The sequence below is a fragment of the Limanda limanda genome, chromosome 2 (genome assembly GCF_963576545.1).
Source record: "Limanda limanda chromosome 2, fLimLim1.1, whole genome shotgun sequence".
Taxonomy (NCBI): domain Eukaryota; kingdom Metazoa; phylum Chordata; class Actinopteri; order Pleuronectiformes; family Pleuronectidae; genus Limanda; species Limanda limanda.
Window position 1 is genome coordinate 25,364,709 of NC_083637.1, and position 57,230 is coordinate 25,421,938.

At 42.3% G+C, this 57,230-nt stretch overlaps 3 protein-coding genes across 4 annotated transcripts; 1 reads left to right on the plus strand and 2 right to left on the minus strand.

Moving 5' to 3' along the window:
- Window positions 1-4,379: 4,379 nt before the first annotated feature.
- wiza (WIZ zinc finger a) lies at window positions 4,380-15,147 on the minus strand. Of its 2 annotated transcripts, none has more exons than XM_061086260.1 (9): window positions 14,711-15,147; window positions 11,608-11,663; window positions 10,298-10,771; window positions 8,929-9,720; window positions 8,504-8,836; window positions 6,864-7,078; window positions 6,568-6,751; window positions 6,297-6,456; window positions 4,380-5,365 (listed from the first exon to the last, which is right to left on the minus strand). In XM_061086260.1, exons 2-9 carry the CDS (start codon window positions 11,630-11,632, stop codon window positions 5,209-5,211), a joined length of 2,340 nt encoding a protein of 779 aa, XP_060942243.1. In that variant the 5' UTR covers window positions 11,633-11,663; window positions 14,711-15,147; the 3' UTR covers window positions 4,380-5,208. The 2 variants fall into 2 exon arrangements, with proteins under 2 accessions (XP_060942243.1, XP_060942251.1); XM_061086268.1 differs by lacking the exon at window positions 14,711-15,147 and adding an exon at window positions 12,199-12,261.
- prdx2 (peroxiredoxin 2) lies at window positions 14,784-19,873 on the plus strand. Its single transcript, XM_061086278.1, has 6 exons — window positions 14,784-14,883; window positions 15,692-15,811; window positions 17,198-17,351; window positions 18,000-18,122; window positions 18,296-18,426; window positions 19,494-19,873. The coding sequence occupies exons 2-6, from the start codon at window positions 15,709-15,711 to the stop codon at window positions 19,574-19,576; spliced, it is 594 nt and encodes a 197-aa protein (XP_060942261.1). The 5' UTR covers window positions 14,784-14,883; window positions 15,692-15,708; the 3' UTR covers window positions 19,577-19,873.
- Window positions 19,874-21,088: 1,215 nt separating this feature from the next.
- On the minus strand, window positions 21,089-22,852 carry LOC133017698 (transcription factor JunB-like). Its single transcript, XM_061083854.1, has one exon. The coding sequence runs from the start codon at window positions 22,425-22,427 to the stop codon at window positions 21,435-21,437; it is 993 nt and encodes a 330-aa protein (XP_060939837.1). The 5' UTR covers window positions 22,428-22,852; the 3' UTR covers window positions 21,089-21,434.
- Between the last annotated feature and the right edge of the window lie 34,378 nt (window positions 22,853-57,230).

A 57,230-nucleotide genomic window follows, 5' to 3' on the forward strand; every position in this document is an offset into this window, starting at 1 on the left:
TTCTGGTCTGCTGTCATAACTGCAGTCTTGTCAAGAGAAGCTCAATAAGGATTACACTTGACTATGAGAGTTGAGTGATTGCACTCGACTCTCCAAGGTTCTTGCAAAGCAGAGCCACGATAAAGCCAGGGCGGGTTTTAAAAGGCCCATGAAGCCTAGTCAGGAACCAGAAATTATGCCAGATCCTCCAAATCCCACAGCCCTGGGAGACAGATGTGCTCCTAATTCTGGCTCTCACTTCAATGAGCGCTTTGAAATCCCCCCCCCCCACTTGTGTATGTGAGGCGTTGATAGCTGTGAGCAACAGCCTGGCCTGATTTTGTCAGGTGGGATAACTCGCTCGCTCTGTAAGTGCCTGAGCATACCAGCGTTTATCCATCAGCCGGCTGGGGGCAGGCCTCCCTCTGGCAGTAAATCACACGTTATCAGTATTAAGACTTCAGGGAACATCACTGTGGAGGTAATGTGTAACAGAGGCAGTGACAGAGAGAGAGTGGAGAGCATAGGCTGTCTATGGCGGAGGCGGTAGAAAACAGAACGAGTGTTTTGTTGCATGGAAACCTTTCACAGATCCTGCACAGCCTCAGTGGTGAGAGAGGCGGACAGCACCGAGGAGGGTCCGTCCAGCAGCTCTTCAAGGTACACGTGCAGGAGGATTCTTCCTCTTTAGAAACAGCAAGCATGTGTTGGACCCGCTGCATTTTTAACATGTGAGTGTTCCCAGACATAAACCTTGCAAAAATAAAGAAATGTATGTTGTGTATTATGTGTTGCTTGGAAGGAGAACGATAACTTCATCTGGGCTCAAAGCGCTGCCCCCCTGGACACAGCAGGGGCAGGAGAGAAGAAATGGCCGCATATTTTAGAGCAGGACAAAATGGTGAAAAGCCCAGTTTTATCCATTGCATTGTCCAATTAGTGCATTCGTCATCTATGAGGGGCCATTCAGCATCTGGCCTAAGGACACTTCGGCATGGGCTGGGAATCAAGCCGCTGACCTTGTGGTTAGGGGACGACCTCTCTACGCCCTCAGCCACAGCCACTGGATCTTAAATTGCCGACCATCAGGAGACATTAGCGACCACCAGCAGATGTTAGGGACATATGATCAGTTGTATAACTTTGTGTAATCGGGTGTTTCACTCTCTTCTCAGGTCGGCCCACCACAGGCTGATCAGACCTGGGTGTGTGTCCCCTACATCTCAGGGACCAGTTGGGGTCTTTCCTCCTCATCCAGAGCCATCGTCTGCTGTGTGCTGCAACCCCCTGGTTTTTCTTTTATGGGTCTAGGCTTCACCGTGGATTACTCGCTCTTTGAGAAATCTGATGGTGGATGTTGAGAAAAACACATATCTCAAGCATTTAAGGACTGATCTATTTTTGGAAAGATGGGCCCCTGTAACTGAATATTTTAAACTGAAAAATGATGCAGAGTTCTACTGACATAATTGAAATTAGGCCGAATACGACATCCATCTTCAGGAAAAAATATGTAACCACTTAAGTTATTCTCACTTTCGGGAATTTTCAGTGTCATTTTTTTTCCCTTCCATCTTTTGTTTTGTCATTACTCTTTCTCCCCTGGCACTGGCACGATATAAGGCATTTATTTCACAGCACTTTGTTTCAATGACAACAGCGGCTCTGATTGTGAAATGCACAATTGTTAGTGTTTTTTTAAAATTTAAAATTAAAAAAGCAAGTATTCTGGCCTCCTCACTGTGCCAATGTGGCCTCAAAGATTCAAATCACACTTATATATTCTGGTTTTCAGGAAGTGCAAACCTAAAGCCTGCATCATACACGGTGAAGAGGTGCAAATCATAAGGACTTTTAAGAACCATAGGAGCAGTGTTTGACCCATAACTTAAGTTGATGCAAACACTGGTCACATGGTCAAGCAGGGAGACCGAAGAAATCACTTGTTCAGGACCCTTGATGCTTTTGGTCTGTGAGAACATTTTATGCACTATTACTTATTTGCCATCTGGTAAAATAAACCTGTATTCTAAGTCCTTCATTCCTTATGTTGTCAGGCTACTACATGCTTGTTGATTGTTGTTGTTGTTGATTTGTCCACTAGTCTGTGGCATGTTGATGTCCGATTGCGGCTGCTAATTGGTTTATTCGAATCAATCAAGGGGTACACAGTCTAAAAAATTGTTCTTCTGGGATTATTAAATTGGCTAAATCTGAATCTGCATTTGACTGAACGAGGTGCACGGACATTCAATCCCTAAGAGGTGTTGCATTACTTGGGCAATACAACTAGTGTGGTCCTAGAGGAAGATGAGTAACAATCTTTCACTCACATCTGGAAGACATCACAAGAAACTGGTTTGATACAAACACCCACATGGACAATGGTTAGAAATACAGTAGTACACACATACGGGATGGAAAATATTACTTATTGTTTAGAGTGAAAGATGTATTTACCAGATAATGTGAAACAATGTATAAGGCTGAGAGATAAAGACATAACACTATTATCAATATAAATTATTGAATAAAGAATCCTGATAAAGGTTAGATGCACTGAAAAGTGTCGGATTTAAAAATGTAAAACCCTTTACAGTTGTTTCTTATTTCCTTTTCGTAATGCTTTTTTTTTTTTCAAGCAGCAAAGACTAAAGTTGGGGGAAAAAAGAAAGATTTTCCTCTTCCCAGTGAAAAACAGATTTTTTTAAACCTGAACACAAGGAGAAAGTGAAGCAGAGGAGACACTTCATCAGTCTCACAGATTTCCATCTGATATCACTTTCATATTCATGGACATTGTAATAAAGAAATTTTGAATAATAACGTGTTCAGTAATTTATTAGGATGTAAAAACGATGACATGTTTTGAGAGAATCTAAGGGGATGAAGGAGGCAGATCCGATTTTATGGACGTGTGCAGTTTTCTAAACCACGTTCCCTGAGCATGTCAGAGCAGTACAGATATCGTGGACTGCAGAATCCATACAGGTTGCAAGATTGATAACCCCGGAAAGAAGAGGGAATCAAATCAGAAGTCACACTGTGGATGTTAAGGGAAACAAGGTTACAGGAGCTCAGAGATGTTTTACTCTGACGACTGATATTTTAAAACTGATTTTAAACCCAAACGCCTGCAGGGCTGGGGAGCTGCACACTGCACACTCATGTTGGTGAGGTTCTGGTTTTGAAGAAAAACATGGCTCATAACTCGGATGCTGGACGTGCGGCTTCTCTCTCGGCTCTTTCCACAACTTTAAAGGCAACAATGCTCCGAGGAGCTGAAACGTTATCGTCTGAAATGTCAGCAAGCTTGAGATTGGTGGTTTACACAATTTAGAGATACTCTTATTCCAATCTGGCAGAGAAGACACTTGATTAGACTTGATTTTTCAAAGAATGTATAAACAATGGAACTTCTTTTTTTCTATACAGGCGCCATGAGAAAAGCAGCAATCTGTTGGCGAGACTGTGGAGAGATAGGTCCAGGGGTTAAAGTCTAAAATATTTCTACAGCAATACACAATTAAATCCTGGTCAGCCTGAGTGTGAAAGTTAAAAATTATAAATAAGCTTTAGAAACAACAGGGTTTTGGATGAGAAGTAAATGTGAGAATGGAATAAAAGGGTTTCTGCGAGTTTCAAGTACGACAGATATGAAGAAATATCATAGTCCCAGATATATCTCCACTTCCCTATAACTGGAGATAAGGTGAAGAAGCCTAGTGCAGAATAACCACTAATAAGTTATCCCTCAAACTATAGACAGAGACAGTATGTATCTATAATCCTTCCCACAGCAAAGTTGAGTATAGAGATAAATTCTGAGCCAGGCTCTAGACTAAGACATCAGTTTCACATTTGTCTAGTTTTTGTCTAGTTTTTGTCTAGCAAACATCTGTTTTTTTCTCTAGAAAAAAGGAAAAACCTATTTTAAAGTGCAACGTAAAAAACATTGAACTGAGCATTGAGATATTAAAACCTACTTTAGGCCATAATATTTGAATTTATCAAAAAGGCTTTTAAAGTTTTAATTAAGTCATTTATTATTAATCATTCATAGCAACTCTTCGGGAACGACAGAAAACCATCTAACAGTGAAGTGATTTCTCAATATACTGAGTGAGTCTATCTGACGTCGATCGTCTCACTGTCATGTGGGACCTGTCTTCGTTGTCAATTGGAATCTTTCTACTAGGGACTCGAATATAAGTATAAAATGCCATAAAAATTATAAAAAATACACAGAAAACGCAAAAATGTATTTAAATGAGAAGATAGGAATATAAATGTGTTTGATCCCAGACACGAGAATCTGTGTGCTGAATTTCACACAATTTTTTCCCATAAATGAGATGGTAATAGAAATAGCTAAGACAAATATTGAGTCTTACAGTGAAAATAGTGCACGCTCATGTCCATTTATCTTCATTTGTACATAAAAATCATGTTTTATACACAATACGTTCACATCCAAGACAGAATTTCATCCACAAAATGGTGTTAAAAAAGGAATGTACAAAGAATTTGATAAGTTTGTGATCAGCAATTATACCTGAACATGATGTGATAACCGAAACTAATTGTGTCTATGGTCCAGATGGTTGGCGACATTACATTAGGTTTTTAAGTCGACCAGGATGAACCAGTTACACATTGCGTAACTTTTTGGTGTCAATGTTTCGGTCTTAAATGTTTTCTGTTTGACGGATAAATTAAATTGTGGCGGATTTAAAAAGTAAAAGACTTAAAATGTACATTTATAAAACAAGGCTTGATTCAAAGGAGAAATCGGTCATCACAGTGAAATGGCGACCGTGCCAGTCTGATCAGGAGAACAAAAATAAAAACTGGAAAATCAATTTAAGCTCAGAATGTCCTCTTAATGTGGGATGCGTTATTCATTTATGACATTAATCCCATTGGAACACATTTAGAATTGGTACAAATGGAAGGAATGTATGGGCAGGGGGAATAAAGCACTGATGGTCAAAATGAGGGACTACTTTTTCCAGAAACACCCACTTATCAGTGTTGTGATCGACTGTATCTGTGGGATTTTGTCTGAGTGGATTAATAGCCCCCTGCTTTCAAACATGGCTCATGTTTGCAACCCCCAGGTTTAGACAGCAACATCTATTTCACACTCGTACTATGCACTTCCCCTCCACTCTGACATGGTTAAAATCATTACCACGTGTGATATTAATTCCAGAGAGATCTCATGGACTAGACAGCGACTGGATCCACGAGCACAGGAGCTGCCACCGGTGCGGCAGGAGGAGACGCTTTGCCTTTGTACCCCAACGACAGGATGTGTTTCTGGAGGTGTGTGATCCACTGCTCCTGGACAGACAGAGGGCCGTGGAACACCTCTTCACAGAACCTGGGCAGCAGGACAGACAGATTTCATCCAAACTGAAGCACAACACGATCAGTGTTCACTACATATCTATGTAATTCAAATATTTATTTAAGGGAATTGTGACTCATAGTTTTCTTGTGGTGACACAATGTAGTTTTGTTACCTCTGTCCATTTGATTTTCAGCATGATTATACAAAATCTACTGAACGGATTGTCATGATTGGTGCAGGGATGGGACACAGGTCAAGAAAGAATACATTAAATTCTGGACAGAGATAGAGCCCTTGGTGGAGGTATACACACGACTGAGTGCCATTCTATTTACTACTTCAGTACCTTGAAGGTTGTTAAAATCATGTTTTAATGATTATAGCAAAGATTGCTAATCATGGAAAGGCTAAAAAATGCAACCTATGGATGGAAGGGGAGGGATGTTATCCCCAAAACACATAAACACACACGGCCTGACAACTGCTAGAAGCCGACTTCTACGTGACTAGCTCGCTAACTTCTGGCTATTGTCTCTGCTTCAGGGTGTAGGCAGGCAGGTCAGTAAGTGACATACTGGTACACCTGCGACCTGCCATGTTTATCACCGTCCTGTGAGGGCCAAATGTGTTTCAGAACCAACGCTGCTTTTAAAACCACAGTCTGACTTTGTTATATCCATTTTGTATCTTTTTTTGAAATCTTCAAGTCCAACATGAGAAGTTTTTTTATGGAGATATAAGGAATCATTTTATCCAGATAATTCAGCTCGATATACGGTATGAACCTCCCCTACACACAGTAAAAATAAAGGTCTGAGAGATTGACCAATGTAGTTGACAAATCAAGCTGCTGACAAGCTCACTGCATGTGCTGATGGACTTGTCTTGACATCGTGAAGGACTTTTATTTTTCACTTAATACAAAACAGGGACAGTGTCGTTTTGAGCTTGATAGACTGACCTGCACTTGAGTGAGTAGATTTTGCCGACCAGCTTAACCAGTGGAGTGAGCGGAGGCTTTGGCAGCATAGCAGGGATGCTGCCAGTCCGTGGTGGCTGCTGGGAGTTTTTGTCCCGACTTTGCCCCCCCCTGGCCGCTATGTGTTTGGGCGGATGGACCCCTGCAATTTCACAGAGAGCGATTACAGTGATGTGGGAAAAAAAGTAGGAATGTTTGTACTATCTACAGTAAATCTGTATCCGTTGATATTCAAGAGCCTTTCTTTTCTCACCCCTTGGTGAGCGCACACCAGGGTTGCTGTGGCCTGCAAGTGTCCGTGTGTGGCCTTGGGTTTGTCTGGATGAGCCGGCCATGACGCCCAGGTTCTCCCTGCCCGCCCTGGGCTCCAGCTTCAAGCTGCCTGGCACAGAGTCGGAGTCTGGGGACAGAGGGGGCGAACCACCGGGCTTATGGACCTGAAAGAAAAAGAACGTGTTGTAAATGAGTATGTATTAGATACATCTGTGGATGTGTCCAAGTCTGACTGGGAACTACTTATTCTACAACATATTTTAGAGCTCAGCTCACCTTCTTGATGTACAGGTCGCCTGAACGGTAGCGGCGGGTTATTGCCGCCACTTTGACTGGGTCTCTCCGGATCAACTCACTGAGGAGCTCGATTGGCGAAGTTGCTCCGTCTGCCTTCCATTCAATGATTCCCAGCTGTCGGAGGTGGGCCCGCGCATGACTGGCCAGGGCCTTGCGGTTTTCAAAATTAAACCCACAAAGCTCACAGGATGCGTCTGACACAAAGAAGATGAGACACTTTTTGGACGAGTATTTTTAGACGAGTATTAGTCATCTATTACCAATTTAGTGAGATTCACAAATCATTTTGCCATGTTGGAAATACATAAATATGGACATTTATGGTACACTCCCCTCTAATGAACTGGCTTAATCCACAACTGCCTTCAGGGATTTCAGCTGTAACACAATGCCATGAAATGAGGATCTGCATTTTGGTGCAAATACTTAGAAACAGCTATAGATAGTTAGAAAAGACAGTTGAGTAATGGCAAGAGTCTGTTTTTCTGCATTCTGGGGTCTCATGGGGCAAAACCTATACAGTCAAGTCTGAGTTATTTAAGGAGATGACTGGTGTTGACTTCTTATTTTCCAACTGCATTTTCCTATCTGTTGCACTCTGCCAAAAACAGAGTTAAATTAATTTTCTAAGGCTCAGTAATTTCCTCAGACTGCTGCACAGATTTGACCGGGCATCAGATGCCACGTATGGACATTTTCACATCGGATAATAAACTTCAGACAACACTGGTGCGAGCGTTAATACCGGACATTTAACAAGAACAGATGTGTGTTGGCTCTCTGCAACGTTCACTGAGCGAGACCTGCAACATTGGATTTTACTGTGGGAAACCTCGGATTCTTCTGCTGCACTTCAAGTTGTGTGCAGTGTTTGATTACCTCAACTCTGACAGTCCACTTTTCAACACAACATAAAAGGCTTTAAGGAGCTTTGTGCTGTTGCTACATTGTAAAGTGCAGAACACCCTGCACTGGTCTCTCTCTCTCTCTCTCTCTCTCTCTCAAACTAGAGTGAGCATACCCAAACTGTCAGGAACCACCTGAACCCACTGGGAAAGATCAGGTTCATCCAATAAAGGTGACCGGAGTCGCACACTTTCTAACACACTGACCTGTGTGTTGTAAAGATAGTAGAGGCGCAAAATATCCAACGCTGTGATAATGTTTTAACACCAAATCCTCATCATCCTTGTCTGTCAGCTCCCATCTCCTCTGTGATAAGACTGTTACTCTGTGAGGTGACTCTGCTGCCGCGTGGAGCAGATAGTGTCAGACTGAATATAGATAATTAGTAGCGTGGGTGCTACCACTGATACACACAAGTGAGGCAGACGCTATGGCTGGTGGGCGAGTGACAGAAGGTATAAGCCTGGACACCTGTAACACAGACTACAGCAGGAGGTGTCCACTCACACATTCTTGGAGCTCTAGTGAGTATTTATGGTACCAGGACAGGATACTACAGGATTGATTCAGTGCCCGTGTATGCCGGTCTACTTGTCATTTCACCCGTGCGTCATTTCTTAAAAACAAATTGACCACAATGCAAGAAGACACTTTGTTCGCTGGAATATGACAGAAATAATTAATCTACTGCTTTACAGAGCTGCATGTCTTACCATTAAACAAGGCCGCACTCTTGCCAGGCGGAGATTTCTCTTTCATGGAGTAGTCAAGAGGTGAGGTGCAGGGGTTGGAGGCTGGCTCCTTGGACTGGGGGCGCTCCGGGGCCTTTTTGGAGGCTTGAGGCCTCCACCTGGCTTTGCCTGAACCTTTAAGGCCCTCTTCACCCCGCAACATGACCTCTCTGAGGAGGTCGATGGGCGACGTTCTGATCGACCAGGTGAGGCCCAGCTGCCGCAGATGGGCGCGGACGTGGCAGGACAGGGCTTTGCGGGTGTCAAACAGCTGGCCGCAGAAGTCACAGAGGACTGTAGGTGGGGATTGGGCGTCTGAGGACATACAGAGAGGAGACGTTCATGTGCAAACCCAAACAAACGGTTGGAAAAAGAAGTGTGTTGGAGCATGAATTCAAATGCTTTACCTGCACTCAAAGTTCTTGCAGCAACAAGAGCCTGGGGCGACTTCTGAGGAGAGATGCTGAGAGTGTTGGGTATCTCCGATGGAGCTGATACCTCAATCTCCTCAGGCTCGGGCTTCAGCTTTCTGAGGAGGGGGTCCACCGCTAGCCGGAAGCCTTTCTTTGCCTTGGGGGCCTTATTAACCAGAGGTGGAGGAGAGTGAAGGCTCTTTCCAGGGCGCTGTGACAGGCTCAAAGCTGGAGACAGAGCTGGGGACAGAGGACAGGCTGGGGATGCTGATGGCACCGATGAAGAGCTGGATGCACTGTTGGGTTTGGGGGGGTGCACAGCTTCTAACATGCCACTGCTGACCAGCTCCTGGATGGTGTCAATTGCAGAGTTTTTCCCCATCAATTCAGTCATCCCCAGCTGACGCAGGTGAGAGCGAGCGTGGCTGCCCAGGCCTTTACGATTCTCAAACTCCTCCCCACACAGAATGCAGGTGTACTCTTTCGACGTTTTGGGACGTTTGCCTGGGGGAGCTGCTGTAGGAGAGGTCAGCTCAGAGGGACGCTTGGAGGAGGAACTGGAGGCCCGGTTCCTGGTGAGCAGCTCCTGCTGGTCAGGGCTGATTGGCTTCAGGTCCTCCTCCTCCATAATCCGGTAGAGAAAATCAATTGCGCTGCCCTTAATCTCGCTGTCGGGGATTCCAATCTGACGTATATGGGCCCGAGCATGACTAGACAGGCCCTTGCGTGTCTCATACCAACAGCCACAAAGCTGGCAGACGTAGACTTCATCAGGGGTGTCAGAGGCTGCAGGAGGGAGGAAAATGATGGAAGAGAAGTACCATGTCAGCAGGAGTGTACGGAGGACCTGATATTTACATCCATCCTGACAGATCTGATCACGATTAAAAGGCATTAAGTTCACAGGGCATTCAAATGGGTCCTGAATGTAACTCATGTGACCATTTTGATCGGATCTCACTTCCCTGCTCTAAACACAGACATACAAACAAAATCAATGTACGGACACTGAGAAGCTTCAAAATATGGTCAAACTGTAGCAGGTATGTGACCTTAGATGAAATTGTGTTCACACAGCTGAACAAAATGTGGCCACATGCACCTCGGACCACCTCTGAGTGATCGGATCACAGGACACATTTAAGTGCGTTGACCACTGGAGATTGTATCACAATTGTATCAGGATGGATCTTGATACCAGGTCTGAACACGGTCTGAGATGTACTTGATTCAAATGGAAATGTTACATCTACAGCCATATATTTACACTTAATTCGATATTTAAAGTGGTCTTCCCCAGAGAGCTACTCACCTCGCTACTTACAACATTTCTTTAAGACAATTAATCAGAATTCAGCCATACCCAAGGTGATAGGGGCATCGGTCTCCAGCGGTGCCCACAGTGGCTTGGTTGGGGTTTGGGGCTCTGTGGAGCTGCTGCCTTCGGAGAGCTTGTGAGCAGAAGGAGATGACGGCAGGACAGTGGCTGCTGACTCTTTAGATCGAACCGGAGATCCCTGATGATCCATCGTGTGGGGAGACGTCATGACTCTGACCCGTGGCTTGCTAGAGGGACCTTTGTCCTCCAGTTTTGAGGGAGTCCTTGACTCCTGCTGGCTGGTTTTCTTGAGGGGGCTCGGCTCAGGAGTGGAGGAGTCTGCTTTGAACCTGGGTAAGGAGCCGCCGCTCTCCTCCATCAGCGTGTAGAGGAGCTCGATGGGAGCTCCGCTGCTTTCTGACAACGTCACGCCGAGCTGCCGCAGATGGAGGCGGGCGTGGCTGGACAGACCTCGTCGTGTCTCGAAGTATGTTCCACAGAATTCACATATGACCGTTGCTGTGGGGAAGGGCAGATGGCAGGTTGTCACCACAAATTGCGTCTCCAGTAAAGAAATAGCCGGTGTCTCTTTTTCTTGGATGTTCTGCTAATACTGTATAATATCATAATTTCCTTGTGTTTATATCGTCTGTTTTCTTTTACTTTCTCCTTCACTGCAGCAACGGAGCCAATTTCCTTATTGCGGGACTAATACGGGATTATCTCATTTTATCCTATCTTAACTTCAAATGTGCAGCACATCTCTATCACACTTGTTGAGATCAATTTTCTGTAAAATAAGATGAAGCCCCGAGGAGTGAATGTTAGTCAGTGTCTGTCGTATCAATCCGGCGGATCTATTATCGATCTCGTGGATCAATAATATACTTGAGCCAGTGAAATGCACAATAACAAGCTCAATATGAAATGGCCAATAATTACCCTCGCTAAGAAGGTTATGTTTTCACCCCTGTCCATTCACCCCTTGTTGGTTGTTTTGCATGTTTGTTTGATTTCCTCGGAACTTGGTGGAAGGATGCGAAAAGGGTCATGGAATAACCTATTCAAATGTTGGTGTGGATCCAGAGCAGGGGGCAGATCCTGTAATTTGTTTCTCCTTCTTTAACAAAGAAAAACATTGCCTTTTTTCAAAGGTTTTACTGTTTTCCCAGGTAGTAATTCATCAAAATAGAAATCAGGTAAGTTTAGTGAACTGATATCTATGACTGTGTGAGACTCGGTGCAGCTTGATTGAATTAAAGGGGACTGGCTTCAAAAGAAATCAATCACCTAAAAATACTACAATTAAGATCTAATGACGGAGGTGTTCTCATGAATGAGTGCCCACCTCTTACCTTGTGCATCAGTGGCCGCAGACATGTTAAATGAGATGATTGACTTCCTGCAGATCCTGTGAGATACAAGATAAAGAATTCACTGATCAGTCCACTTAGAAAATGACAGAAGAAATAACGCTACTGCTGTTGTCAGGGACTTATGGATTTACAGTTGTCAAGCCTTTCAAAATAAAAGATAGGAGTGAAAATGACTTCTACAAACACAGTCTGAGGCAGAAATAGATACAATGAAGTCCAACATAGTTGCTGTGAGTTTAAGTATCCGTTCGTATCTTTCTGTAAAGCTGGAGGCTGCAGCTTTTCACTGTTAAACTTCATTAGTCATGATTCTACGGTTTGTTTTTAACAACTTTTAAAGTCAGTAAGTTCATGGTAAACTGTAGAAAAAGTGGCTTAATCTAACATTTGACAGCTAACTAAGCTTCCTCTCTTTCACCCCTTTGTATTTATTCCAGAAGCATGCTAACGTTAGCTTCATGCTAGCCCGGATTACAGTTCATATGAGAAATATAAAATAAGTACAAACACTGAGCTGTCGATTAGATAATACACTTGAATGATCAGTTAGTGAAGTAGAAGTAGATTTACCTAAAAGCCTGATCAGACTGTCTCAAAACATAACATCAGCTTCACACAAGGACTAGCTTAGCGGAAGTAGCGCTAGGGGCACATTTCCGGTGCTGCTGGTCTTTCATAATAAAAGCTCTGAAGATTTATCAGCATTGGAGTGTCAGGGGATCGCATGCGCCCTCTAGTGACTCTCCAGAAAAAGGCCAACTCATATTCTCCAAAGAAAACGTTGTGATTAAAAACATTAATAAAACTTAATATATATCATTCAATTTCAAGACGACATCAAATTGATTTTAATATGAGATCAAATAAATAAAATCACAAAAAATATAAACAGTAAATCCGTGTAAAATAAATTAAGAAAACACAGAGGGAAATCATGATGTGCTCTCGTTTCATGATATATATCCCCACACTTATCTCCTGTATAATGTCCAATTCATATTAGTAGTATCACTCTTTTCCTATTTTATTTTTCAGTGATTAATAACTATTCACTCAAAAGTCAACTTTTTAGTATTATTTAAAAGTAAAACAATAGTTAAGTAAACTGAGTTGTATGTGCATCCATCAACATGAAAAAGCATGGTGAACTATTAAAAATAGCTTCAATAAAAACAAAAATGTACAAAAAGGAAAGTAGTTATTGACAGGTAATTTAAACTTTATAAATAACTGTATGGTGTAGTTATAGCTCTAAAAGAGTGTATTGTACTCTGACAGTTGGAAGTAAACGTGTCACTGTTGAAAGCAATTTTCTGTATCTTAACAATGTGGTTGTGCAGTAAAGCCCATGGGCAATCCTTTTTAATGAGATGAGATTCAACTAAATCTACATGTACTGTTCATGTTTTCTGTTAGATGGACTGTTGACTGGATCATGCTCCTTGTATCCACATATGACTTCATGTTGTGTTTATCTCATCTTCTCCTCCTCAGTCCAGAGAGAGAAAGTTGCTGGCCTCCCACTACGATGTGGAGGTATTTGTTTGTGAGGGGGCGTCGGGAAAGTGCACTGACACTGAGAAATAAAGAAAGGTTGCCAGCAAAATCCCCAAAGATCACCCCTTGGTGCAACAACAACCACTGGAAGAGGTAGAGTACAAACTGTTGGTTTATCAAAACTGAATCTGGAGTGTGCACGAAGAAATATTTTATAATTACATCTACCACATTTCAAAGCCAATCTAAATAATGGCTGTACAGTTTGTGTTTTAAGCGACGGAATAAATACATTTCTTCCACAAATTAAAATCCTCAGAGATTGCAAACTCTCGATCCAGAGAACTTCAACCTAGTCCGATGGCCTGGCTAATTTGTGCATCAAGAGTTCAAATGTCTGAACTTTGATCTTTCAGACATTAATCTGGGAGATTTCATGATGCAAACAAGGGACCAGCACTCATAACAGTTGTGCTTTCACTAACCTTTATAAAAGGATGGTCCAGCCATGGAGTCTAAGAACCAGGGATAGTTAGATAACAGAGCTTCACTGCCACCAAGTGGACTTTCCTCAAAACATATTAGTGTTGGGCATTGCATTGGAAAAGTAGGTCAGAGGTCACTTAAAGGTTCAGTGTGTAAGATTTAGGTGAAAGGGATCTTTTGGCAGAAATTGAATATAAAACAATCCTAGTGATTTTTTTCACAAGTGTGTTACATCTACATTGTACACATTTTTGTTTTCTTTACCCCCTAGAATGTGCCTATAATAGTTAAATACTTGATATTCACATTGGGAGAGGGTCCTCTCTACGAATGGAGCCATCTTTTTTTAACAGTAGCCCACACTGGACAAACTAAAGACCTTTTGAGGTTTTATGAAAACTGACAGCTACCAGGTATTCTCTTCTTTGTTGGGAAGGGGAGGGTGAGGTGAGGGTTACTCATCTGCAACATGCACCTTCACCACTAAATGTCCCTAAATTATACACACTGAACCTTTAAAGTGAAGAATTTTGAATTTAAGTACTTTGAAATTGTGCTTTGATTTAACTCGACAATCTTCAGATCTTTATCCTCTGAGATTCTCTCTTGCAGAGGTCAGTTTTCCATAAGATATAGGAGGGAGCAAAACGTGAAATGGCTTTTCACAATTTAACTGCCGCTGGCTCGGGAGTCAATACATGTGTATAAAATTACACCCCCTTCCCCTCCTTACCCACATACCCTCATACCCCTCAAAGGATAAACAGTATAGACAATGTATGGAGGGATGGAAAATACACATCATTTGATTAGTGATTCGGCGACTCTCATAGGCAGTCATATCATTTTCTGCACATTAATATGGTGTATTTTCTAATGTTGTTAAATGTTTTACATCATTTAGCTAGAGGCTTTAAAAATTATGTTTGAATGAATTATAAAAAATGTTTAATATATATGCTGAACTTGACAAAATGTATATACACCACTGTTTGTTGTGTATTGATTTCGGTGCACCAAACTCTGTGCTTGATGTAAGATCATTTAATTAACAGAATATTTCAATTCATTTAAGTCTCAAACGATTTCTGTGGCTCACCCGGACGGAGAGAGGCAGATGCACAATCAAATCCCAACTCTTATTCTGACGGGGAGTAATTTTGACTTCCGCTCCTGCCTCCTTCTAGCTGTCGCCTCCTCGCTCCTCCTCTCTCTTCTTCTCCTCTCTCCTCCACGGAACCGACACTTCTGCACGACTTCACTGAAACACAGGTGAGTGTGAACCGGACCTTTGAGCCACGCTTCCCCCGGAGAACTTGTCTTATTAACCCGCACAGCTTGGACCGGTGCAGCGGCGGTTCCGGCGGGAACAAAGCCCAGCTCGAAACCAGCCGGTCCGGTGCACGAAGCTAGCTGCGAGCTAACTGGCAGCTAGCTAACCAGGCTCCTCTGTGTGAAAGTGTGTGGGCCTGTTTCTTCTGGTTCGGTCTGTTGTCCGAGGCTCACAGACACACTCCGGGTCACTGACCTGCTCCGTGGAGCTGCAGAGGAACTGGGACCGAGCTTACACAACCCATTGAAACCGACAGAGCAGCGTTAGCCTTTGTCTGCCTCTCACTATGTGTCCATGGCAGATAAAATGAGGATATTTCTCAGTGTGCACTCGATTCACTGCACCGATGAGCCGCAGCCACTTCAAGCTGACTACATTAGTTGGATCAGTGGTGTTTGAATGTCAAACTTCACCATGACTAGCCTAACTGGTTCTCCTGATCGTGGTTATGTAAGCTTCTTAATTCTCTTTTGTTCCGTGCTGCCTCGACATGACTTGCATGTGACTGGACGAGCTGCTCGACCCCGCACCGCAGGATCCGCCTCAGCTTCGACCTCAGGCACTTAACGTCCAAACCTCATGTTTGCTCTTTGGCTGCAGCTTAGAGATGGTTGTGTTATCGCAGCCCCAGACGGTGCCCCCCCCACACCCCCAGGCTCCACCCAGCTGCTGCACTTATCTCACAATGGTCTTTGAGCTGCATGCATTTCTCTTGAGTTACTTATGTTTGTCCCCTCTCACCCTCAGTCTCATTGATCACCACCATGTCTTCGGGAAATGCCATGATCGGGAAGCCTGCCCCAGACTTTAAAGCCACGGCCGTAGTGGATGGGGAGTTCAAGGACATCAAGCTGTCAGACTACAAGGGTAAGTGTTCTACTGAATGTTGGAAGACGCTGGTAGGGGTCCAAGGCACATCTGTCCATTTGTCCGGCGCTGCTTCAGGATTGGGGCAGACCCACACATTAGGCCTGGTTCCCTTTCACTGTGCTCAGGTGTTTCCTTCCTCTCCACTTTCCTCTTGGCCTCATTTACTTTGCACTTTGACCATAAACCTCACCACTAATCAGAAGTTATTAGGTTCGCTCTGGATTTTATGAGGCACGCATTTCCCATAAACACCTGGGGGCGGGTCCATCATTTTGTGTGCATGCAGTTCACCTGCCACACACCCCATGAGACGCATTCAGTACAACAGGGTGGAAGCAGACCCTAATGATTCAGATTCCTGATCTGACACCATTGATAGATTACTAAATAAATGTTTTGTAAGTAAAGAGTGTCAGAGACGTGCAGACACACACACACACTGCAGCCTGGAGAGAAGTTCTTCTTGCAAATGTATTCATTCACACGTTGGCCGGCCTGCCACCACTGCTAAGACAAATCCTAGAGGCAACATGGGACTGGTATTTATGTAGCGCTTTTCCAATTTTGAAAAATAGAAAGAACTATATTTGATTTTATTTCTATCACACCATTCACTGCCTGCACAGGAGTCCGGAACAATATTAGCATCAGAAACCTTGTCCACGGGGACTTCTGCAATGCGCACGGCAGGAGTCAGGGATCGAACCACCACCCTTCTGGTTATCAGATGAACTGATCCATATATGTTAATAAAGGAAAATAAAACCGTTAAAATGAGCACAGACCTGCAACACAATAAAAGGAGAAACAAGTTTGAAAGGTCTGAATTCCCTGTGTGTCTATGATTATATCTGTTTATGTATAGCAAACGGTTGCCACCAAAAGTCTCAGCAAATATGTCTCCACACTTAGTTCCGGTATGCTTCGCGTCGTTAAGTCTGTCCCTGGTTCATGTATGAAATGAATGCCTTTCTAGTCTAAGAACACGGGGAAATTTAAGTATAATGGTTAGTGGCATGAAAATGACCAGTTCTATGGTGTCAGTCTCTGGAAATGTTAATGAAGCAAACCACTCTTTGACTAATCTTTCAAACATGGGACAATGGGGATCAAGGTGGTTGGGTCTTAAAAAAGTTTAGTCCTAAATTTAATTTCAAGTGGCACTAAAAAGGGCTTAAAGTCTTTAACTTAATTTGTTTATAGCGGTAGACTCCCTGTTTATCATTTGTGATGAGTAAAAGCTGTTCAACTTAACCATATTAATTTTAGACCTACTCTGACCCACTTGGTTTCAGATTATTAACATTTATTTTTCAGCCTTCTCCTATGTGATCCCATCAAACTTAATACTTTCCTTGTTTTTCTCCCCCTTGTGCTCTGTAGGGAAGTATGTTGTCTTCTTCTTCTACCCCTTGGACTTCACCTTTGTGTGCCCCACTGAGATTGTGGCTTTCAGCGACAGGGCCGAAGAGTTCCGCAAAATCGGCTGCGAGGTTATCGGCTGCTCCGTAGACTCTCACTTCAGTCACTTGGCATGGTGAGGATCCTCTACAGCTGGAGGGAAATCTCGACTTGAGTTCAACTGTAATTAGTGGGATTAGTGAGATTGTATGCTGTGGGAACATGACTACCTCAGTGGTCCTGAGCCAGCACTTAGGAAATAATAACATTCCCTCTGACATGTGTCAGCAGGTGATTTCAGTGCACTGAAGCTGCTTGTTAAAAACGTTTGTTTTGATACATTTTAACATTTGTATCGTTCTTCCAAATCCTGTCTCCACCAACTCAAAAACAATGCACACAAATATTCTAATCACTGACACCGGAAAAGCTGTTGCAACCTAAGAAAAAGCACAAGGATGCTAGTAAATCGTGTTTAAAACTCGTCTATAGCATTTTAATTTTTTATGAAGGTGTCCTTTAGGGGTAGTGTGCACTAGTACTGATCAGTACTTTGTAGATATCATCCGATCATCAATGACTCGGGGAGGATGTCCATAGTTGACAGTTTTCACAATATGTATGTAGCAGGAGTTCTGTTCTTTGGTTGTATTCTTTTCGGGATTATACTTTTAGTAGAATACTTAATAAGTACACATGTGTTGTATGTCCTGTTATTGTTGCTGCACCATAATACCTACAATGGATTGTTGCTTTTCTAATTAGACTTTAATATGTCACACAGGATCAACACTCCAAGGAAGCAGGGAGGTCTGGGACAGATGAAGATTCCTCTTGTGGCAGATCTCACCAAGTCCATCTCCAGAGACTACGGTGTGCTGAAGGAAGATGATGGCATCGCATATAGGTCAGACCACTTGTCATTTAAATACCGCAACAGCCCAGTTCTCTCTGTCTAGTGTGAGCATGGTAACATGTATTACCTCGGCTCTATGGTTACTATAATGACTAAGTAAGAACTAAAAGTGTTGCGATGTTATAATTTTGTGCATTATTTTAACCTCAGTTTGTGCTTCTCAGGGGTCTGTTTGTGATTGACGACAAGGGCACCTTGAGGCAGATCACCATCAACGACTTGCCTGTGGGACGCTGTGTGGACGAAACTCTGCGTCTGGTCCAGGCCTTCCAGCACACTGACAAACACGGAGAGGGTGAGGAAAACTAATTGATATTTTCAACTTTAGATGTCTTGCACTGCACATTTCACATCTAGCATTTGGATATTTAGGGGGGGGGGGTGTTTTAAGTTTAAAAGGAAATTTTTTTAAATTTCTTTATTCTTGGCTGTTAGACAAACAATGCAGTTTTTAGTCACAACTTGTCCATCCCTTTGTCTTCTCAGCAAGGTTCTACCTATATAGTCCTGTCTATGGGTGTTGACAAACTCAGTCACAGTGGTCCCTGAACACACAGCCAGAAGCAAAACTGAATTGAGTTACTCTGTGTACATGAGACCCTCGGGTAAAGTGGATTCATACCATCCACTGGTTTGTGCTCCTGTCAGTACTACATGTTAGATACCACAGTCTGTTTTTAAAAACTCTTCTCTGAGTGTAGCGCAGTCTCCACCAGCTTGCATGGCGACTAGCAGCAGGTTGGCATAGCTGTACAGCCCATAAACTGTATAAATATGAGATGTCACTGCTGTGTTTCTGTTTAAGCAGAAAATAGATGAAAATTAGCATGTCCACCTGGGTGTCATTGCCAATCAGCTCACTTAATGAAGGTGGAGAGGACCAACTGTTTTAAAGAGCGGGACTAACATGACCGGCAACCAGAGTGCAGCACACAGAGCGACCTCATTATCTGCTCAGGGTGCTATCACTCCATTATATTTTTTCATAGAAAATGTATGTTGACTACTATATTTAAAATCTTGTGTGCGTGTATATTAGAAATAACTATATTCTTTAAGCTACCTGGAGCTACAGGGATCTCACTTTTTCATCTGAACTTGGAGGAAACCTTCCAATTTGCATTGTAATTACCTGTTCATACAAACTGCTTGTCATAGCAAATTCGTCTGACAAGGAGTGTCTGGAGAAGTTAAAGTCCTAGTAGCTGTAAACTGACCTGGAGCGTTCAGCGGATAGACGTGGCTTGCTTTGTTAGTTTACCCTCCTGGGTATTAACACATGTACTTTGTCCTCAGGGTTTGCACATTTTATTGTTTGCCATTGACGCCTTATTTTGCACTTTGTCCCTTCCCCCTCTTCAGTTTGCCCCGCTGGCTGGAAACCTGGTAGTGACACCATCATCCCCGATGTCAACAAGAGCAAAGAGTTCTTCTCCAAGCAGTAAATGTGAAAGTGTCCTTGCTGATTTGTAGCACTTGCCTTCAGATGAGGTGTCCCTGTGAAGCAGTATCTCATGGCGTCCAGTCTAATCTATTACACTCAGCAAAGTTTCTGACCTTGTTGAGGGAAAAATACCTTTGTGGCAACTCTTATCTATGTATTTACAGTTGTTGGGGCGACCACATAGTCTTAAGCACTGAAATAATAGTATTGTTCCTTTTTCAGAAAACTTTCAGATGATTTTCCTTGCCATGAATAATTCCTGTTACATCTTTATTAAAGCACTGGGGAAAAAAATGCACCTGTATTGTCTCGTAAATGTATCTGTGGCACTCAATATATTATGATCATTCCAAATGTGACCTCTAGGTGGTGCCATAGATCTTCCTGAATCACTTCTAGATTGGTGACTAAATTGGAAAATATATTTTTGCGAGCAGAAATGTATGAAATATACTTGTTGTTGGTCCTGTGCCTGGCAGAGCCTGTGAGTACGTCATGAGACTCAGTCTTGGTTAATATTGGAGTTCTTGTGGTGGCTGACTCAGCTCAACAACCTGGTGTTGCCAAATGGCACCGAGAGGCTCATTGGGAAAGATTGGATTGTTGGAAAATGATTTAACACAGACGAACACGACTGTTGTATCTAGAAGCTCCTTAGAGGATGTCTTGTGATTGAAAGACTCAAACTCTTAAGATACACAACCGAATCCTTAACATCTGTTGATCCCTGACAACCCAAAACATCTAACTAGTGCTGAAGAACTTCAAACGCACAATATTCACCATCTTGCCCTATTTTCTTAAATTATTTGATCAATGTATATTTATCCCACTGTTAAGAGTCTAATACCATTCTCTTCTGAGGAAGAAACATTGGACGACACCTGATAACTATTTAGTGGAATAGATATCATTACTCTGATGAAGTAATCCCGATATGTTAAGTTTAAACCTGTTATTTGGCACTTTTGTCTGGATTCTACTAGCTGGCGGTTATTTCTGCCAGTGACTGTTGCCACTAATTCTTGTAATTTCACGCCAGCTCTTTACCATCAGACAGTCTGATGACTTCTGCATGGAACTTTTTTTTTGCAACCTTTTTTTCCTGAACTGTTCTCACAGCTTGTTTTTGGGAAACTGAAAGCCGAATGGGGAAACTCCATTAACTCGAATCAACCACTCATTGACAAACCTTTATCTACACAACACACACACACACACACATATTGTGGTGTGAAGTGGAGAGCGCAGCGTCTCTGCCGGGCAATGTAGGAGGGAGTTCCCGGAAACCTTTTCTGTTACGTGACGTCTGTTAGCTAAATTGACCATATATGGAGTGACGCATGTACGTCAATAGGGAAACAGTCCTACGCTGGGACGTCTCCAACGTGGAGGAACTTCTGTAAACTTTACTGACCAGAAGTAACAGCAGCACTGATCCACTTTCTTCACCGAGTCCTAATAAATGTCATTTAAACACAGGTGATGTGAATAAGAAAAACACCAGATATGGTTCTTAGTTTGATAATTTCATTTACTTAAATATACTGTACAAGTAAAAAAAGACCGGCTCATCAGGCTCAACCTGACAAACTCAAATAACTTACATAAGAGGCATCACAATATGCAGTCAAATAAAATGTAAACAGGCAAAGCCAAGACGACACTTTTCAAAACGTATTCAAAAATGCCCAAAGTGTTTTTTGTTTTCTTAAAGTCTGGTGTTCCCTGCGAGGAGGGTTCTTCCCTTTCAGCCAGAGGAGCCACCCAGGGCCAGCTCTGTCACACAGTCTGTGGAGTTCATGGTGGAGTCAGTGCAGTCCTTGTCCAGTGTTTGTTGTTGAAAGTGCATCGTTCCTTCAGTAAGACTTGACTTTGGGCGCCAACATGAGCTGGCAGCCACTGCTCACATGGGTCATGACCTTCTGCTTGAGCTGGGCCACCTGGTCCCTCAGCACCGAGGCCGTGCTCGAGAGGCCGGCGTTGTCCGTCTTCAGGATCTTCACCTTGTCCTCCAGACGCGAGATGCGCTCCAGCTTGCGCCGCCGGCACTTGGAGGCAGCGAGCCGGTTCCTCAGCCGCTTGCGCTCCGTCTTGATCTTCTCCTGGTTCTCCATGTTGATGGGGGACATGGGCGGGGAGCTGTCGCTGCTGTGCGTGTCCGGCACCGTCTGCGGCTCCTCCTTCAGCCCGGCGTAGCGCTGCAGGTGGAGGCCGGCGCCCGCCAGCGAGTGCTGGAAGTGGTGGGACCCGTGCGCCACGGCCTGGTGGTGCTGGGTGTACTGGTGCGGCAGGTAGCTGATGGTGGTGGACGGGTACCCGCCGGAGGAGGAGGACAGACCCGGGTTGCCGTTGCAGCTGCTCAGGGTGGTGTACTCCAGGTGCTCCGGCTGCTGCATGGAGGAGCCGAACACGGAGCCCGGCGCCGGGCAGCCGATGGACACGTTCGGAGGCGCCATCTGGTTCATCTTGTGCAGGTCGTCCAGCGCTTTGACGAATCCCTCCGCGAAGCCCTCCTGCTCCTCGGTGATGCCGCGGCTGTAGAGGAACTGGCCGGGGGTCGGCGTGGTGGTGACGAGCCCGTTGCTGTTCTGGATGATCAGGCGCTCCAGCTCCGGAGAGGCGAGCTTCAGGGAGCCCACGTCCGCCGCAGACGCAGCCGCAGCCGGGTAGAAGTCGGCGTCGGCGCCGCGCAGCTGCTGGGACTTGAAGTTCGAGCTCCGATAAGAGTCGGAGAAGTTCAGGTTCATATTCTGCTTGAGCAGCTTGTAGTCGTGCAGCGCTGCGCCTGGGTGGCCATAAGCAGAGAGAAACGAGTCGTCATAAAAAGGCTGTTCCAGCATTGTGGACATTATTTTTCAAAATCAGACAAGTCAAATACAAGATGTGCGCTGCGCCGAGGCTTCAGTGTCCCGGCCCGAGTAATCAACAGCAGAGCAAAACTTCCAAATGAGTGGAACTGTACTGTACCCAGCCGACGAGTGGTACCTTTAGGGTCGCAGTGACTAAATCAGACGCTTTCAATCCACTCGTGTATCGGAGCTCCGCGTGTGTTTCCCCCTGTCAGTGACGGGCAGCCCGGGCCGCTCCTCCGCCTTTATAAGATCCGGCTCCACATGCGCTCCGAGCAGCCCCGTGATTGGCTGCTTCTCGTCCCCGCCCTCAGGGATGTCACGCAGACCTGATGACGTCGTTGCCGGGAACAAGGACTGTAAACAAGACGAGGCCTATTCAGCTCGAGTGTGTGGAGAGGGAGTCTAAACCCAGGTACCGGCGCACACAGCCTGCCTCCAGAGAGCACCCCCCCCCACTCTCTGTATTACCAAGTCACCTTTACTGGTCCCCACCCCCCCCCCCCACACACACACACTTCAAACTGTGGCTGTGGTCCTGGGACTCCTAAAACACCACAGCAACCACTTTCCCCCCTAGTTTCCCCCTCCACATCAGACCCATGGGTTTGGATATACACTCTGTTGTGCTGAGTCATGCGATCCAAACTGATATCGAGCAGTCCATATTTGGGTATCCTGGCGCAACCGGTTCCTCCCTGACAGGAGCGGGAAGCCAATCCCATCCTGGCGCGCCTCCAGTTCTGTGGGATGTGGGAGGTGGAGGAGGAGCACACTGCCTCCCTCCCTCCCTCCCTCCCTCCCTCACCCTGCAGGCAGGGAGAGGATGGGTAGAAGTGGTGTTAAGTCTTGGGCGTGATGTCTTCAAAAAAAACAAAAAAACTGCACCAAGCATATTGAGTGTCTGGCAGGGGAAGACACACGCTCAGGGGATCAGACGGGACAATGTTATTCATGCGATGAAGACAAATACCAGGAGATTAAACCCAGCTAACACCAGCGTGGTACTTTTAATCCATCCTGTCAAATGTAGTCTAGAAAATAGGAAGACATTTGGAATATCCCTTGTACGTTTGAAGGTCTTCTGCTGAATTTAGGTTACAGAGTGTCAGTAGATGTTAGCAGGTGTTAGTGGCCACCAGCGGATGTTAGGGACATCAATTCAGTTGTGCACCATAGCGTGTGTGTTGGGCTTGTAATCAATGATACAGGCCGAACTTGAGGGTAAGCTGAGGTTAAAGGTGAATCTCATGGCTACTGGCTTGTAGACAGAACTTTGAAAGCCATGTGAGTATATCAGACATCATTACCTCCATGCATTAGTGTCATTAACACAACTGGGGCTTACTTTTATAGCTATAGTTGTTGTGTGTTTGTTGTGTGCCCTGAACTTAATATCTGTAATCTATAGAGATTAGAGCAGTGTAAACACATGACGCAGCCTCGGAGATATTTGAGTTTAAAAACATGCTCCTTGAACTGAACACCTGTTTGATAGAAAGACGTCTTTGTCTCGTCTGAATCACTTCCCAGAGGGCCACACGCCCTGTATAAGTGTGCGTGTGAGTGTGTATGTGTGTGTGTGTGTGTGTGTGTGTGTTTGGTGTAAACACACATGAGATAACATCATTGTAAGACATATCTTATGAATGATATGAGTTAATCTAAGTTTATTCATGTTTATTTCATATTCACTAACGATTTAACTATCAAAAATAAAATGAATTCAATCTATTTATGAGTTACGTATTCCTCTCCTCCCATAATGGCAGGACTTTACTTTTGAGATGCAATCATTCGTTGTAATAATTAAAAGATAACAATATACGATTTTAATTATAATTTAGAAGATGCAAATTTTGTAAGTTCATGATTTACCTTTATAAGTTAATGTAAAAGCACTTTTCCGCCCCCGTTCCTTCCTCACAAAGTCATTAAGGTCTCTCGCATATCAGCTGTAACATTTAACAGATTGGTAATAACAACTTGAGCTAACCCACACCATTAAAGTTAATGGAAAAATCTCAAAATTGCCCTGCGAGTTAGACAATCCAAATGTAGCTTCATTATCTTGTGTGTTTTTTATTAAGAGCTGAGTGCACACACAGCCACAGAGACGTCAGCATAGAGAATGGGTCGCATAATAGGATAGTTACAGCAGTGTTGGACACCTGATGGGATGACGTTTTACATAATAATAATAGTTATTTATAAGTGCTTTGACGGCAAAGCAAGAGAAGTGTGTATAAGAGAAATAACAATCAGCAGGATGCAATGTGAAAAAGAGGCCAGACAACCATGTTTAGGTGGTCAGGAAACAATGTACAATGTTCAAATCACATTAATAACTATATATAGATATATAGATATGTCAGATGAAAACTTGAACACAAAATCAGTAATATGACAATGAAAATAAATGAACAAGTAAAAGAAAAGGGGAAAAGAAAACGATGAAAACACAGTAAAAACACAAGATTACATGAAAGCAAGTCTGTAAAATGTTTTTTAAGAAGTGATTTAAAAGAAGACATTGAACACTTTCTTCTGTTTGGGGCTGTGAAAAGATGAGCTTTAAAGTAACCCTAGTGTTTTAGTATATTTCTCAAATAAACTCTAACTGACTCACAGACTCAGATTTGAAAAGGAATGGGGAAAATTGAGGCAACAGAGGCCGAGATATCCAGACTTTAGTCTCATGTTTACTTCCAGGATCGCTGGATCCTCCATTTCCCACAACGCAGGTTTACAGCAATTTTTCTTTAAGCCCTATTTGGTATTAACATCCCGATTTATCTAACTTCCCCGCTCTACATATAAAATACACACATAAATCAATTTGGTTTGCACACACCACATTCTTACCACAACGTATAAAGATGTGTCTGTTGTCTGTTTTTCGGCATGAGCAAGGGAGCAGTAGAGAGATGGTGGAGCATGCAGGATTTTTGAAAACACAGAAATCATTGTGTGGTGATCAGTGTTGACACTGTGACAGTGGCCACAAAAAAAAATCAACGTATGTGCACTGAGATACGATACAATCCGTTAATCATGAAGCAAGGACGTTAGCTGAGTAGGTGGTTGTTCAGATGGAAGAATAGGACCACATGCATCCAAGTCCTCCTCTGAATGTGGTCTGACGGATAGGACCTCGTGACACATTTGTTTTCACACATGAAATTCTGTTGAATCCATAATACTATGTTTTGGTTTGAAAACGGATCAACCCCGCTACAGACACGCCTGCCATCCACACTATTCTGAGGTTTTAGAGCCTCTAAAACAGAGAAGTTTGGAAACTCTGCTGTCCCGTTCTACCCTGAAATCTCTGGCTTGGCATTATCCAACAGCATTCTTATTAGGTAATTTCAGTCATAACATAACCTGCACTGATTTGTCATGCTCCTATCACATGATCCTTCCAGAAGCACAATTTTTGACATCACCATGATGTCATCTGGAATGTTTTTCTCAGACTTCCCAAAGGTGGAATTCTTCCTTAATGTGTATTTTACTCTATGGGGACCTGTTCATGTACATTTCAGTAGTTCCTGTGATACTGAATTGAAATGATAAGTTTATTCTCTTCTGTGAAACTGTGAAACCCCCCCTCAAGTTATAAGACCAGGTTGACCTTTGAACCGTTGCCACTATCAATGCTCTAACAGGCCCTACATGAAATGATAAATGTTATGGTGAAACAGAGCAGCTGCTTTTTGCATTAAACAAGTTTATTCGAATATTTGTTGCAACATCAGTCCTGCGCTCCACTTCCTCAGTTTGTGGTAGTCGCAGAATTCAAAGGTTTGGCCGGCCGTCATGTAAGCTGTGGTCAGTTTGGGCTGAGCTCCTCCCACCCAAACATGTGAGGAGGTGCATGTCAGAAGAAAAAAAACTCAGGGGGGAAACTGAAGTAGTTTCAGGGAAATGGAGCGAAGTATCAGCAGCTAGTCAGTTCCGGTTTCAGAGTGACCTCATCCACTTTCCTTTTTTTAGGTCATCAGAGTCCCTGCCTTGAGATATTCATCAGGTGTGATGAATGTTTTCTTCTGATAAGAGGATGAACAAATCAGATATCCCAAGTAATATTTCATTTGGTTGACACATTGTTATTGATCATGTGACTGACCATCTCTGCCCAATTAATTAATAAATCTGCAGGTACTAGAAACTCTACTGTGCAGGGGAAGATCATGGGGCAGGGAGGGGGGGGGGGGGGGCGGGGGGATGCACTGGACCCAGCTGAAATCTGACTGGCCCCTGATGTGTCCCTGTCCGTTCTGTAGCCTTTAAAAAATATCACTTCAGGCTGCTGCATACTAGAGGATTTTTAAGTCTTGATTGATTTTCCAAAACGTGGGAGACCTCATATAAAAAGACAGATTTAATCATCAGAACACACACACTGGGTGATTTGGCCACAACATAAGACCACACACTTGCCCTTGGTAGGAAATTATTTCACAGTGGCGATCCCAGAGACTTGGAATCTCACAGAAACTCGCTACATTATTCACATGACTTCAAAAGGAAAAACAAACAAGGTGGAGGACCAATGTTGTGTGTTCTGTTTTACAGTGAAAAAAGGAAAAAAACTATGGATCAAATCATAGCTGAGAAGGCGGAACTGGCTCTCATTGGCTATTGGAGGTTTCTGAGACGATAATCAAGCATGTTGGATATTTACAATTTGAGATTGGGGAGCTTCCAACTCAATCAGTAGCATTAAGATTTTTTGTAAACCCTTTAAACTTCAAAATTATTCGGCACCAACTGACCTCCAGTCCGGAAGGAGCAATTGTTGGAAGAGGCAAATTGAGTCAGAAATTAGCCCCAGTCCTCTAGCGTGCAGCAGCCTTTACCAACAATACTAAAAATAATAATAATAATACTGTGCTCATATCTAAGCTTTTTTCAAGTACATAATATGCTTAAGGAAAACAATTGTAGATATATTCAATCAATGTGTAGCTTTGCTCATAGCCAACAGCAAATGAGGAATGACTCAAATGAGTATCTTACTGAATCAGGAATTGTGCATGAATGTTGCACATAAAATAGGCAATTCTGGCCCCTGATTTAAAAAAACCTTAGATCCACCACTGGTGGACTATTCAGGTTGAGAGAGAACAAGAGCAGCAGCTGAGCTATGAAGAAAAAACCAACATGAAAGCCACAGAGGTGCGTTAAGGTTCAGTTATTCTCCGCGGTGCAGACGGCCCCTGTGGCTGAGCCATATAAAGACACTTTTTCCATCAGCTTTTAGCACATCACTGATGACCGCCGGCCGTGCCTGGGAGAGATACCGAGGGCAGGGCAACTGAACTGTGAGAAGGAGAAATTAATTCAATTTGACACATTACTGTACAAATGGGTCATTTGGAGCAAATGTAGCATAATGTCAACCAGACACCTGTACTCCTTCAGTTAGGAATCATGTTTCTTAAAAAATATAAGAATTCCACTACCTGGAAGCAGCCAGGACCACGGACAGAGCTGCTTAAACCAGCGTCTGGTGTGAAGTGCAAAATCATGAAGTATCTCAGTCAGGGTTTCTTTGGAGTGTGGGAGGAAAAACCCTCACAGACATGGGGAGAACATACCAACTCCACAGGAGCAGTTTTTTACTGGGGCTGTACATGGAAATGCAAATGTCAGAATCAGAGGCTTTGGACTTTTCCAGAATTTATCCAGCCAGCGCCCAAGAACTCTGGAGAATGTCCGATTGAGCTGATGTGAGAACACAACAGGAGATCCTCTGCAGGATTCACTGTGATTTAATGGGTAAGTAGGTGATGTTTCTAACACATGACAGAGGCAAAAATGTCCTGATGTAATGTTTATTTGTGAAAAGCAAACTCCCGGAAAATGTCTGCACAATTGCGTCCCACTGAATCAGGATCCAAACTGGGAACCCTTTTCCTGTGAGGCGACAGTGATACCCGCTGTACCACTTTGCCGCGGTCAAATTGTAATATGGATTTACAAAACTTGGGTTGTGCTCTTTATTCACCAGGAGAAATGTGATGCTTTGAATTTGCTTATATGAATATTCACATATGAGTAACACTAACTGATGGGTATGGTTCTCTCTGAACTGTTCTCTGTAATTACTTCACTGACTTCCTCTTCTGTCAGAAAAGGACAAAACTGACGATCGCCTGAGAGCTGCTGATGCTCATTTGGCCTTCATAACGACTTTAACTCCTTCCTCTCCCTCTCGCCCCATCACACTGCCACTGCAACCTCTGCAGCTCATTCAGGCACTAAAACACATTGCCGGGATTTATTTAATGAACCAGAAGTAACGTTTCTCCTGCGTCTTTGGCAAGGTCTTCCACGGTGCAAGCTTGATGACCTGGAAGGGGCCTGTAGGTGTGGTGAGTCAGGTAGGGGTGTTCGTCAGGAGTTAGCTGTCCCCGCGAGGAGAGGACAGCTCACTCCCTCACGAAGTCTATTCAGTCAGAGGACTGCTCGTCAGTCCTTTAAGAGTGTGAGGGTCGCTTAAATTAATGCTTACAAGCAGCCATTGTAGATGTCTCCTTCACAGCGTCCTCCTCTCTCTGAACCGAGCCCCCTCCCCTGCATCAAAAGCCGTTCCCTTTTGTCGTCTTCCCCTTCATCGTTATTTGGCTGCCTGTGGGAAATTGAACCGCCTTGTGCATGTAATCGCTTTAATGAAGGCATGTTTAATCAGCATATTCTTCGTCTGTAGCTCGCAGATAGTGCCAAGGAGCCTTGTAGCAATGAGAGACCTTTAGCACAAGACAAGATGATTGCTGGGGCCAAATGAGTGTGGCAGGAAAAGACAGTCGGACCCGGCTGTCCCCTCAGGCAGACGTAACGCATATGGAGCTGTCCTTACCACTTCCCCTCCATCGACACGGACGCTTAAACTCCCTGTCACTCTGCCCGTCTGTAAAAAGAGCAAATTATTTTTTTTATTTTTTTTGAGGCGAGGGGCGGGGTTAATAAGTTCTAATCTGATTTCACATGCCCATTTGGTTTGTTAATTGAGCTGGCTCATCGTTGCCTTTTTTGTTGAATAAAGACAATAATGTGAACTTCATAATGAGAGGGGGTGGAACTGGGAGCAGAACAGTGGCAAAATAAGAGGTTAGGTTTTCTAATTACCTCCAAACACAAAGCACAATGCAGGCTGATGTAAATATCATTCTATTACATAATGATAATACAAATAAACCAAAATAGGGATGCAATTTAGGGTTATTTTTATTATCATTATCCAAAGAATACTGCTCGCAATTTGGCTTAATAAATAATGTCACAGTTATGTATTTTTTAACTATAACAGAATATTAGGGCCAGGCTGAAGATTTTGAGAATCAAGTATTAATTTAGGCTTATTGCCATTTTACGAGGGAATTACAGAAAATCCGCCTGTCCCCTGCGTTAAAATGTTACGTTATAGTTATACAAATAATGCAATTCTTAATGTTGGGACTTATCAGCACATTGTTATCATAAGTATCCAGACATTGAAGAGATTGTGCAAGAAGCTGAGTCTATAAGATTAACAACTTCGAGGAAATTGCCTTTTGTGTGGAGGAGGAAATATCTGGTGGTGGACTGTGTGGTTATTGCTGGTAACATCTGTGTAAATGTTTCATAATTTCTCAAGAAGCAGAGAGATTACTAATCAAGATTTTGGATGCAGAGGGAGTGGACTTCTGCTTATTTCCAAAGAAATTTCGTTATTTTTACTTTGTAAAACTTTGTACTTTATTTTCTTTATAATATTATGACTTTATACTTGTAATATTAGATATTTCCTCGTATGATTTTCCTCGTATATACTCCTTCATATCTATCAGAATAATTGATGATCATTTTTCTGATGATCAGCCAAACAATGAATCCTTAAATTGTTGTAGCTCTTAACAGAAGTGCTGGAAAAATGAAAATTTGGCCTGATGGCTGTGCTTGATAAAAAGTCAAGGCATCACTAAAATAACTAAGTTTTGAGTTTTGCTAAAATTGTGCAATTATCAATAGTCCAACATATCCATCCCCACATTCCTCTGGTATCAGTTTTACTGTATCTGTTGAATCTGTATATGTACATTTATGTGTATTTAGTCATGGACAAAAACTGCTATCTGATAAAAAAAAAGAATCCTATTTTTACCGGACTCAATGGGAGGACAGCCTGAAGTGGAAATGAGCAACAATTACAAAAAGGAACCGACAGGTCAGAGTTTGATGTCAAATGAGCGACACAGTAAAAGTGAGAAAGAAGCCGAACACAGTTCTTTCTGCAAATGCACCCAAACAAGACACATCATACGTTTGCTGTGAAACTGTGAGGGCTGATATACTGTGACTAGAAGGTTTGCTCCCAGTGCTCTGAGCCTATCCTATTATGAATACAATACAAAAATATTCACATTAAACAATCTGTACCTTATTACACAACCTGAGACTGCCAGTGTTTCAAACCTACAGAAGTCCTATCAAGATGAATGGATTCAGATTTGTTCTGAAGTGTTGGATCGCGGAGGAGAGGAGGGATGTGTTGTAGATGTTGAATTCCTATATCTGATGCCAGCCAAGAGTTCCTCTTTGTGAGAATAGGAGAAGTGAGTGCAAGGTGACAGGAGGCCAGGGTGTGGAGGATTTGGGTAAACCGCATTTTCATTTCCTCAATAAAGTGTGTGGCAACGGGCCAGCTGTGGTGCCGGTGTGGCAACATCAGCCTCGAAAGGTTCAGGCCAGAAATCACGTTAACAGACGCATCAAATTGGCAGATAACCAGAACTGATATAAATCCTTACAGGAAGTGTTCCAATGAAATGTTAGAGAAGAGTTTTACAGTAAATCATTCCACTGCTCCTTGATTAACCTCCACCAGTCACAACCTGTCATTTTCTAATTCTATAGTGCTTTTCTTCGTTATTATGAAACATATTACACTTTCATATTCATGCTACTATGCTATCATATGTTTATTAGAAAATTATTGTCCAAAACGCTAGAAATAATTCCAAGTTGCTATTTGGGGAGGGAGACTGGGAGCTGGGATTGCCTGCAGCCACGGTTGATTTCCTGGCAAATGCTTTGGTGATAAACAAGACTCCGGTGTTTATGCTAAGCTGAGCCTTCCCCTGGCTCCAGCTTCATAGTTATAAATCATCTCATCTAACTCTCAGGAAGTAAGGAAAGAAGTTTATTTACCAAAACTTTTCCTTCAATAGTGGAATTTGTACACAATATCAAAATCTGGGCTCCGCATGAGCTGAATGATGCAGTTTCTCTGTGTCTTTGTGACAAGGTATGTTTTGGTATATCAAGGTCAGTGGTTCAATCTACAAATCTGAAGAGTCCTTGGGCAAGATGTTGAAGCCCAAATCCCCCCTGATGAATGTGCGGACAGTGTAGGAATGATTTGATAGAAAAAGTGGTTGATAAGAGCTCCATGTAAATACATCCATTTAGCATTCACCCATGTGTGTTTGTTTGTTTGTTAGCAGTATTATGCTAAAACTACTGAAATCAATTTGCAGCAAACTTTATGGAGGGATGGGGCCTAAGCCTAAAAAGAACCCTTTGCAATTTGGTACAGATGTGGATTATGAGTTTATAATCCAGTTTATAATATAAGTTATCTGCTTCATTTTATCTTCTGTATTTCTATTATAAGAACTAAACAAGTGTGTGCTTGCTTGTTTGGACTTGGCTCTAATACCAGTCAATAAAATGTTTTTGTTTTTATTTTCCTTTGGGATGATTCAGTATTGTTGTTCTGAGGCTGTTTTAGGTATTTTATCATTTTCCATCATCCCTTAATTCAGACCTAATGCACATGGGTCATTAAATTACCCCTGTGCAGAGTGACCCTGTGTAAATATCTCACCCTCCTGCTTCCTCTACACAAACTCACTGCCCCTGTGAAAATAACCAAGTGGAGAACATAAGTCTTGACCTGTGAGAAAGCGAGCTAATTTAGACGAGGGCAGACTGTGACATTAATCACAGTAGCTGGTGTATGACTTGTCTTGTTTACGCTCGATGCGGAGAATGAGAAGCTGCGGTATCGGTTCGAGGTTAGAGGCCTCCCTTCAGCCTACACAATTTCCCAGCAGGATATTTAAATGAGATATAGTAGATGTGTATCTATCAGGGCAGAGACAGTGTCGGTAGATTACATTACCGATAAAGATATTTCAAAAGTGATTAGGTGGATGTTTGAAACCCGAACAACATACCCAGGAAAGCTGATTCACAAGAACTATTGTTTCTCTAATGAATCTACTATATAGATTATAGTAGTCTACTCATATACCAGTCATACTGTGCCTTATTTTTTATTTTATTTGCATGTGTGGGACCAGCATTCCTGCCCACAACTGTGAGCGCCTGTGTTATGAGAAATGTTTACCAAGGAGACACAGATACAGGGAAAGGACAGCGAGTCTAATCGCGTGGTTACTGGCGAGATCAATGGTGCGAGTTGGGCTGAAACTGTGTAGGCGCCTCGAGCACATTCTGATGCACTGCCGCTGATGATCATCGAGAGTCAGCGCTCAGAGACGCCGCTGCTTCCAGGAAATAAAGCAGAGAGACGTGAGCAGAAGTGGATACTATGATTCGGCTGTCTGAAAATAGGCACGGTACAAGTCCTGCATGGCTGGTGTCACAGTGAACAAAAGAGGAGAATGTAGAGCATGTGTGGATTTTTATTCCGTGTCAGTGTTTCAATATGTAACATCTGTTCTCTAACCCCGAGCAGCAGAGGAGGTCTTCAAAGTCAGTTTCCCACCTCACTCATTCATGAGAGCAGCGCGCACATCTCACTGTACCCCACACACTGATGTACATTCTGATAAGGCAACAATACTGATGAGGCCCACACATACGATATGAATCAGTCACATCTAATTCAGCACACAGCAAAACACGATAATATTTATCTCAAAATGAAATATTCCACGGTGAGAATTGTTATAGCCAGAAAACAAGCTCACTTAATCCCCTAATTAGTCATTCAAACCCCCTCAAACTTTCATCTGGATTCCGCAGCAGCAGAGACTTTTCACTCCACCTCATTATTTACGGCCTGTTTCACCAGCAAACACAGCCCACTTCTATTTTATTTACCTACACAAACACCCAGACAGGAACATTCCTGTCAAAGGGGAGTTGTTCTCTCACTAAGAAAACATGGAAAGGCTGTCAAAGGCGACAGCTTTATATATCTATGTGCGTTGAATGCCTCCTCTCACAGCTATAAGTAGGATCGTAGAAGAATTATTCCCGCCTTTGCATGAATATGAGACAGTGAGGACAAGGGTTTCAGCGAGTGATTGAGCAGCTATCTGTATCTGTGCTATCCTTGGTTGTCCTCTGAAAGTTGAAGATTTGAATCGTCACTTGACCCGATTATTCAAGTGCGGTATTTAGTTTTTTCTGTGGCTGCGTAGATCCAGACCCAGGGTGAGTCTGAGTGAGAGGGAGGCAGCTGCCCGTACGAGCTCTGAGATCACATCGTCATCCGCCTTCTGCTTAGAAGTGATGAATTTACAGCTCACATCACCCTTACTTATTTACTGCACTTCAGTACATTTTTCACATCATTTTTTTTTCAGGTACTTTTCACTTTTACTCCACCACATTTTTACAAAGCAATTTGTCAGGTGTTTACATTGTGTTTTTTTATTAATAATTAACGAGAGGGGAAGTCAAGACCAGCTGACAGTTCACAAAACCCTGAAGCTGCGTCTCCCCTGCTGCACAAAGACCTGTTCACCTGTTTATTAAAAGTTCAGTGAAGCTTTACTCAGTACACTGAACCACAAACTGGAGCCGTCTCTGTTGTCCTCATCCACAAAGGACTCCTTATCTTATCTTATCTAATCGATGACATCACTGACTTTGATGGGTCCCAGCCGCCGCCGCTACAGTGCTCTGATTACAGCTTTATTCAAGGTTTATAAATGTTGAATGTATCACGTTTCCAAATTGCACCAAATTCAAAAGAGCACTTTCTTGGATGCTTAACAATACAATACAGTTCTCGAGATATACGCGTTCCATGCACAGTCAGACAGACAGACAATGATTAGTGGAAATAGTAGATAGATTAGACCATGCAGGTAACATTAAGCCCCGCCTCCTGCAACAGCAGGATCACTGGTGTAGAATAAACACCTGATATGGATTTGGAAGAGGCCGATACTCATGAGGTAAAAGGCTACATTCTTTAAAAGCTTTTACTTTTAATACATTAACTATAATTAAAAGCAAGCCCCTTCTTTAACTCAAGTTGAAGTAGTAGAAGTCAATGTATTACTTTTACTTGAATACATTTTCGTCTATTTATTTGTACTTTTACTTAGGTACAATAAGTAAGAGTATTTCCTCCACCGCTGATTATTGACTATTGTTTATTAGCCGAATCTGATGATAAAACTCTGCCGTAGTCTGATCATTTACTGTATCTGCTGTTTAAGTCCATGAGCTGACTTTCACTGAGTGTCTGTGTGGGATCATTCCGAGTGAGCCTTGAGTTCTCAGATGTCTTTTAACTGATGGCTTGATAATCAAGCAGAATTTCCTGATAAATGAGTCACCATCAGTGTGAAGGCAAGCTGTATGACTGGTAGTGGTGGGCTGCCACATATTGAGCAGCACACGGCAAGTAACAAATTTCACATATTAGCTGGAAATGTTAGTGCACCGCATAACACTTTGCGTCTCATGAGAAAAACAAGCCCAGGTACTTGTAATCATGCGGATCCTTTATGTCGGCTGTACATTCACATTCTCGGTTCAGGTCCCTCTAACATGACACATGCTTACACAGTTTTCAGGTTTTGTATATTTCACAATCATCCATCTTGAGTGCTGGGAAACGTAAAATGTACATTTCTGAGTTTGTCTTAAATATTCTATTGACCTTTTTTGAACATATAGCTGAACTGATGATTTATCTCATATAGCTCTTAAATGTGTTTCTTTGTTTGATTAAAGAGGGACTCTATGACTTTTAAAAGAACACAAAATAACTAAATCTCTCTCTTATAATTAAAAACCTAAGCTATACATTTTATATTTTATTACTTTGGCTCAGAGGTTCTTCTGTTGATTTGTTCTGGTATGACCAGTAAGTAATGTTGTCAAATTCAAATTTAATATAAATTATCTTGTGTAACAGATATTACTGATTTGATGATCTTCTCTACTTGTGACCTCTTCTACTCTAAAGAAAAAATATTCTTTAGACTTGATTGTTGTAACTCAGCACAGTTTATCTATTTTTGTCTTTACTTCCCTTTTATTGAAAATTCTGGCCAGTGTTTCTTCAATGCAAGTATTAAAGATGCAAGAATTCCCTAATTCAAATTATTATCCATTTTACATAACATGTAAGGGGTCATTTATCAATTCATAAAGGATGTCTTCACATTTGGTTTCCAATTTATGTCCAACTGATGATACTCTAAGCTGTCATATTTACTCCCCTCACACTCCCGTGAGAGTAAAAGGGACAAAGAAACACAGCATGGGGGGAAATCGCTGAGTCATTTGTATACAGTCACTTCATCGAAGGGCATCCCGTATGCACAAGCACTGAAGTCAGCGAGTGGTGAGCACAAGAGATGAGGCACATATGCTGGTCTCATTAACTGAGTTTTATCAGGACATTTAGTTTCATTTCAGGGAAGTGCAGGTTCAACAGCTTCACACAACCATTGTCAATGAATGACTTCGAGAGGCGTCCTCGCGGTGCTCAGTAATCTGTCAGGCAGTGGTAGAGACAGGCGTGACAGGGAGAGGTCCATAGCGACACTTTCATCACCGCTCATCGGATTGAAACTACTAATACATAGAGACTGAGAGAGACAGCTTTTAGTCAGACAACCGCAGCCAGCTCAATTCTGTCCGGCAGTGAAACGGTTAAACTGCACTTTCGCTTTTTTTCTGCCTCCCAGCTGTCTGGTTTTACTGGTGGCGTCCTGTGCCCAGAAATGAGGTGGAGGACTTATCACTCAATCAGATGGGTAGGATAGTTACCATCAGGCAATGTGTAAAAGGATCTATACTTGGCTTTGAGGTTTTCTCTGAAATACAGCGTCCTTTTGTTCCTCGTAGGTCGTCTTCTCTTTATCTGTCTGTTTGTCAGTCTTTATTTCTCTGCCTGTGTACATGGGCGCATTAGGTGTGCTTTGCTGAGCATTCTGTTTGACCTCAGGGTGTTTTTCTAAGAAGACATTCTTGGCACAAGCAGTGTATTTAAAATTCTGCCCAGGGGCAACACTTGACCCTTGTTTACAATGCAGGAACACATAGGTGCACGCACGATAATGATGAGACAAAGTGTTCTTGTCATGCAGTTTCTTGATCAAAACAAACGCGTCCAAATGCAAACATTCAGACAATGTTCTGCAGACAGTAGGCTAATTGACCCCTTGGTTTTATAACGGCTTTACAAAGATAACAGTAAATTTAGTCTTTTCAAACAATTGTTTTTACTTTTTCATTAATTCAATAGAAGAAGGCTTTGTATTACTATTTAATGTGGTCCATGTTCCATCAACCAACACGGAGAAGGCTAGGTTTATAACTTGCACTGCAACCAGCCACCAAGTGGAGATCGAGCCGCTTTGGCTCCACTTCTTGGGAGCGGTCATGTTGTCCATCTTTATATACAGTTTATGGTAGAAATGGCATGCTTATTGGTCTGGGATGTTATGCTAGGTTGAAATTAGCAAGTTAGTTAGTGTAGCATGCTAACGATTAACTCTTAGATTAGAGCACTGGCTGCCTATAAACCGAACTGCGGTCACCATGTTCCTGAAAAGAGTTCACAATTCACACATTTTGAATTGCTACGAAAATCATGAGAACAAAAGATTTAATCAGCTCAATCTAAATAAGTATTGGTTCAGTTAACATTGAAGAATGTGAGTCATCTTTCTGAGAATACATCCTGTTTTTAATTGACCATCTTATATTTGACACTCAAACTAGTAAACGTCGGTTGTATGAACTCAGATTTTCATTCTTTAAACACGTGGGGCTGGAGAATGACTTGTAATGATAATTACACTATTGTAGTACTTCAGAGGTGCTGTGAGTGAGACTGTGGTCCACAGTGAGAGTGGCTCTCATTCATAATACACTTTAAACACGCTGAGTTACTAACCTCACTTCCTGTGCCAAATGCAGCAGGAAATGCTTCATTTCCTGTAGTGAAGTGTGGGTGGGGGCTATAGTGTGTGTGTGTGTGTGTGGTTGTGTGTGTGTGTGTTAATCTGACACACTAGGGGTCTGTATTTGCATGTTAGTGCAAACATTTAATTGACATATAAGGGTCTATTAACCACAGCATACACTTTTCTCAGAAACATTTCCTGAGAGCACCCTTCACTAAACACGATAAATTGGGACATCCTGTTTATTTTTGGGGATAATGGCTTCCTCTTAATGATTATTAGGTTCCCGCAGATGGAATAGGGTCATTAGCAAGTTGGCAATTGCAGAGAAGTGTGACATTTATTTAATCAGCAAACCCAATGACCCACTAAGCAGTAAATGAAACGCATCTGATATGGTCCAATCCTCCGGATTTGTCATCGTCTTCATGTCATTGCCCCAAAATGACGACAATGAATTTTCCGAACAGATGACAGATTTGACTCGTATGTGACTGTTGTATAACAAATACAAACATGTGCTGTATTTTAAGGGCTATTGAAACCTCTCATTATCCACCCATGTCGCACACAAGTGTTGTTTCAGGGACTTTATCATACGTAATCTCAACAAAGTTATGACTCTGGAAGTGACGTAAAACTGAATTCACCAGAATAAGTGACCTTGTTTTGTAATTTTTTGGAACATCCCTCTTGACTAAACAAGCTGCTGTGTTGAACACGCACGCACGCACACACACACAGATCATACACGTACACGTACTTGTGCGCACAACTGCCACCTCTGATCCCTCAAAATACTATACTGTTGTCAAGGGAACAGCCACAGCCTATTAAATTATGTGTGTGTGTGTATGTGTGTGTGTGTTGTACATCTTGGAATAGCTTCAGTGACGCATACATTTGCTCCCAAACACCATGCCAGCAAACCGCCCTCTTTCACCTCTCTTTTTCGCTGTTACAACATACATCCATCTGTCTACCCATCTTTCCCTCTTTTCCTTACTTTTCTTTACTTATCTTTGATTTTATTATCTTTTCTTTTCAACTCTTCTCTCCTCTCCTCTCCTGTTGTATTTAAACTGCTGTGGAACGCTCTCTCCTCCCCCCTCATGGAAAATATGAAGCAGGATCAGACATTTCCCTGAACCCACAGATTCCAGTTCTTCTTCGATCATCGTGTTTGATCAGCTATTTATCCTCCTGACAGCTACAAGAGAAACATGATAAATCCTGATCATATTGTCTGATTTTACCAATTTCCTAAAAACTAATTTCCACTGAGAAAAGAACAATGCACCACGGGCTGCCAAAGCTTGTTAGTTTGTGATATTGTTGTTAGCAGGTCTTCTTCGGAGGCACGTAAGGTTTATTTTTACAGCCGGTAAAATCTCATGAGGGAGCGATGATTTCATATCGTCTCCGATTAGTGGTTCTACACGAGGATGGGGGCTGAATATGAAAACTCAGCCAAAATCCCTTCCCCTCCATCCCTTAAAGGCATCTATAACCTACTTTCATACAACAACCACGCTCTGGTGTCAAAATGTTGTCTTGTTTCCATATCAGACTGTTGAGGAAAACGTTCTCCAGCTGATATTGTACATGTGACACGAATCTCAATGGTGTTGATCAGATAATTATCCCCGAAAATAACAAATATAGGTGTCAGTTGCTCCGGGATCTCGAGGAACAGGTTTGGCATGTTTGAGGCTCTATCATCAAATGTGGATTAATTTTGACGTGACAACAATAGCTAAATTTAAATACTAATCCCTAATCCAGCATCAAAGAAGCTGAGGAACTGGTACCTTTCATTACTGATAAATATAAACTTAAGCTCGGTGTTCACATTTTCACTTTTACGGCCTCTACATCAAATACATGTGACTGATACATTTTTAGCCACGTGAACAAAACAATGCAGATAAAAAGGATGATTTCAGGCCACGTGTGACAGCAGATCAGGAGACGTGTCATCAGACAATTCCCCGCTCTCTTATTGGTGAGTCCTGCTGCTTTAACCCTCATCCTCAACATAACAGCACTCACCGGGATCGACTCACATCATCCACACGAGCTCAGAGGACCAATAAAGTTTGCCACAGTTCTGGCATTTTGGCAAGTGATTGCGTGTATGTGAGAGTTTGTGATGTGTGTGAGTGCGTATGACTCGTTGTGAGTCACTAGCTGTCCCCCTGGGTGCACAGCCCGGGCAATGCAGAAGGGTTTCTGTGTGAGTGTGTGTTTGAGAACGAGAGGAGAGTGTGTAGATAGGCCTATCTGTATGCATGTGTGCACAATAGCAGCCATACATTTGTGTGTACGTGAGTGTGTGTGTGTCTGTGTGTGTGTGAGTTTGTTTGTCCCGTGGAGCTGCCCAGACCTGAGCCCCCTCCTCTGATGACTCAAGACTGTGACTGCCTCAACACTGACTCTTTCGGTTTTAACTGTCCAAGTCTATCTTCTTTAAAAATGTTGTATTCTAGTCCATCATTTTGAAGGGAATATTCAATATTTTACTTATTGTAAACAAATAACATAGAAAAGGTCATCTGTGGGGTTACTATAAAAAAACACATCTCATATTGTTGCACTGTCCCGTGTTCCCTTAGCATGTAGTTTACCTAATTAAGGTAGTTAACTTTGAATGAATCCTTCACACACTTTCCTGCTGCCATGCAAACTCATAAAAGCTCAAAATGTGTATTCATCCACAGTTTTAAATAGTCCCCTGCTAGGCTACCAAAATGCACTAAGAAATGTAATGTAAGAAAAATTTGCTGAAAATAACATAGTCTTTTTTAATTAATAAAATAATATTAATTTATACTTTTGTGACCTATTTTTTTAGGATTTTTTACCTCATTTAATCCAGCCGTATACTTTGATGTAATAATAATCTGTGTTCAGACATTCACTGAAGTTTGATTCCTTTCCTGAGAGGCTGTGTGTTGGAACGGAAATGTCCGAGTCTGTTGTTCTGGACATTTTCTGGAAATGTCAGAGCGAGCCCATGTGAGAATTCAGTTTTGGCGTAAAGATGATGTTTCTAACACATGACAGATGTGAAACTGGAAAATTACAAAACATCTCAGAATGAAAACAGGAGCCAGACACGTATAGAAGACGTAGATGAGGAATAACTTGGAAATACAACAAGATATGAGAGCATTGGGTGATGAGGACTGGCGCTGGTGTGTTTTTTTTGTTTTTTTTCTGGACTTGATGTCTGAAAGCAACATATAGAGAAATGGAATGTGAATGGTCACTGTAATCTTCTGCTGACTGAACACTCTGACGCCTCAAATAAAACAAGATAACTAGGAGATAAAGAAAAAAAAGTAACCACAAGAGCCAAAACAAGAGGGCCTGAGCCAGCTGGTCTGAACATGTGATCTGCCATTAATCAGGCAGTCGATCGACTCTGTTGCGTGTGAACAGACTTGTCTGATATCCTGGTCCACCTGAACTGGAGTGAGTGACTCAGTGGGACCAGCAGCAGAGTGGGTGAGGAGCAGATCCGATGGGCTCTTCCTCACCAGAGCCAATTAAGCCGTCAGCTTGTGTGTGTCTGTGATTGGAGCGGGACCCACTGTCTGTGACTCAGGATGCTGCTGCCTCTATGAAGCACATGGAAAAGCATCATCATTTCAGGGGCTTGAGTCTGGTTTTTCTTTTTTGGGGGGGGGACTCCGTCTGGACTGGACTGACGGGAGTAGTCGGAAAGATGAAAAGATTGAGAGAAGGAGGGTACGTTTCCTGGCAGCATGGACGGGAAAGAAAACATGACAGAGGTCTGTTACAGAAACTGGGCCGAGATTAATCGTGTGGCTCGGTGTAACTCCTGTCTGATTATGTGTGTAATTTTATGGTTGTGTGTTTGTGTGTGTTAAACATTTAAACCCTGTGACAAACTGTGTTGACATTAATAAAAGAACATATAGTGACCCGCCGTTGAACTCAGCAGATGAGTGACTATCACTTTCAGACAAGCCGTCAGTCAGTGAATGTGTTGTTTGACTAGCGGCTGAGCAAATAGCAGGAGGTGGGATGAAAGACGGAGAGCGGTCCCGTCGACGGCGTTCGCCGGGGCGGACCCACGGAGGTTAGAGGCTCCACGGGTAGACGTTCACACATGACACGTCTGGAACTAAAAAGGAGCAGTTTTCAAACTGCTCCGGTGACTCACGGCTCCTTCTCCGAGCTTTACGGGAAGTGGAATGTGTTTTTAATTCCTCAGTACTGCACCCCCCCTCTCTCTCCTCTGGTTAAGGTTTTTCTGTCTGTGTGAATGTTGTGGTGTGTCTGTTTGTTCAAGTGTCTCTCTCAAAGTCTATGTTTTATGGCAGATCGCCTGAATGACCTCATTTGGTGTCTGGAGAGAGTTAGCCAAGCCGCTCAGCCTGAAAGTGAGGCCTCTGTGGTCTGAAAACTAATATTATGATTAATTAAAATGATTGAGCAATTTAAGATTTTAAGACGAAATGAAAGTTTTACAATTTGTATTTTTGAGAAATAAGATTATTTGCTTTCTTGCTTCGAGTCAGATGCGCAGATTGTAGGTGGGTTGGTGATTTGTTTCTGAAACCCTTTTTATGTAATTTGTGGAAATCCTCTCCATGTCCTGAAAGCATCAATGAGAAAAGTCGTCTGAAGATGAAAAGAAAGAAGTTGGTGTTTGTGGCCCTCGCAGGTCTGTAGTGAACACCACCAATCATTTCATGACTGGAGTCTTAACCTGGAGAGGCATACAAAGCTGGAGCAGAGACGATAAAGGATAGTGAGTGATTCACGGAAAGGTTTTCTTCTACCAATTGTCAGGCAGTGAACGTTCAAGTGTTTTCAACTCGACATACATACATACAACTCTAATGTTTATATAATGAACACGACCCTGTACGGCCAGTCGCCAGTTCATTCAGCTCCGACTGGGATATGGGCAAACAGCGAGCCTGGCTCTCAGTGAAAACAAAATCTGCCTACCAGCATAGAAGGAACTATAACATGTTATGTCTTGAACATTTAATCTGCTCAAGTAATACAGTGCAAAATCAACACGTTGCAGTTTTTACAAGGGGCTCTGTTTTGCACTATTTCTTGGCTTGGAGCTACAACTTCGACCATTTATTGCCGGGTGCCTAGCAACCCTGCTGTGTTGACAAAACCTGTCAAACCATTCCTTCAGGCAAATGCAGGGAATAAGTGGAACACATGGGTTCAAAAGCTCGGAACATATTTGATTCTTTAAGTCTGTCTTTTGACACAAATATGGTTGTATATACAATTGTCTCTTTCAGAATAAAGTTCAAGGCTTTTAAACTGGAATGTGTACGCCTAAAAATAATGTTGCAAAATGTCTCTTTCTTAAGTTCCTGCTGTTACCATTTATGGTCTTTAATTACAGAACAATATGCCGACTATGAAATAAAATAATGGTCTTACAACAGCCTCAAGATGAAGAAATTGTTGTTGTTCTCATGTTTCAGTAAAGTCAAACTATAACACCACCTAGAAATTGACTGCAATTAATGGTTTTAAGATAGAGGGTGTTTTTAACTTTTATTTTCTCTTCAACCCTCAACATTAAATCATAAATATCTAAAATAACACCTTATAATACCATTTAATATCCTCTCAGGGTTGTTGAGGAAGTTGGAGCCAGCAGACATTCATCTCACCTAAGGTCAATTTAGAGTCTCCAATCAATCTAACAACAATCTGCATGTCTGTGGACTGTGGGAGGAAGCTGGACTACCCAGAGAAAAACCTGGATTTGAACCAGGAACGCTCTTGTGATCAATGCTAAAAACTGCCACACCGTGCTGAATAATATTTATATTATATAAGAAATACTGTGGCTTGAGTCCTCAGTGCAGTCCACGACCTGTTACGTTCCAATCCTTTCCTTTGCTGCATATATTCCCCCACTCTCTATCCCCATTTCACACTTTACACTGTCCTGTCAATAAAGGTGCAATGCCTGAAAAGAGTAAATGTAAACAACTTCCAACACTGCCATTAAATATCACACTACAGGAGAAATATCCACATAATAATTGTCAAATACATCAGCCCTCCATCCAACACCATCTTTCTGCAGCTCAAACTGTTCCTTTACTCTCACTTGTATTGTGCTCCCAAGTTGTTCCTTTTTAATATGTTTTTTAGGAGCTAAAGAATAATGAGAGCTTTTTTATTACATCTGCTTCTAACCGCCACCTTACAGCCATAAATGCAGCGCCTTGTTCTGTTGCCCTGTGTCAGTCAAAAGCATCACCTCCAGCCCAGCCTGGCTTCCTCGGAAACTCTTGGCCTATTTCTGCTTGTCTTGACGAGGGTTTTTCCAGCCTGAGGTGGCTATTTTGGTCAGATAAATACAATGTTGTTTTGGGAGCGGGGGTTGAGGAGCAAGGCGCAGATGAGATCACCTCTCCAGGCTCCTGAGCAACAAAACAACAGGCAGCAAGACAAGACAAGAACAGAGGCGGAAAATAAAAGGCTCGGGAAATTATTGACTTCCCTCGCTCTGGATTCGGGTCGGCCCGAGGCGAGGAATCTGGAGAGAACCTGTCCATTGTCTCCTAGAAACACGGGGAGAGAGATTTGGAAACATTTGAGAAAAAAATCACAGAAGAAATATTTTTTGATCATTAGACACATGGCTTTGTGCAGCTGAAAAGAAGGATGTGTGTTTAATAGCTGCTGAGTGTGTTTTAAGGCCTCCACCACAGCACAGACCAGTCACGTCTGTATTTCGTTACATGATTGCTTTGGATTGTGTGTGTGTGTGTGGTTGTGAAGCCATGAGAACATGAAGCTCTCCAATTCAGTTTTTGTGTATTTCATATGCGGAGAACATCTGTCTTCCTCACTGCCTCACTGTCTGTCTGTTTGTGTGCGTGAGTGTGTTTTGACAATGGGAATGACTTGTGCCTCGGCCTTTTAATCAGAGGCTACGAGTGAGTGTGTGGTGGTGTGTGGGTGTGTGTTGCCATGTACACTCATGTCTGTGTGTGTACGTGTGTCTGTGTGTTTGTGAAATACAGTTTATTACCATGTGGTTGTCTGCGGTTCCAGCCAGGTGTGGTGGTAGTCGGACGGCTGTTTGGCTTCACTGCCAGGTACAACACCTGCATGAGCTCTCAGACACAAACAGCTGAACACAGCATGGTGTGTGTGTGTGTGTGTGTGTGTGTGTGTTTATTTCCATTTTGAAGTCCTTTCCCACTACATTTAAGAGGGGTATATTATATTTTGAATGCCCTTACATCTTTAAAAAAAACATGTAGCCTACGCCTACTTCAGGAGGTCACTGCTCAACCGAGCTAGCTCTTGCCTTCTGTTTCCGTTTCTTGTGCTAAGCTATGTTAACTGGGTGTTAGCTTAGCAGCCAGGGGTGGGCAAACATTTTGACTCGCGGGCCACAATGGGTTCCAAAATTTGACAGAGGGGCCGGGCCAGGAACAGATGGATGGAGTGTTTTTGTGAACTAATATAAATGACATGGAAAAATCATTACATGAAAGGATTTGGCCTTTACCAAGTAGCAAAGCACTTATTTGCAAGGCAATTTAACAAAAACCTGCCTTCAGAGAAAGGCTTGCTAGCTATTTCGTATGCCCCCCAAAAAACATGCCTTGGTAGATGACTCTTTAATCGCAGTTTGTCTGTGAAAAAAAATGTTGCTGAGTCTGTTAATTAGTTGCCAACCTCTGAGCTGCAGCCACCCGTTCTTGCGTTGACTGCTTGCTAGTGTAGTTAGCATGCTTCGTAGCAAAGTGACGGCTGATGTTGTACTCCATGAAAACTGCAACAGTTTCTCGACATATCAGGCATACACTCGGCACTCATTGTCCACTTTTTGTTTCCTTGATCCTCTCATTTTACAGAAGGGCTCACAGGGCAAAGGGAAAAAGTGAAGGGAGATCATGTGCCTTTTCAAGCCCTATACACCACACTCCCTGGCAAATTTAATTTAGCTGACGCTTTTATCCAAAGCGACTTACAATAAGTGCATTCAACCCCGAGGGTTCAAACCCAGAACAACAAGAATCCAGAAAGTACGATTTTTTCAAAAATGAAGCAAAACTACAAAGTGCTATATGTACGTGCCATTAAAGTGCTACTAAATTGTTAGTTTAAAAAAAAAAAAAAAAAAAATATATATATATATTTTTTTAAATTATTTGTACAGGTTCGGCGGGCCAGATTAAAAAGCGGGCCGTACTTTGCCCATGTCTGCCTTAGCACATCTCTCTACACATATTCCAGGATGTCACAGCTCAGCCTGGCTCCTGCCACGTCTTTCCAGCTCTAGTGCTAAGCAAAGCTAACTGGGTGTTAGCTGAGCTTATTGGCACATATCTCTACACATATGCCGCTTTCCATTACACCCTGGACCTCAGAGCTCGTCCCTTGGAATGAGGTCACACCCCAGCCATTGTTAGCTAAACCAGTTCATAATAACACATTAGGCGGCATCTCATGCATACTGATGCCGTATTAAAACGTCCACAGACAGTAATTGGACAGTACAACGTGTACGAAACATTTAATTGCATAAGTGCTAATAACCAGTTATAACTACATCCTCACAACTGTGTATATAAGGAGGGGCTATCTTGGATTTCGAAGGCGGGGTTGGGATGAGGTTCCTAAACTCCCGATTCAAACTTCCAAATTAAAGGGGCGTTCCGGGGTAGGAAATGTCAAGTTCAAAGGTTTAATGGACTGTGGCATTACTGCGGGACGTCACTGCTCAGCCAAGCCAGCTCTTGCCATGTGTTTTCAGTTTTTGTATTTTAATAATAATATTTTCTAATATTTAGATTTAATGATTCTCTCCAATGATTTCATAGCCTGCAATTGTTTATCACTTTTTACGTTTCACGTTTGTGTTCATTTGTCATAGAAAATATATTTTGAATGATAAATTAATCAAGTGTTGCTGCTGTAGAAATTAGTTGTCAGATATAATATGTACCTTTCGCAAATATGCAGTTGGCTTTGACAATATCCTTTTTTATTTTGTCAGTGAAAGATATTTTAGAGCAAATATTAGGATCTGGTTAAAATAAGTCAGTCAATAACGTCAGTAGGTTTGATGTGATGAAACCTAGTACACCTAGATAAGAAGAACAATGTCACATATCCTTAGTAAACATTCTCTAATAGGCAAGTACCCTCAGCAAAGTTTGCACAGCATCTATTTGACATTCAAAATGTTGATGAAACAAATTTCTCACTCGCTTCCCACCCATGTCTTAAAGGTGCCAGCTAGCATCATAGCTCAGCTCACGTTAGCAGTAAACAGATGTTTTGAAGGAATTAGCCAATAGAGGCAGAGTAGGTGGACGATCAGTGGACAGGGTTTGTGAATCAGCTCAGGTCAATGCTTGTCTCCTTTGGCCTCTAGCTCGAAACTTCGACGAAATGTGCACAGATCAGAATTTGTGTGTCGTCGCTCAACCTCTGTGAAATTTTTTTTTTTAAATACACCCAAGCTAATTTTATTTACACACACACAAAAATATTTCTACAGATACAACATTCATGTAATTCAATTTTTCAACACATTCAGATACATGCATGCAATGTTTTTTACATGCACACAAAAAGTGAGTTGTGTGACAAGTGTATGTTGCCTGAGTCAGTAGGCTGTTAGCTTAGTTTAGCTTAACATGAAGGTGAGAAGTGGGAGACACGGATCAGCTGGCTTATCCAAAAGTAACAGACACCCACCGCAGCATTTCCAGATGGGCATTGTAGTATTGTACTTTTATATAATATATTACATCTATAATATATATAGATACTTTGATAAAACAATGTTTAGACAAATAAGAATTCTGCCAACAAACATGATGAAAACGTGCTGATGTAAATAACTTGGTTGACTTTAGAGAGAAAGTTAAGCTCCACTCCTGAGTCTGTCTGTGTCTCCTGCAGCCTCCACCAGCGTGCCAAGCAGGATTGGCTGGAGAGACATCACCTGAGCAGAGATGCGTAAAAAATTGGGTCCGTATTTACATACATCATGAAAACAAGCGTAAACACAGACGTAGGATCCATATTTTACCATAGCCTCCTGTTTGCTGTAACTCCTACTACTGTCATTAAATTGTGAAAATATGGCACATTGTGTAAATTTTGGCATTATTGATCGTAAATCCTTCAGGGGGCAAAACTATCATGCAAATATGATTATTATTGTACATCTGGCCACACAGCACATTTAAGTCGTACCACAGACGACAAATTCACATATTCAGATACGTGCAAATCCTTTTTTACATTTTGCACACAAAATATGATTATTATGTAAATCATTTCGCCAGCTCAAAACATCAATGACCCTTATTTAAAAAAAGTGAGAGAAGCACACATTACACAGATGTTATAAGGGTTGGAAATTGGCAAAGGTCGAAGGTCATGTACCTCTGTCATCGTACTTTACCAACATTGTTATTCAACTTGTTTATTCTGATTATATTTATATATGAAAAGGCAAAGTGTACGCATCTCTGGGGGGGGGTGTGTGTGTGTGTGTGTGTGAGTGTGTGTGGGTACATGTGCACATCCTCGTGCATCTGGAGCTCCTTAAAGAGTGTGTGGGCGGAGGGAGTTATGCGGTAAAATGAGGTCATCATTGCTGTTGATTTATGTGACACACACTATTACTTACACTCCTGTGACTTCACCACCGTGTCAGCTGACAGCATGAATAATACATGTGCCCACCGAAAGATGACATCCTCCACTTTCTCCTCTCTCTCTCTCGCTGTTTTCTGAAGTTTACTTCATCATTACTGACCCATGACAACGTAATGTGTGTGTGTGCATGTGTGTGTGTGTGTGTGTAGAGTTTGTCCCAGTTTTATTTACAGACAGGCTCCAGAGATGATTACCTGCCATCTTCCATCCAGTTCAACAAGTTTGGCCTTATATCAGTAGTTTATGCAATCGCACAACAGGAAGTGGGAACAAGTGTGTGCATGTGCGTCTGTGTGTCAAACACAAAGCCACTCCCTAGTTTTTAAGTGATTGGCATGCAACTTCACTCGCGATTAATTGTGCAACTGTACACAGGTGTCAAACTGACTAATCATAAAAATGTATCTTACGCTCGAGATCGGTTTAGTCATGAGAAAAGTATTTTTACGCGCAGTAAAATTCCACTTTTGTCTTTCCGGAGACATGCAGTGATTTGCCTGTAGCGTTGAGAAGCACAACGTGTCCATAAGAGATTAATAGTCATGGATGGGTGGCAGATCACGTCCTGGATGTGCTTTTGACAGCCAGGGCTCAGACGTTTTGCCCCCCCCCAAGAAGCTGAGAGCCGAGCCGCAGGACGGCAAACTTCCAAAGCGAGGTCACAGTGGTCAGAGCTGAGCGGGCGAGGAGGCGAGCGGGCAGACTGAAGGAGAGAGGAAGGAGGGGGTTGGAGGGGTTTGGGGTGCGCATTGGGTGGGGTGGGGGGGGGGGGATGAGTTAGGGGACGGAGGACAGCAGTTCCTGTCAGGATCCATCAAGGAGCCCAGGGGTGACATGGGAAGAGGCAAGAGAGGAGGAATAAGGGGATGATGATGAGGAGGCGGAGAGGCCAGGGCGGCGAGTCGGCCCTTAACTAGTCACCCCTCAGCCCTCCAGTGCACTTGTTTGCTGTCCCACACCCCACACCCCCCACCACCTCCCACCCTCCTCCTCCTCTTCCTTCATCTGTTCACTGTGCAGATGTGCGGCCCCTGCAGCTGCTGGATTTCTCAACATGTTCTGCCATACAGGACCAAGCTTGTTGTTACAGCGTTAACTCCAAATCATAAAATACACCTCAAACAAAAAGAAACCGAGATGTCATTTTCATACAATGCATGATTTGGTTTAACCTTCTATCGCCCAGTTGGTCGACTCCTCCATGGCTTTCCACAAAGAAGAGACCATTCTTTAAATAAACTTTATCGTTATGTCGTTTCTAATCAGTCTGAAAATCCTCCTCAGCAAAAATACTCAGTGAAGCCTGTGCTGGAAGCCTATGACCTGTCTGTAGGCGTTTTTAATGTTAATACAACATAAAAGAGTACATATTTTAAAAATATCTTTATGCAGATACCGATTGTTTGAAAATATGATTGAAATAAAATGCTGGAGAACTCAACCCATTAGGTATGTTTAGCGCTACCCACTGATCAAGGACTGTTCTTAGTAAACACAAAAAACAAAACAGACAAAGTGAAACAGGATAATGTGGAAATAACAATCTGGCGAACAGTGAGAATTTAGTCTGCCTCATTTCAAATATATTGTAGTCACATGTAGTCACGAGACCAGCAGGGACAATTTGAAAAACTGTCATCAGGGAAAGTCCAAAATCTACACTTTACCACTCTGTAGCAACACATCTTAGAGACAAGAAAAATGTCTCTGCTACTTCTCTAGTTATTCTTTTTTTATTTCATCTATTCTGTCATGCACAGTTAAGTGCTCAGCCCACATGGACATTATAAGTACTCTTAGTGTGGTGATATTATAAAGCGTATCCACATGACATTAATCTGCCAATAAGTAACTCTGACTAATTGTTGAAGATCAGTCTCATGTTTCAAGGTAAACAAATAAAAAGTGGCCTAATCACCCAAACAAAAGAACACATGAAAACTCAATAGTCAGTGCTCTTAAAACTCAAAACTTGCTTGATCTTTCCCGTAATCAAGATTTTCTTTGTATCAAGAGGAAAGATTTATTACACCTGAAATGCTGAATCCTCCTTTTATTGCCCTTCCTTTGAATAACAGCTGTAGGTAGAAACCCCTCCCATCTCTGAAGCTGTCAGCCTCACCCTCAGAAATAATAACCTCCTCAGGCTGACTTAGATAATAACTCGCACTCTGACTGCGGAGACATCGTCTGCCCGGTTTTTGGAGCCTGCGAGGGAAAACATGTTTTGCTGCTGCCGGTCAGTGCTGAAGGTTTCAGTCCAGACATAAACAGTGGTGTGGCCGGGCAGAGGAAGCTGTCAGGTGGCGGCTGGCGCTGCAACAGACAGACTGACAGGCCTGCATCACTGTGTGCTCAGGTGTCAACACTGAACACTCACTTTGTAACTCACCGAAAAAAACACACACTTGTTGGCGATCAAACATTTCTGACACATCAGGAATTTGGAATGAACGCAGTGTGTTTAAGGGTTTTCATGCTTTTTCATATCAAAAACTCTTCATCTCCACCCCCAGCTCACCTCCTGCCAAAAAAGAAAATTACCCGCGTTAAACCATGGACCCTGTTTAATTAGATTTTTAAAAATGATCCTTTGGAAGCACATCTGAAAAGACCGTTGTTGTTAAATATAACTTGGAATGGGATTATATAACTGAGTTGATGCCAGCAGAGGAACAAAAAAGAACAGTCCATATATGTATATATTTTACTTTGAGAGGGTAAAACCCAGTCAATTTCTCATCTGAAAACCTGATGCCACTTTCTTCAGCCACTGAGGTTAAATATCATTGTAATAATTCAACCTGTGCAAACACAGCCCTGAAATACTATACTATACAAGTATTAGAGCTTATTATGTGAAATTAAGGGTGAGACTGGTTGTATCCGTGTTATAGGCGTGTATAACAATCTGAAGCTCAACTCTTTAGCTCTAACCAAGTTTTTATTCTGACCTTATTTTACCTGCAGTTGATCTTTAGCTCTTATTTAGTTGATTCATTAGTTTTACCTGATTTATTTGTCTTACATTCAATTTCAGGTATTTATTCCAAAGGCTCTTGCTTTTTACTATTTGGCAAATAGTAGTTTCTTCATTGTGTTTTCGTGGTGTATTGGATTTATTTTGTAAATGAGGTCTCTTTCTCAATGTGATCCCAAGTAAAAACAAAGGGTCAATGAACGAATGAATAAATGAACTCAAAAAAAGAATTATGCCTAGAAACATAACTTAATATGTTTCAATTACATGTACAATTTCTTAAAATAACTTGAGAGGGATTTAATAAAATAAAGTTAGACTTATACATAATAAAAAAACAATTTATTTAAGCAATACATGATTATTTTTTGGAGTATACTGGACTGTATCTCCGGCTTCAAGTGACCTTCTGGTGGGCCTGCAGCCTAAGTAGTGACGGGAAAAAATTGGCTTATTTCTTTTTCTTTCGTTTGCCGGAGCCTGGCTCATTGTTTCCAGTTTATTCCAGTTTCCAATATAAGTGGAATCTATCTTCTCATCTAAATGCCATCACATGCTTTTCCCAAAATGTTGAACTGTCCCTTTATGTAAAGATTGAAAAAGGCCAATCAGGAACCATGTTATCTCCCGGGTGCTTTTGACACACAGTTAGGATCATTGTACACAACTGTACACTCAACCAGCCAGCAGAAGTCTTTGAGCTGCCATTTATCTTGATCCCGTCACTGTCAGACAGGCCATTAACAAACAGTTGATTCATTCTGGGTCAGACAATACTGATAAAGTGCTCTTGTTTGAACAAAGATAGTGCAGCAGACAGCTAAAAGATACTGTATGTGTGTGAGAGACAGAGAGACAGAGAGCCAGTCTGTAATATGCAGGGTTGATAGGCACACACACACACACACACACAAACACACACACACACACACACACACACACTCACACGCGTAGAGAGAACCAGACAGACAGGTCCTTGTGCGCAGAGTATGTTTTTTTTCATTGAAGCAGGGTGTGTAAGACAGGGAGTGCCTGACACACACACGCACACACACACTGTACAGACACACACAACAGACAAAAACAAATGTGAAAGTACAGGGTTGGAAATGGTCCCACAAAAACTGACTGGAGTCACATGCGTGTTGACTCCTTTGAAAGAGAACATTAGACACCATTATTATCTATGTGCAAACAGTAAAAACAAGTTCAGGTTGTAAACAGTGAGTGAATACGTCACTACAAGTATTACTGAACTTTTTCTATGCTATTATGTACAGTGTGAGTTAATATACATCTTTTATTCTAATGTATTCACAAGGATGTCCACTCTCCTCTGTCCTCCGGTTGTTTTGAATGTTATGGACTTTTGTTGTTCAATGATTGTCACGCTTTAAGTAAAATCTTCCTTCACTTCCCTGTGACCGACATCATGACAAATCATACACATCATGGTTTAAACATTTGTGGCTGTTTTTCATTTGCTATAATTTACAGAATGTTGTGCTTCTGTTAAACCATATTTCATTGATTTGTTTAAATGTTCTTTTGTTATATTGAACGTAGCACTAGCATAATAATAATAATGTGATAATGATATATAATATTTGTATCAAATTCTTTTAGACTCCTTGAGATTGCTGTGACATCATGTAGACGTCAGACAGGGCAGGAAACACAAACAGGCAGGTAATCAGACAGGTTTGAGGTTAATGGGTTAGTCAGACACATCATAAAAAGTTCAAAGTACGAATAAGATCAACTTATATGAGATGCGACGAAGTGTTACACACATATCGCTTTCCTGTACAATGACAGGCCATTACTGACACCTCAGGTTTACTCAGTTTCAGTTTTACCTCTAAACAATGTGGTTTAGATGATGTGGTAATCTTTCTTGCCCCACCGGACTACCTTGTAATCAGGATGAGCACGTACAGTTAAGCAATTACTTTTGTGAGTACAACGAAATCAGAGTACATACTGTAACACAATGATTGTGCAACATGGTGAGTTTCCTTAGCGTCGGGTACTAATTGGTTTAATAAAACTCATAGCTTGAAGGAAAGTAGGAGGAAGCTTTCACAAACAGATGTTCAATTCCTGCTGTAACTATCAGGACCCTATAGCACCTTGTAGGTCTGTGGGAGCTTTGTGAGCAGCATCTTGTTCAGAACAACATTTACATGTTTCAATTGAGGCCAATTCCAAGAAACATGTTTGTGAAAGTTTCTTTTCTTGGCACGTTTTTTTTCTCTGTTTTGTTTAATTCAACCCAGGCTTGTTTTCCACAAAGACCCACAGTATTCCGCAGAAACTGCACGAAGCTGGTCTGATAAGTAAAATCTGAAAATCACACGTGTGCACACACTCGCAAACACCCATTACCATGTGGTTAACGTGGCCACAGCACTGGCGGAGAGCTGCAGGGCAGATTTCAGTCTTAAAATAGATAGTTTCAGTTATTCTTTCTGCTGACCTCAGTCCTCCCGGTTCCACAGAAACAGGCACACACACACACACTCGCACGCACACACACACACAGAGTTCTTTGAAATCCTCCCACACGCTTGTGTTTTCACACTTAATGACAATAACATGAACCACATTTCCCCTAAAGCCAGTACAGGAATCGGTTGATCACGGTGAAGACTGGCTCTAGGAGGCAGGAAATACAAAGCTCCATGTCGACAACTGAACAGAAGTGGTCAGAGCTTTTCCCCCGTAGCTCCATCTCGGCTGATGTGCTGATACTGCTGCCCTTTGATGCGGGTCAAGTGATAATTAGGGGAACTACAGCATTTATGGGTCATTGAAACTGGTAATGACTCAATTAAACAGACAAACATGCACATTAGCTCATGGATCCATTCATGAGTGAAAACATTAGAGCCCCTAGAATCTCTTGTAGTTGAACAGTGTGGTCCACAGCAGACACAGCATGTGTGTCTCCCAGTTTGGATTCAGGACTCAGACACCATGTTAAACCTCAGGATTTAAAACGTTGCTTTTTGATAATGCTCCTAGTTCAGGCTGGATCAGCTGAGCCGTGAACCTTCTCAAAGTTATGCTGCTATAGGTCTAGACTGCTGGGGGAACTCCCATCATGCACTGAGCACTTCTCTCTCTCTCCCTCTGTGCCCCCCTCCCCCATAGTTTCTCTCTCTCTCTCTCTCTCTCTCTCTCTCTCTCTCTCTCTCTCTCTCTCTCTCTCTCTCGCTCTCTCGCTCTCTCTCTCGCTTTCTCTCTCTCTCTCATTCTGCAGGTATCTCTAAATAATATTAACCATATTGATTGTTATTATCAATAATAATAACGATAAATATGACAGGTACGCGACTGTTCCTGGTGTCTCTCCTCTCTTTTCAACTCAACCTCTCCTTCATTTTTCTCTGCTCAACCCAACAAGTTGATCTAGATTCGCCCACACTGAGTCTGTTTCTGGAGAACTGTTGTGTTTCCCTCTAATAATTTAACCCTTTTTTGTAAAGTGCCTTGAGATAATACATGTTGTGATTTGGCAAATAAAAATGTAATTGAAATGTATTCAATTCATTTGTATTACTTATCTGGCTGTTCACCAAAGCAACAAACATGATTCCTAACCCTAATGTGCTTTGGAGCGATTTCACTTTCCCCTTCCACATTTCATCGATGAAGTCTATTATCAAGGTAGTTGTATTGTGTTGTTGTTGTCCCTTACTGATCCCAGAGCCCGGTGACTGACTGTCAAACAGTGAATGTGCCGCAGTCAGCAGGATGGCATCTCTGACAGTGGCGAGGAGCCAGAGCACTTAAGCCTGCAGCGACTCTCCATATTGTTCTATCTGCCCCCCACAACAAAACCAGGGCCTCTGCTGCAAACCACAGCCAGGAGCCTCACTGGGCCACGGACACACGGGTCCTGTCAGGGGGGCTTCTGTCCGTCAGGCACACACACGTAGTCCGTCGGATTTGTCTGTATTGTGATACATTTGTGTAATAATGACCACCAACGAGGATGTGAGACAGTTTGACACCACAGCTGCCACACAGGTGAGAGTGTGTCCGTTCAGGCTGAAGCACAGTTTGTTTGTTTTGATCCTGATTTCACTGTGCTAATCTGAGCTGGTTAAAAAAAACAACACTTTGTGACTTTTCAAATGTCCCAGGACTCTCGGGGAGATAATACGAGGTCGAGACAGGAACAAGAGGAGAGACGGATCCTGACGGCCTGGAGAAGCATGGTGAGAACATGAGGGAATCAAAATCCTGATAACTGTGTCCCAGGATACTTTCTAGCAATTTTGGTTACAGTTTCTCAGAGGTACATTGAAGATGGTGTCGTGATTTAAAAGGGACATATACATTCTGAATCATAGTGAATCTAACAGTTCAAACAGGACCACACGCTGCTGTGAAGTGGTTGTGGGATTGAAAGAACATCTGTGTTGGTGATAACGCAAAGTGAGGCTTTGTAGTCAGGAAATATAAGTAACACTTTTGAACTTCACACACAGACGTGCATCAAATTTCCCACTTCAAGATAAGTGCTGATTTGTTTCTGGTAAATTTGCTCTTTTTCCTTCCCAGTTTGTTGTGTTCTGACCATCAATGATAATTGATCATTGATAATTCTACTTCAGATCACGAAGGGAATGATGACAGCTTATTCGCTTCTCTGCTATTTAGACCAAAACAAAGGAGATTCATGTCATCCCTCACTGGCTCCAAACAAACAAGCTGTTTGTGTTGGTTAAGAATCGTTTTCTTCTCAGCTCAATAAACAATACTGTATATTGATATCGCTCTGAGGCGAGTGTTACACATGATTCAAATGTTAAATAAAAAACAACAGTAGTAGCAGTTGTATATTTTATTAATGGCAATAGGCCTTTGACATTCCTACATTTGAGTATAATAGTGTTTACAATGACATATGAAAGGTGTTTGTGCCTCTTCCAGTCCTCCACTCTCCATCGACACAGTCTGTGTGAGGAGTCCCCAGCTCCAGGACCAGCTCAGTCTTTCCTGGCCCAGCAGAGACAGTCCACCCTGACCAGGAGGACGCTCCGACTGCAGCCCAGGTAGGAGGCCTCAAGTGCAGGGAGAGACGGAGGAGATCAGCCCACTGGTGGGCAGGATGGAGAGCAAGAGTATGGAAGAAGGAGAGAAGGTTTTTTTCCTGTTTGACCTTGGTTCTCACTAATGTATGCTGCTACCACCCCCAGCTGGTCAATGTTGGTACTACACTGAATATTAAAAGATCATGTTTTCATCTATATCATAACTATAAACGAATGCTTGATTGTCTGCTCCATTACTGATTGTTTCATATTCATACATTTAGTTTTTCGCGGATAAGACACATTTTTCCAGTTGAAATAATGCCAAACGATGACTATTTCTTTCTCCATGAAAATCACTTTATTTACAGTTTTTTAATGATCAGGGTGAATAGAGTTTTAATTCTATTTTCTCCAAACTGCTGAAAAAAATTTGTCCAGACTTAAGTAGTAACAGGTCATTTATACGCATAACTTAAGAACCAGAAATTAATTTTCTTCATACACACTTTGCTCTATGGAAGAATGGACCTTTGATTTTCTTAGCTGAGCATAACGTAGCCTAGCACACAGGCTGACAGTAGTGAGAAATAGCTAAGTAGTGTCAAATGTGTATGTTCAATAAATGGAGATGTGAAAAACATATCATTTTAAAGAGCATCTAGCATATTTACTAAGAAAGCTGCATGGTGACACCTTCAGCTTCATAGACTTTCATAATGAGAACTAAACCCTGTGACTAGTGTTCTAGTTACCATGAAGCAACATGTCAAATGAACAATTGTCCTTTATTGTGTCCAGTTTCCGTTCCTTCCCTTCCTCCAAATACCAAACATTCCTCTCAGGTCCAAGATGATGTGTCGCGAAAATTGACTACATTTCA

Coding starts and splice junctions, on each gene's coding strand:
- LOC133017698 (XM_061083854.1), bottom strand. CDS start 22,427: ATGTCCACAATGCTGGAACAGCCTTTTTATGACGACTCGTTTCTCTCT.
- wiza (XM_061086260.1), bottom strand. CDS start 11,632: ATGTCTGCGGCCACTGATGCACAAG. Junction 10,772..11,607: donor TGCGGCCACTGATGCACAAG/GTAAGAGGTGGG, acceptor CCTTCCCCACAG/CAACGGTCATATGTGAATTC. Junction 9,721..10,297: donor CGATGCCCCTATCACCTTGG/GTATGGCTGAAT, acceptor TCCCTCCTGCAG/CCTCTGACACCCCTGATGAA.
- prdx2 (XM_061086278.1), top strand. CDS start 15,709: ATGTCTTCGGGAAATGCCATGATCGGGAAGCCTGCCCCAGACTTTAAA. Junction 17,352..17,999: donor CACTTCAGTCACTTGGCATG/GTGAGGATCCTC, acceptor TATGTCACACAG/GATCAACACTCCAAGGAAGC. Junction 18,123..18,295: donor GATGATGGCATCGCATATAG/GTCAGACCACTT, acceptor TGTGCTTCTCAG/GGGTCTGTTTGTGATTGACG.